Source organism: Schistocerca nitens, chromosome 7, assembly GCF_023898315.1.
Source record: "Schistocerca nitens isolate TAMUIC-IGC-003100 chromosome 7, iqSchNite1.1, whole genome shotgun sequence".
Taxonomy (NCBI): Eukaryota; Metazoa; Arthropoda; class Insecta; order Orthoptera; family Acrididae; genus Schistocerca; species Schistocerca nitens.
The window spans coordinates 268,576,815-268,648,903 of record NC_064620.1 but is presented as its reverse complement, the minus strand read 5'-3'; the positions used below and the strand labels follow the sequence as shown (position 1 = coordinate 268,648,903).

Sequence of the window (72,089 nt, the reverse complement as noted above, 5' to 3'; positions counted from 1 at the left end):
GCAAGATATCATGTGAACAAAGGGCGAGTTGCGCTTCGCAGGAGGGATGCTTTCTAAAGCTGTGCTGATGCATGGACAGCAACTTCTCTGTCTCAAGGAAATTCATTATATTCGAACTGAGAATATGTTCGAGAATCCTACAACAAACCGATGTTAAGGATATTGGTCCGTAATTTTGAGGATCCGTCCTTCTACCCATCTTATATACAGGCGTCACCTGCGCTTTTTTCCAGTCGCTCGGGACCTTACATTGGGCAAGAGATTCGCGATAAATGCAAGCTAAGTAAGAAGCTTAAAGAATTTAACAGAGGGTCGTTTGATAGCGAGCAGAAGACAACCGTTGCACTTTGTGAATTATATTACGCAAGGTACATCATATGACAGACAGCTACGGGAAGGTGATAGCAAACCAGGAAAATGTTAAAAGTCGAGACTGAAAGGTTTCTACATTAAATGAAACGGTAGTATATCACAATTTGTTTGTAATGTTACAACTTGGTGCATCTTTGAACGCAAATACGATAAAAATTATCAGTTTATTCGGAACGTTGCCACTTTAAACATATTGGCATGTTGAGCACATTAGCAATACACAGTCTCTGATTTCCAGAAGTTGCATTATTGAGTAGAGCGCGGGCAAGTAAGTAAGTAAAAGTGGAGTCAAATCGCAGCTATGGGTAGTAATAGTTGTTGACTCGTGCAGAGGGGTATTGTATCATGGTAAAGTGAGCAGGTTGGATACCGGATCTGCTACACAGAAATTTCTGTTTCATACGTTTCATGATGTGTAACCTGAGGATGAAGGATAATTTTTACGATGACTGGATGAAGAGGCAGAAATTCAGAGACAGGTTATTTATCGTGAGTTCGTTATCTCCAAGCGTAAATTCAACAATTACTGCTGTGCAAAGATTTTATTGTTCAGATGTGTGTGAAATCTTATGGGACTTAACTGCTAAGGTCATCAGTCCCTAAGCTTACACACTACTTAAACTAAACTATCCTAAGGACAAACATACACACCCATGCCCGAGGGAGGACTCGAATCTCCGCCGGGATCAGCCGCACAGTCCATGACTGCAGCGCCTTATACCGCTCTGCTAATCCCGCGCGGCAAAGATTATATTGTATCTAATAATATCTACGTATTGCTAATCAGGAAGAATTATCAATCATGTGTTCAATATTCTAGTTAGCCCTCTCCAGTCTAGATTAGTTAAATAGTATTGCATTAGGAGTCCAAGAAGACAAATTTCTTAATAGAAATATTTTGTAGGATGAGACATTATGGTGTATGACAATGCGGAGAAAGACAATGTTGATTTTTCATATTAGTCTGAGTTTACTTTTCTGTCGTTAAAAGGATTGAATATAATTTCAAAGTACTTCCTTTTGTCATTTATAAATATTTCGCAGAGCATATCCCCACTGTTCAAAGAAAAATGTGTTTGATAAAAGTTTCACTGTCACGCTTGCAGTTTTGGGCTAACAGTAATAAATAATGTTCAAAAGGGAATCGAATTTACTAAAACCAGAGTGAAAATAAATTCGAATAATAATAAAAACTGCCTCGCCACTGCGAAGGTCATCACTCTTGCAGTGGAGCCAGAGCGGATGCAAGGTATCCGTTGGAACGTAAGAATTCGTTATAAGACCCAAATGAAAATTTTGACAGAATAGTGAGAACAGTTTTAAACTGGTGGAATTTCATATAAATACAACAGATGCGTTTTTTGTAATAGGGCACATTTAAATTACGTAACAGTTAGATACTGTGAGTATTCTTGTGTAGCTTTAAAAAGTGCTTGTTCAGAAGTACGCCAGGTCTAGATCGAATCTGTAATCGGAATTTAGAAGGCAGTTTTCAGACTGTGCGAAAAATTCAGTTACACAGACTTTCGGCATACAACTTTCAACATACAATTTCAAGATTAATCTTGACGCGACTATCAACGATATGTCTCTGCTTTCATCCTCAGCTAAAGTTTCGCTTTATTTTCGTATACTCGCAAACAGTGAAATGTCCTGCAGCTCACATAAAGAGCAAATTTACACTGTCTGAAAAAAAATTAAGCCCACAGACGGAGTGGAGGAACTGAAATGAAACTTCATGGTTTGAGATGGTTTGTGACGTCATTTCAGTGATTACAGAACCGAGTCAGATTTACAAAGAAGTTCGCAGTATGAGTCCTGTGATCAGTAGGACATTGCACCCATCCTCTCCTGGACGCAAGCACTGATTCGGCTGGGAAGAGTATCATAAGACCGTTTGGGCCCCTCCTGAGGTAAGCCGGCCCACAACCGTTGTAAATGGTTCTTTGTATCGTGGATACTAGCGCTGGGAAGAAGGTGACGTCCGAGCTGGTCCCACACACGCTCTATCGAAGACAGATCTGCTGATCGTGCTGAGCACCGGAGTACCTCAAAAACACACAGGCAATTCACCGACGGGCGCGTCGTGTGTGGACGAGTGAAACATGATAGCATTCCTTCCCTTTAAATCTACCATACAGCAGTACAATTACTACAATACCACTTGAAGAAACGTAGTTAAAACCGACATCTACCTAATTAATAGATGTGTCCAGTAACAAGAGACTATATGTCGTTTAGTGAGGACTTCCGCACAATTCACATCTGTGAAAGAATCACGATATCCTATTCGATTCCGGAAATACACTACTGGCGATTAAAATTGCTACACCAAGAAGAAATGCAGATGATAAACGGGTATTCATTGGACAAATATATTATACTAGAACTGACATGTCATTACATTTTGACGCAATTTTGGTGCATAGATCCTGAGAAATCAGTACCCAGAACAACCACCTCTGGCCGTAATAACAGCCTTGATACGCCTGGGCATTGAGTCAAACAGAGCTTGGATGGCGTGTACAAGTACAGTTGCCCATGCAGCTTCAACACGATAGCACAGTTCATCAAGAGTAGTGACTGGCGTATTGTGACGAGCCAGTTGCTCGGCCAACATTGACCAGACGATTTCAATTGGTGAGAGATCTGGAGAATGTGCTGGCCAGGGCAGCAGTCGAACATTTTCTGTATCCAGAAAGGCCCGTACAGGACCTGCAACATGCGGTCGTGCATTATCCTGCTGAAATATAGGGTTTCGCGGGGATCGAATGAAGGGTAGAGCCACGGGTCGTGATACATCTGAAATGTAACGTCCACTGTTCAAAGTGCCGTCAATGTGAACAAGAGGTGACCGAGACGTGAAACCAATGGCGCCCCATACTGTCATGCCGGGTGATGCGCCAGTATGGCGATGACGAATACACGCTTCCAATGTGCGTTCACCGCGATGTCACCAAACACGGATGCCACCATCATGATGCTGTAAACAGAACGTGGATTCATCCGAAGAAATGACGTTTTGCCATTCGTGTACCCAGGTTCATCGTTGAGTACACCATCGCAGGCGCTCCTGTCTGTGATGCAGGGTCAAGGGTAACTGCAGGCATGGTCTCCGAGCTGATAGTCCATGCTGCTGCAAACGTCGTCGAACTGTTCGTGCAGATGGTTGTTGTCTTGCTAACGTCCCCATATGTTGACTCAGGGATCGAGACGTTACAGCCATGCGGATAAGATGCCTGTCATCTCGACTGCTAGTGATACGAGGCCGTTGGGATCCAGCATGGCGTTCCTTATTGCCTTCTTGAACCCACCCATTCCATGTTCTGCTAACAGTCATTGGTTCTCGACCAATGCGAGCAGCAATGTCGCGATACGATAAACCGCAATCACGATAGACTACAATCCGACCTTTATCAAAGTCGAAAACGTGATGGTACGCATTTCTTCTCCTTAAACGAGGCATCATAACAACGTTTCACCAGGCAAGGCCGGTCAACTACTGTTTGTGTAGAAAAATCGGTTGGAAACTTTCCTAATGTCAGCACATTGTAGGTGTCACCACCGGCGCCAACCTTGTGTGAATGCTCTGAAAAGCTAATCATTTGCATATTACAGCATCTTTTTCCTTTCGGTTAAATTTCGCGTCTGTAGCACGTCATCTTCGTGGTGTAGCAATTTTAATGGCCAGTAGTGTATTTGAAATGAACTGCTTAACTGAATCACTCTGCACAACAGATATGTCTCTTAAAATAATTTAAGTTTAGAGTTCTATAGCATTTTCCTGCCTTCGCACAGCAGTGTTACGTTTAACACACAAAGAATTAGATAAACTTTCTGTTGTCAACTCACTGGAAAGCGAAAGAGAAAGCAGGGCCGGGAATTAGTACTGCTTTGCAGTGAAAATCATAACATCATGTTGAAGATCCGGAGATGAAGCAGGCTCTTAGTCAGATGGAACGAAGATAGATGGACGGTGACTACTCGTACTAACCGCAGTTCTGCAGATTGTATCTTTTGCCTGAAGGTAGACGTTTCTAATGACATCAGCCGACCCCACAAAGACCGCCGCTGACTAACTACGTAATTGATGCTGACTGAGCGCATCGCCGAGGAATTCTTGAACGACATCACTAGGCACAAGGTGAGATCTACAATCTCGGCCTTCTACTGTGAAAAACTGTAAGTATTTCTGGAGATGGTATGATGCGGATCGTCAATGTTGTCTGAAGTTAGGCATGGCGATCTCGTTTTACCATTTCCACTGTGTGCTTCACACCTCTACATGTATGTAATATGTACATAGCTGTCTAATTCCGTATTAGAGCTGTATACAGTCATTAATTAATATAATCAGTTACTATTAAATTTAAAAGATCATTTCGAAATTATGGACACCACACGAAAGAACGTAATAATGATGCAGTAAACTGGTAAAAGTTGAAATCTTTCTGGAAGAGCGAAAAAAATACAGAATGGAATTTTTGATAGTAAAACTGTGATACACAAAATAGCGTGTTGTTGTAGATGAGTTTCTCCTACTCCATTATGGTGATATGACCAGGCATCTGCTAACTGTGTGGTGAGGACTTTGGTCCAGTAAGTTATTGAAAGGAACAACACTTAACGTGCAACGGCGTGCAAGACGAGATTATTAGAGACAGAGAACAAACTCGGATGGCACACGGATGGAGACAAAAATCGACTGAATATCAAATCAAACACGTTTCAGCCGTCTAATTTCCAAACTGTTATTCCATTGGGCTACCAGTTTCGGTGATATATTACGCCATCTTCAGGCCAGGTTCCCTATTTTAGCCGGAGTCTTCCTACACATCGGTCAGGGGGCCTGCAGGTGGCGTAATATATCGCCGAAACCGGCAGCCCAATAAAATAACAGGAAATTAGACGGTTGAAAGGTATTTCATTGGGCATTCTGTACTGAACAGCCGAGTCCCACAACCATCTCTGAAAAGATGGACATACTGGGAAAATCGACTGAATCTTTTACAAACTGAAATCTCGTCATTTGTTTTAAATGGTTTATGCACGAGATGACAGAACTACATCAGGATAACCAGCAGGGATTTAGTCCTCTAGAATCAGAATCCAGTATCTTAACCACTGTTCCACATTGGTAAGAAAGTATAGAAGAGGAAATCGTGTGAAGAAAGAAGAATAATGGCAATGGCGGTGTGGTATAAGAATTTGGAGATGATGGGAATCAACGGCAGTTAGTACTTTGAATCGGGGTTAATACACCACGTCGATGGTTTTGATTCTGTGTTAGCATTGCTTGAGCACCAAGGAACAGTTGAAGAACATATACAAGGCCACCCTACATTCAGTTATATCACGGTGATACGAGCGCGGGGCTCACGACGCGAACCACACGCCACTGTTAAGCACTAATGAAGGACTGGATCCCTTACTTCGATTGCACATAATTCATTAAGGTCAATCCAACACATTTATTTCAAATAACATAAATGAAGTTACATTTGAATCTAACATCAAACAGGAATTTTAAAAAAAAAACACAATTTCAAAAACAGCTGATTTAATGCGTGAAGCGCGAGTTAAGCCAATAACTAGATAAACTAAACAATTCACCGTAATTCCAAGAAAGAGAAAAACAAAATTGAATCAATACACACCACTGACAAATATCCAAAAAACTTACAATACTACTCAAAAGAATACACTGAAGTGGGGAGCAGTCGTTCACCCAACATAACGCTTCAAAATGAGTTCAACAACACAGCTGCGTGCCCCAGAAAACAGCAAGACATTACATACATTTCATTTGACAAATACTCATTAACATTACGCCACTCCTGTTTGAACTGCAGTGTCCAAAAGAAACAGGCGCTTATTCTGAAAGAACAATTTTTTTATATACATGTTTATATTACAGCATTAAGGAATTCCAAATCTTTCCCCTTTCTAGGCGGAGGCTGAGCCAGAAACACAGAATGCCACAAAAACACAGTTTTGCGGTGAAATCTTACAGGACACCCGGAAGCAGTAACAGACAAGGGGTCGGCACCCACAAATAACACAGGCTAAGAGTCAGGCTGGGAGCACTTCCTACGAGAACTTGTTCACACTATGCTCACCACAAACTGTAGACATTCCGGCCGAGCATCCGTTTGCGGTGGCTGCCAGAAGGATGAAGCAACCAACAGGCCCACGCCGTGCTTCTCACTCAGGCACCTCAATTTGTACAAACATCTAGGCCAACACCAACTCCGGACTCCCCTCTCACTGCGAGGCTTGGCACAGTTTACACCAAATGCCTTCCAGGCAACCAGTAACCGCCGCAGGAGTTTCACGATTAGCAAACAGCCCCAGCGTAACAGACGCCACACGTGTGGTTACGCCCGAGCCACAACTCCGCCAGTCTCACCGGCCGCCCCAAACCGACTGCCTCTCGCCGTCCCGCACGCCCCAGCCGGAAACGCAAAGATGCACATGCCCGGGGACGCGCCAAAGATAACAAGCCGATCGCTGATGATCGACCAGCGATCTGGCTCACGTGGGAATGAAAACTGTACGTCACCAGAACTATTTTCCGTAGTCTTGAAAGAGGTACTCTAATAATTGAACTGAGATGAAGAAAGTATGCACATCTGAACTACCCTCGATTTGCAGTTAGCATTTTTTTGTTTGCCATGGGTCCAGATGAGATTCATTAAAGAACGAAGGAGGAGAACAGGAAAAGCTCGTCAGTTAGCATAAAGATTAACTACAGTATGATCGAAGCAATGTACAACAATTATGCTGATGGGAAAATAGCAAACGTTTCTGATGAAGTATAGAAAGAATTGTCGAATCCGTATACTTAGTACAGCTGAGAGCAACAAGAAATCCACACATCAAAAAAAGTTTTGCATCACCCCGGTTCCCAGAACTCCTGAAGATAGACGTTGACTGTGGATATTGTTATCACTTACACACTCCCTTTGATTGTTCATGAGATATCACTAAACCCGCCCAAAGATGTAAACAATCATGCATGACAGCGCCTATTAGACAGAGGGGGTCCGACAGTCGACCAGTTCCAGTCATTCCACCAGTAAGGCGGTACACGGCTCTGTACTTCAACCATGCCTAGACGCTCAATACCGCGGTTCGATCGCGTCCGCATTGTTACTTTGTGCAGGGGAAGGGCTCTCAACAAGGGAAGTGTCCAGGTCCCTCGTAGTGAACCAAAGCGATGTTGTTCGAATGTGGGGGAGATACATAGAGACAGGAACTGTCGATGACATACCACGCTCAGACTACTACTGCAGTGGATGACCGCTACCTACGGATTATGGCGCGGAGGAACCCTGACAGCAACGCCACCACATTGAATAATGCTTTTCGTGCAGCCACGGGACGACTAAAATTGTGCGCAATAGACTGCATGATGCGCAACTTCACTCCCGACGTCCGTGGTGAGGTCCATCTTTGCAACCATGACGCCATGCAGCGTGGTACAGATGGGCCCAACAACATGCCGAATGGACCGCTCAGGATTAGCATCACATTCTCTTCACCGATGTGTCCCATATGCTTTCAACCAGGCAATCGTCGGGGACGTGTTTGGAGGCAACACACAGTCCAGCGAGTGCAGCAAGGTGGAGGTTCCCTGGTGGTTTGGGGTGGCATTATGTGGGGCCGACGTACGCCGCTGGTGGTCATGGAAGGCGCCGTAACGGCTGTACGATACGTGAATGAAACTGAAACCTGGTAGTCAAGGGAAGGCAGAATTAGGTTACGATTGTGTACGGGGCTGTAATCAGTTACTATTGGTTGCCTTTTACAGTTACAATTTATTTTAAACTAATCATTCCAGACTCGACAATAAATAAAAAATACCACACGTTATTAATGAAGGAATAAACAACAGTGTAAATAATAGTGTTTTAGTGAGTTACAATTTAGCAATTCACCATTAAATACAGACACAACAGATAATGTTTTAAAATCAAGCCACTGTGAACTGGGTAGAAGGCCTTATACGCCAGGAATGACAATAAATTAGGAATCGTTTAAAGCTCGCTGCAAGTTACAAATTACAGGTATTGAAATATTAAAGGCAAGTCGCCACAAACATAGCAGACGGCATCAGACGCCAGTAATGGCAATAAATAAGGTTTTAATGCTTACTGCTAAAATACAAATACCAAATTAGAATTTTAAGGCAAATGGCCACAATCACGGCACAAGGCCTTACGCGCCAGGAACAGCAATAATATAAAAAATTTTGAAACCGGCCGTAAAACAGCAAATACAATAGCAAAAGTTAATTTAAAAAAACAAGCAACTGGTCCAGACGGTAATCCCAGGAATCGACCTCTGAGAAGGTCCGGCAACAAACACTTTCGCGAGCGATGAGGTAGGCAGCCAAGAGTTGCATTCACTTCACAAGATGGTAACTCAGACTCGTGGCAGTCTAACGAATGACTAATGATAATCTTGCTGAAGCTACCTGACGTCCGATAAACCAAATGCAATGATGGAACAATACGCCAAAGCCGGAACCGGCGGTCTGCACTATGTCCCCAGAATACTGTGTTTAGAGCTCCCGGAACGAGAAAGGAACCACTACCACCAGAGTAGAAAGCACTCCACTCGCTGCTCTTCACCTCAGCGACACTACTTGGATTGAAATGCACTCTTCTTAAAGCTTGCTGGATCCGGTTTACGACGAGGTCGTGCATCCTCGTGACCACAGCCCTTTCGTCCGGCAGTCCATGCGTGCCGCCAGCGGTCCTGGCGTGTTCACGCACTGCGTGGACCTGGCTGCTCCTGAGTCCCCAACCGAACTGGTCTCCTTACACAAGCCGAAAAAACAACGACGTCGCCCCAAAGATAGGGCAACAGTTACTACATGTCGATAACCGCAGCTGCTGCCACTAGCGGACAGACAACGCTTGCGAAACCGAGTGGCTCAGTCAACACAAGAAGAAGACAAACAACCACAACCGTGCCAACTGAACGATACCATTTGGCCTCCAACAGAGGGCGGAAACCTACAAACAGCAGCAACGCGAGCCGCACCACGGCTCCGCCACCCTCCGACCGATAGTGCAACCATATCGGCAGCATATTGGCGAGGTATTCGTCTTCGTGGACGACAGTTCGCTCCCCTATAGTGCACATCTTGTGAATGACGTCCTTCAGCATAACGACATCGCTCGACTGAAGTGGCCAGCATGTTCTCTAGACATGAACCCCGTCGAACATGCCTGAGCCGGCCGCGGTGGTCTAGCGGTTCTAGGCGCTCAGTCCGGAGCCGCGCGGCTGCTACGGTCGCAGGTTCGAATCCTGCCTCGGGCATGGACGTGTGTGATGTCCTTAGGTTAGTTAGTTTTAAGTAGTTCTAAGTTCTAGGGGACTGATGACCACAGCTGTTAAGTCCCATAGTGCTCAGAGCCATTTGAACCATTTGAACATGCCTGGGATGGATTGATAAGGGCTGTTTATGGACGACGTGACTCACCAACTACTCTGAGGGATCTACGCCGAATCTCTCACAGTGCCTTGATGAATTCGTGGATAGTATGCCACGACGAATACAGGCAGGCATCAATGCAAGAGGATGTGATACTGAGTATTAGAGATACTGGTGTGTACAGCAATCTGAACCACCACCTCTGAAGGTCTCGCTGTATGCGTGGTTTTAATGAGCAATAAAAAGAGTGGAAATGATTTTTATGTTGATCTATACTACAGTTTTTTGTTCTTGTTCCTGATCTCTCGGAACCGAGGTGATGCAAAACCTATTTGATGTGTGTACTACAAGAAACAAACAGAACAGCTGCTATATTCAGAAGTAATTACTAATGAATGTTAAACGATAATCTTCCAGTGTATTATATCAGTACCAGCTTACTAAAGTTAATCGTGGACGTCAAAGCCGCAACAAAATTCAGAAATGACAAGAAGGTACGGAAAAACAAACAACTTAGGGAAGAGAAAAGACGGAAGCTGGGTACGAGATAGTGGTTATTACGAAACTTGAAATGAAAATTTCTGGGTACATAGCGAGATGAAATGATGGCCTAAGACGATTCAACGTTGGATTTCTCATCATAAAGAGATATCTGGAGGCCCACGCAACTTGAAATGAGATGGCGACATAAACAAAAAAGGCAGTCCAAATTTGGATGCGGAAAGCTGAAGATCTTAATGTACGGAGGATTGTGGAGGAGGCCAATATGAAGTATTCCATGATAAATGGCTGAGGATTACGGTGGTTTTTTATCACTCACGATGGAGGCGAGTCTGATGACTGCAGAGATCAGTGGATCTGCAGAAGTCAGAAGTTGAAAAGGTAAAACCTCGACAGTACCATATGCAGGATTTGGAGCCAGTAAACCAACGAGTAGAGTGTCCATGGAGATCGGTAAGAGAACCGAAAACCAGAATAAAAGCGAAAGTCGCTGCAACCCCAGTTCCAGTACCAAGAGAGAAGACTGTAAGGGTAATTTATATAGAGGGTGTCCCAGAAATGTTGCGACAAACTTCGAAGGGTTATAGGGAGTGTCTTTAGCAACAAATCGAGGATAGGACGCCGTGTCTGGAAACGCCATCGGACTGCGCTACAGAATGTCGAAGTTAGAGGCGCCGGCGCTTGCTACTAGGCCATCCCCTCGGCAGCAAACGTGACTTTGTGCGCTGACGGACCGTGGGCGGAACATCTTGCAGTGTTGTTTGTTATTCAGTGATCTAGACTGATTGCCACGCTCGGCAGTGGAGAAGATCAAGATGGAGCTAACTCCTGCGAATAAAGACCTTATCTCCTACGAATGCAATGCTCTGTTGCCTTTATGGATGACGCTGTCTGATATGGGTTTCCATCTCCATTCTATTTTTCTCCTATGTACCGAAAAAAAGAGATTTGAGAGGGTTCTGGGACGTTTTTCAATACACCCATTATAACCCGTCGAAGTGTGCCGCAACATTCCTGGGGCACCCTGCATTTGTAGCAATGATGTACGTTCGACAACTCTTGCGAAAACACTGGATGGATTGCAACATAAATCAATTGCTACCTGGAGAGGATGGTTGCGGTGGGGATGACAGAAGCACAACTCGGATTTCAGTCAAATTTTATGTTTACATGAGTCATTATTTGTACAAAAATACTATGGGAGTGAGATATCCCTACTACTCCTGAGGGTGAAGTTGGGGATCAGAAGAGGTGACATGCGCAAATATTCGAAAACGACCTGCTGGTATTTCTTTCCTATACTTGGTTTACTCGGAATACTTTAAAAGTGTGTAGCACGTTTATCTGTTATTTGTGTTATTCAGTGCATCAACCAGATCACGAAAATGTACACTACCACAAACCAACACACAGTTTCCTCAGGATTTAGATGGAAAAGTAGGGCGAAATTTGCTACAGACAGAGACGAAACAGTTTTAGCGATATGTGTGAAATGTTTTAAGCTTATGTGAAATGTGAATATGTGGGTGAAATGTACGTGACATCTCCATACGTGGCCGAAGCCACGAGGAAAATGTTATTCCAAAGTAAAAATAGCGGATCGTTGAACTAGAAGAGTAATGGCGTGTGACAGCTTGGCGCGCCGGTTGGGAATTTAAAGCCGTCCGCCAGAGGCCGTACACGACCAAGGTCTACTTGCTAGAGGCGTGTCCAGTTTACCCGTCGATGGTGACTCGTGTAGACGTGATCCGAAGCTTCCCATGTGATACCGCCAAGGTGTTTCACTGTCTCCAAAACGATATCGGCATCGTAGGATACTAGCGATGACATTTCAGTTTTTATGTGCAGATGGCGGACTTCTGCAACGGCCTTGCGGCAGTGGATACACCGGTTCCCGCGAGATCACCGAAGTTAAGCGCTGTCGGGCGTGGTCGGCACTTGGATGGGAGACCATGCAGGCCGCCATGCGCTGTTGCCATTTTTCGGGGTGCACTCAGCCTCGTGATGCCAACTGAGGAGCTACTCGACCGAATAGTAGCGGCTTCGGTCAAGAATACCATCATTACGACCGGGAGAGTGGTGTGCTGACCCCACGCCCCTCCTATCCGCATCCTCCACTGAGGATGACACGGCGATCGGATGGTCCCGATGGGCCACTTGTGGCCTGTAGACGGAGTGGTAGATGGCAGACTTCAAACGTCCACCAGTCTCGACAGCGTCTGAACCCGGTACAGAACGCCGAGAACAGCGTTATTGTTCGCTGCCTGTGGGACACCGAGTCAGGAGGAAGTGTGTTACGTAGCGGGGACCGTTTGGTCAGCGACCGAGCGACCGCGGCAGTGCCAGCCTCGGCCGCGGCGTCCTTGGGGTGCGGTCGGTCAGCCGCGGTGAGTCAGTTGCACGTGCGGCTCTGCAGCGCAGCTGCACCCGGATTTGCATAGAATGGCGGCGCTGTTCTCCACAGCTACGGCCACAGTGCCGGCACTGCTGCACACGCGTGCACTCGTGCTGACCAGAGGAGAAACTGTCCCCCTTCCCGCTACCCAAAATACCGACATGCCCCGTCCTGCAATTCATTCGCAACTGTCACATAACACGCGCCATTCTGAGTTCGACTTGTTGAAAAAGTTGTGACCAGGCGAAACTACTATCGTTCGGCCACAACTGTGAGTTCTTTGACTGCTCTGGTAGAAGGCTCATCAAACTACAACACATGAAATACACTACTGACCATTAAAATTGCTATACCACGAAGATGACGTGCTTTAGACGCGAAATTTAACCGACAGGAAAAAAATGCTGTGATATGCAAATGATTAGCTTTTCAGAGCATTCACACAAGGTTGGCGCCGGTGACGACACCTAAAACATGCTGACATGAGGAAAGTTTACCACCGATTTCTCATACACAAACAGCAGTTGACCGGCGTTGCCTGGTGAAACGTTGTTGTGATGCCTCGTGTAAGGAGGAGAAATGCGTACCATCACGTTTCCGACTTTGATAAAGATTGTTAGCAGAATATGGAATCGGTGGGTTCAGGAGGGTAATACGCAACGCCGTGCTGGATCCCAACGGCCTCGTATCACTAGCAGCCGAGATGACAGGCATCTTATCCGCATGGCTGTAACGGATCGTGCAGCCACGTCGCAATCCCTGAGTCAACAGATGGGGACGTTTGCAAGACAACAACCATCTGCACGAACAGTCCGACGACGTTTGCAGCAGCATAGACTATCAGCTGGCTGTGGTTAACCTTGACGCTGCATCACAGACAGGAGCATCTGCGATGGTGTACTCAACGACGAACCTGAGTGCACGAATGGCAAAACGTTATTTTTTCGCATGAATCCAGGTTCTGTTTACAGCATCATGATGGTCGCACCCGTGTTTGGCGTCATCGCGGTGAACGCATATTGGAAGCGTGTATTCGTCATCGCCATACTGGCGTATCACCCGGCGTGATGGTATGGGGTGCCATCGGTTACACGTCTCGGTCACCTCTTGTTCGCATTGACGGCACTCTGAACAGTGGACGTTAAATTTCGGATGTGTTACGACCCGTGGCTCTACCCTTCATTCTATCCCTACGAAACCCTACATTTCAGCTGGAAAATACTCGACCGCATGTTGCAGGTCCTGTACGGGTGTTTCTGGATACAGAAAATGTTCAACTGCTGCCCTGGCCAGCACATTCTCTAGATCTCTCACCAATTGAAAACGTCTGGTCAATGGTGGCCGAACAGCTGGCTCGTCACAATACGCCAGTCACTACTCTTGATGAACTGTGCTATCGTGTTGAAGCTGCATGGGCAACTGTACTTGTACTCGCCATCCACGCTCTGTTTGACTCAATGCCCAGGCGTATCAAGGCCGTTATTACGGCCAGAGGTGGTTGTTCTGGGTACTGATTTCTCAGGATCTATGCACCCAAATTGAGTGAAAATGTAATCACATGTCAGTTCTAGTATAATATATTTGTCCAATGGGTACCCGTTTATCATTGGCATCTCTTCTTGGTGTAGCAATTTAATGGCCAGTAGTGATTTAGTTTACTTCATTATACAAATGATAAAAAGATGAGCTTATCTTTGACACAGTTATTTAGTACAGGAGTGATTGATAATTTATAGCTGTCATTGATTACTAGAACATCACTTGATGTACTAATTAACAAATTGTTTTCTTGAGGTCCAGTGTTCAACATTTAAAGTACCAGTTCATCAGCAACTTCAACTTGTTCGTCGTATACTCTGATGTTGACTCCTTCAGACGAGATCACCAATTCGGGCAATCTCTTGCATCCTCGACAGTATACTGACATCAGCACGAGGGAGCTGCTACACTGAAAGGAGAGGCGTGGTCTTGAGGAGCGCCTTCCCATCGTCGCGGACAGCAGAGAGACCTCGCTAACGTCTGTGGTATCGATATGTGTAGCTGACTTTGGTGTGGCACCGCGATCTCTGGGCGATATCACAGAAAAAGTCAGGGTGTGGCATATATTCTCATACGAGGTGGCATCCAGGAATTTCCGAAATACACCCACCTTCAAAGTAGTCGATTTTCTTGAATCCCTTGTGGTGCAACAGTAGCATTTAAGGCTACGTTCAAGATCTACTTTCAAAACTACGTTCGTGTTTACCATGTGCCACGTACAGCATTGACGAGAGGTATACGACGACGCCTGTTTCAGAAGGATGATTCATTGGACGATAATTATTGTCTAACGAACAATAAAGAAGCCCACCTTCTGCAGCCAAAGTGATGCTTCCTTCTTTCACATCGCATCCAATGTTTATTTTAATTATCTTTTCATAGCTGCTGTAAGTAGGCTGTTTAGGTTTTTATGTTGGTGACGCCACGTAGCGCTCTGTATGAAAATCACCGACTGTGCTGTGTGCAGTCTGTGGCTGGTTTGCGTTTTTGGAATATTCTCTATTGTAGTGTTGGGCAGTTGGATGTGAACAGCACATAGCGTTGTGCAGTCGGAGGTGAGCAGTGGTGGATGTGGGGAGAGAGATGGCAGAATTTTGAGAGCGGACGATCTGGATGTGTGTCCATCAGAAAGAGTAAATTTGTAATACTTGATATCATGAACTGATATATATATATATATATATATATATATATATATATATATATATATATATATATATATATATATATATATAGGGTGATTCAAAAATGCATGTAAATATTTCAAGGGTGTATTTGTGAGGTAAATATAAGACAAAAATGTTCTATACAATTTTTTCCATACTTGGCTTATTACAGAGTTATGAACAAAACAGGATAATACATTCAATACAACGTAAGGTATTTAATTCCCAGAGTTCACAGTTTAATTACAGTGCATTTGGACTAACAACGCAAACTGATAAATAAACGTGACGTAACAAACTGAAACAATTCCTCGCGAACACTGTATTAATTTAGGTCCTGTTGATTGAACTACAGCAATGCACAATAACTAAGGAAAATTGAAGCATTTTACAGACTGTACTGTACTGTACTGTATTTGCACAAATCTTAATGCAATGCATGTTCAAAATGCTGTCCCTGAACTTGCAGACAGACCCGTGCTCGTCGCATCAATGATCTCTGCACATTACACAGTCCGTTCAACTCTCCACGAATAATTTCACAACCACCTTCAATTCTTTGTTGTAGCACTTCTCTGTTCGGTACTGCAGAAGAATACACCAATGTCTTTAGTCGGCCCCATAAATAAAAGTCTAAAGGGTTCAGGTCAGGTGATCTGGCTGGCCAAGCAATTGGTCCTCCGCGACCTATCCATCGATGTGGATACGCAGAATTGAGGTACGCCCTTACGTTGCGGCTGTAATGGGCGGGAGCACCATCGTGCATAAACCACATGGTGGCTCGTGTTGCAAGAGGGACATCCTGTAACAATCCAGGCAATTCTCCCTCCAAAAATTCGCAGTACGCGTGCCCATTCAGCCTTGGAGGCAGAACATGAGGTCCGAGTAAGTAATTCCCCACAATACCACACCAAATGTTTATGGAGAATTGATGTTGATATCCACGCACAATTCTCGCGCCAGGATTCTCGACAGCCCACTGGTGCATATTATGCGAATTGATTACACTCGCACGAGTAAACATGGCCTCATCTGTGAATAATATCCGCCGAATGAACATTGGATCATTCAAATGACGCTCTTGTAACCACTGGCAGAATTGCTGACGGCGAGGATAGTCTTCAGGTGTCAATTCGTGCACTTTTTGCAGGTGAAATGGATGCAACTGTTGTCTCCGAAGCAGCCGCCATACAGTAGATTGTGGAAGTCGTACAGCTGCACTAATTTGTCTCGTACTGATAGATGGATCTTGGTCTACCAGGTCCAAAACATGTTCCTCGACGTTCACTGCATGCTCAAGTGGTCGACCTGAATGTGGCCCAGGACGAATGCCATACTCCCGCATACGTCTGTCCACAGATACAAACGTCTGATGACTTGGTAACCGTCTTCCTGGAAACAGCTCACTGTACCTTCGTCTTGCTGCAAGTGCATTTCCATCTGCTGCACCATACACAAGGTGCATATCAGCATACTCACTGTTTGAGTACATCATGTGCACGAAACCTTTAGCCTTCCGACGATGAATGAACGACAGGACGTACTTTTCCGTTACCAACAACATCAGCGCCATCTTCCGTACAGTAGGAGTAAACATCACGTGCAAACAAAAACAAACACTATTCATGCAGTTTCGAATCAACTGTTGGGAGATACGTATGTGAATTACGTACCAGAATATGGCATCCTGCTGCTTGCACTGCCGTCGTTTTGATACGGACATGACTTTCGTATTTAACGATAACTCTGGAATTAAACGTTTATGGAAAAACATTTATAGAACATTTTTGTCTTATATTTACCTCACAAATACACCCTTAAAATATTTACATGCATTTTTGAATCACCCTGTGTATATATATATATATATATATATATATATATATATATATATATATATATATATATATGATGACTTTTGAACATTATTAAGGTAAATAAATTGTTTGTTCTCTGTCAAAATCTTTCATTTGCTAACTATATGCCTATCAGTAGTTAGTGCCTTCAGTAGTTAGAATCTTTTATTTAGCTGGCAGTATTGGCGCTCGCTATATTGCAGTAGTTCGAGTAACGAAGATTTTTGTGAGGTAAGTGATTCATGAAAGGTATAGGTTATTGTTAGTCAGGCTAAAATGGCTCTGAGCACTATGGGACTTAACTGCTGAGGTCATCAGTCCCCTAGAACTTAGAACTACTTAAACCTAACTAACCTAAGGACATCACACACATCCGTGCCCGAGGCGGGGACTGTAGCGCCTAGAACCGCTCGCCACATCGCCCGGCTGTTAGTCAGGGCCATTCTTTCGTAGAGATTATTGAAAGTCAGATTGCGTTGCGCTAAAAATATTGTGTGGCAGTTTAGTGTTGATCAGAATAAGTAAAGAGAGAAATGTCTAAGTACGTTCAGTTTTGCTCAGCTGTTTGAAAATCAAATAACGTAAGAAGTTTACCAGGACAGTAATTCATAATTTTTGTAAGGGGACGTTTCACTGCGTCCTGGGTTGAAGAAGAAACCTGTCTCAAACAGGTTGTATTAACCCAAAAATTTTTGATTGTAAAAAAATATTGGTTTCCAAGAACAATTATAATCTCTCAGAGGATTATTGCTTGACAGGAAGATTTAAATTGCTTTTAATGACGAGTAACTAACTTCTCACGCTTCGTTTTCTACACCTTAACGTTAAATTCCTTTCATAGACAATTTGGTGTACAGTCTACGTGATAACCTGTCGCAGGACATCAGACTTCGATAAAAGAATTCTAAGAAATTGATCCTCAGAACGTAACTCTATTACAAAATTTGAAGAAAGCAAGTTGAGCTTGACAGTGCTCTGTGTTCAGTTGATATTTAAGATGACGGGTCTACATTTCCGGACTGAGACTCTCATAGTAACCAACATAAGGAGCACATCACATTCTATATGATTTAATAACTGCCATAGCCACAGTTAACATATTTTCAATACGTAAGATTTCCGTTGCGTGTAAGTAAAGAAATCACACAAGATAAAGAATTTCTACAGCTGAACCGTCAAAGGACCTTTCAGCACAGGACTTTTCGAGAAAAAAGAAGGATGTTTAAGGTCTGACTGCCCTTCGTGAATCAAGATTTTTGAGACATAATAAAAGCTGAGATTTTAACAGGGATCAGGTAAGAAATCGGCCCTGGACTATCCGAATAAATAATCTCCACATGCATTTTCTTCAAATCGTTAAGTAACTTAGGAAAACCGAAAGAAAACCTGATTCTACCGTCCCGAATATGAATTCAGTGACTCAACTATAGCTCCATCTTGACTGCTCAGTCAGAGGTTGCAGTACAGAGGGGGTGGGAGGAGGAAGGAAAACTGGTGAAGATGTTGTGCAAGTGAAAATTTACGTGGTCAGAGTCCACATCTGCCCCTGGGAATGTCTTACAATTTAAAACCTGATTCCTAAATCTCTGTCTTACTATTATATAATCTATCTGAAACCTTCCAGTATCTCCAGGCCGCTTCCATGTATACAACCTTCTTTCATGATTCGTGAACCAAGTGTTAACTATGTTTAAGTTATGCTCTGTGAAAAATTCTATCAGGCGGCTAACTCTTTCATTTCTTTCCCCTATTCCATATTCACCTACTACGTTTCCTTCTCTTCCTTTTCCTACTATTGAATTCCAGACACCCATGACTATCAAATTTTCGTCTCCCTTCACTATCTGAATAATTTCTTTTATTTCATCATACATTTCATCAATCTCTTCGTCATCTGCGGAGCTAGTTGGCATATAAACTTCTACTACTGTGGTAGGCGTGGGCTTCGTGTCTATCTTGGCCACAATTATGCGTTCACTATACTGTTTCTAGTAGCTTACCCGCACTCCTATATTTTTATTCATTATTAAACCTACTCCTTCATTACCCCTATTTGATTTTGTATTTATAAACCTGTATTCACCTGCCCAGAAGTCTTGTTCCGCCTGCCACCGAACTTCACTAATTCCCGCTTTACCTAACTTTATCCATTTCTCTTTTTAAATTTTCTATCCTAGCTGTCCGATTAAGGGATTTGACATTCCACGCTCCGATCCGTAGAACGCCAGTTTTCTTTCTCCTGATAACGACGTCCTCTTGAGTAGTCCCCGCCCGGAGATCCGAATGGGGGACTATTTTACCTCCGGAATATTTTACCCACGAGGACGCCATCATCATTTAACCATACAGTAAAGCTGCATGCCTTCGGGAAAAATTACGGCTGTAGTTTCCTCTTGCTTTCAGCCGTTCGCAGTACCAGCACAGCTAGGCCGTTTTGGTTAGTGTTACAAGGCCAGATCAGTCAATCATACAGACTGTTGCCCCATCAACTATTGAAAAGGCTGCTGCCTCTTCTCGAACCACACGTTTGTCTGGCCTCTCAACAGATACCACTCCGTTGTGGTTGCACCTTCGGTACGGCTACCTGTATCGCTGAGGCGCGCAAGCCTCCCCACCAACGGCAAGGTCCTTGGTTCATGGGGGGAAGTCTGGCAATTTACAATTAATATTGGCAATTTACAATTAATATATTTAATTGGCTGTTTAATTTTGATATTTAACCAATAATTTGTATCAACTCTAGTGTGCGATTCCAGTTGTCGCCTTTGAGCCACGACTTCGTGTGTGACGCCACGAGTTTACATTGTAAAGAATGTAAGACTGTAATTAAACGGTATTTGTTGTGATCTTAGTAACTGGTGGTCTAGTGGTTACTCGTGTATTTTTAGTCTATTTCTACAGTACATTCGTCTATTTTTATATCGTATATTGTTTGCGCTTTAAGTCACATTTCGTTAGCTGGTTGTTTTGATTTTGACTGAGCTTTATACCTGAGTATGTAATTAATCTGATGGTTGTTTCCAACAGTTGTACGTTCAGGAACTATATGCGTGATCTGGAATATGATGTGAAGTTTTTACAAAATTTAGTCGTTCTTTCATAATGCTGTAAATGCCACATACGTCTCAGTAACAAGAAATTGACCAATGTGCTCTTTCCACGATCTCCTCACGGCTAGATGTGGCAGTTCCCAAAGGATAATTAGCAGCGCTTGGTCAGGAGCGGTTCGTGGTTTGAGAGATCGAGCCTCAGTTTGGATGTGTTCGTTATGTTGACTATTATTTTCGTTGTCGTCTGTGAGGTATGGCACGCATGAAACGGAGGTCATTGATTGGTTTTCCTTTTGCAGGGAAGTGTGTGAGAGTTTATTAACTATAGAGGATTAGAAGGGGGAGGGGGTAGGAGTCGGGGTTTACAATGGAGATAGACGTGTTGTGTTTTGGGAAGAAGAAGATTAGTAGGAGGCATCGGGCCTTCGGGTTTTGGGAGTAATAGTGTCTGAGGAGAATTACCCACCAGGATAGCCGAGAGCGCTAACGCGCTGCTTCCTGGACTCGGGCAGGCGCGCCAGCCCCGGATCGAATCCGCCCGGCGGATTAAAGACGACGGCCGGTGTGCCGGCCAGCCTGGATGTGGCTTTTAGACGGTTTTCCACATCCTACTAGGTGAATACTGGGCTGGTCCCCACGTCCCGCCTCAGTTACACGACTCGCAGACATTTGCAACACATTCACACTATTTCATGATTTGCACTAGACGCATACAGCTGGGGTACACTAATTCTGTCCCGGGGGGTATGGGGTGGCGGCAGGAAGGGCATCCGGCCACCCCTTAAAACTTAACCATGCGAAATCCGTACTTAACCCTGCCGACCCTGCGCACAATGCGGGATAAAGGCAGTAGGAAAAGAAGAAGAAAGAAGTGTCTGAGGGGAACTGTGCTGATGTAGGTGGTAGGGAATCGTACCAACTAGGTTTTGACGTCTTCAATAAAGGAGCCTTTAGCACAGGTTTCTGATGGGTCTGCCACTTACAAGGGATTGGGTCCAGGGGTTACAATCATTTGTTTGTTAATAATTATACGTAGAATATAAGAATTACGAGACTGGGGCCTGTACTGTTACCATTGAGGGATTAAAGCGAGATCGTAAAATCTGTTGTTGGGAGGGGTGAAAGGCAGTGTTCCGATCTGCAGTCTCATATTGATGAGTTCTGTAGCTGGAAGAATGTTGCCCTGGTGCACCGCGTGGTTTCAGACTTTCATGAAGTCAGTTAAGAAAATCTATGGACTCCAGCTTGTTAGCTAAGTGGGATAGGGTTGTCTGTTTGTTATTATTATATTTTTAAATTGATGCATTGGACGAGGGGCATGTTTTTTTAGTTGGGTTAGGTAGGTTGAGTGGGTTTTTTTCTTTGGGGTGAGTTGGGGGCGTTGGGAGGTGAAGGAGGAGTCGGAGAGGTAGCCTGGGGATAGGTTTGTAGGCTGGGAAGGTTTTAGGGTGGCTTGGGTTGGTGGGGGATAGTCGGTGGGCTGTGTTAATTGTGTTTTTTGTTGAGTTGGGAGGGGTGTTTCATATATTTCATTGTCTCCTGTTAATTGTGATGCGTTGTTATTGTTTGGATGACTGTAAAATGGTTCGTGAAATATGTTATTTTGGTATTGTTCATTGTTTGTTTCTTGTTTTTTGTCTGATGACGTGTATGGGTCTTGATTCTCATTGAATATGAAATTGAATTGAATATTCGTGTCGTATAAGTCTCATTTTTTGAATGAATGTAGTTTTTTGTGTGTAAAGAGTTACTTTCTGTTTCGGTGTTGGTGTTACAAAATGTGAACGCGTTTTGTCGATACTGCGTTATCTTAGTTTTCGTAACTCTGCGATAGGTTTGTAGTTTCTTTCGGAATTTATTTTTTTTTTTTTTTTTTTTTTTGGTATTGCTGTGTCAAGCTGAGCTACACAAATCAACTTAGGTTATCGATATCGCGTTTCGTTATTTCTGGAGATTTTTCGCTTGGTACGTAGTGTTACTTTTTGTTGGATTTCTGTACCGGTATCGTTCTTTCAAGGGGAGCCACAAGCTCACCTTAAGTTGTCGATAGCGTATGTTGTTAGTTTTCGTTGTTTTTCTCATCCTTTTGCTTCTTTCGCATTTGATTTTGTATATTATTCTATTAACGTGACATTATTGTTGTTGTGTTAGATGTTAGCTTCCCCCGCCTAAAATACCTATTTTCCCGCGGTTGTCTCGCGATTTTCTAGCTCTTGATTGTCTTTGGTTGCCACTGGAAACGTTTTACTCATCGCCATTTTGAACTCTTGTTCACATTTTATCTTGGAGTGCGGTATGATGTTACTGGTCAAAGCTGATGTGTGTTATCGTACGCCGTGGTTTATCCAATAACTTTTCAAAGAGAGGACGGCAACTGCTCTTTCGGATCCGTTGGGAAGCGAAGTGCTACAAGGTGTGATGCCTTACAGACAGAAAAACACAGTTAAGAGATTGCTTTTGTAAGTGTTCCTCCCTAAAGTTCTAAAGGCAGGAGAAAGGTACACGTCTAAATAGACATTTCTTGTGACTAAAACCACAGAAATATACCCTTTTTTGCTCGCGACATGCCAACATAATTTCCAAAGAGATGTCAGTGGAAACAGATGTCTTGCTAAGTTTTCAGTTGAATGGACGAACAAATGGTCTTTTGAAGGATAAAGATACTGCCTTGGTCTTCTTGAATGATATCTGATAGAAATCCACATTAAGACTGAAACCAGTTGTTCCCAAATTACTGTACTAGAGACTCATACATATTACTTCGCTCTGATTTCCATACACTGTCAATTAGCACCATAGATTTCATGCATCACCTTTTCGGTTTTATCATGCTACTAATAAGAGTGACTCAATTTCAACAGTTAATACATAATGAAGGATATGTGATGAGAAACATTCGCCGTTGGTCTTGCCAAGCTGATGAGACACACTGTCTGACGAATGTTAAAGCAACGTTTTGTCTACAAACCATACCGATTGCAATCAATAAAAGCTCTTTGTGTTAATATAATATTAAAGGTATTGATATCAGCATTGCTCTTTCAAAGATCACTAAGACGACAGATTTGTAGCCCTTTCAGTGGTGAATCAATATTTGATGTAAGCAGTAACGGTGTCACATGAGAAAATAAATTCTCCAGAACCTTCAGGAAATTGTTGAGCATGAACGAGACAAGCCAAAATTTTTGTCTTTTGTACTTCTGTAGTGTTTTATGCCACTTTTTATAAAAAAGGTACATAAACCATTCTTTTTCGAGGACATCACAGTGAGTGGAATGAGCTATGTTGAAATGCTTTCTCAATCGCTTCAAGATGACTCCAGTGATTTCACATTCCAGCAGGCTCGAGATGATTCATCGCTATGATACAAGATACGTCGATTTCTAAGAGGAACACTGCCCCAGCACTGGGTATGAAATATGGGACTCCTAGACAGTAAAATGGCTCTGAGCACTATGGGACTTAACTTCTGAGGTCATCCGTCCCCTAGAACTTAGAACCACTTAAACCTAACTAACCTAAGGACATCACACTCATCCATGCCCGAGGCAGGATTCGAACCTGCGACCGGAGCGATCGCGCGGTCCCAGATGTAGCGCCTAGAACCGCTCGGCCAATCCGGCCGAATCCTAGACCGTACCCCAAATTCTTGGCCTTTGAGAACTCTAGACATGACACCGTTCTTATTTTCCTTGTGGGGTATGCGTTTTCGTTCCACCTTGAGCTCTTACATGAACAGCTCTACAAAGGGGCACAGCATGCTTGATTTTCATTGAAGAAGTAATCTGACAAAGTATGTGAGGAATTAAACTAACGTGCGTCCGCCTCCGTAGCTGAGTGGTCAGCGCGGCTGACTGCCATTTGGAAGACCCAGGTTAGATCCCTGGTGCGCTAACGATTTTTCCTTGGTGCGAAGAATGGTATGGGATGCACAGAGGCCAACTACTCTACCGATTAGTAGCGGGTTCAGGGTGAAAAAATTGATAACGACCGGCAGAACTTTGTGCTTAAGGTATACCCTCCATATTGCATCCGATAGCGCCTTGGCAGAGGATGACACGGCGGTCGGTCGCGCCTGACTGGTCTTTCTAGGGCCAGAACGCGGAACATAACTTACTTGTAACTATCGTGTACATGTAACTCCGGTTGGTGTTGGACATACAGAGCATTTCTAACGTCGTAGCAAAAAACGTGTGGGTTATGCAACATTTCTCTGTTTCGTAACGTTCCGATCAATAAATATGAATGGTTAAAAGTAGATTATTATTACTGAAATATCATATGTTGTTAAGACACTGTATTTACTTCGGGAAAGCATACCACACTCTTATAATGCCTATTACCAAAGACTGTGAATTCAAAGAAACTATCTGTAAATCTTGCGCAACGTTACCAATGTGTGTCTGCATGGTGCAGCCGGACTTTACGGATGTGAATACAATTATTCTCGGTATTATAAAGCAACGGATAAACGTACAAAACAGTCAGGCATCAATTCCTTGCTGCAATTATTTTTTAAATCTGTTGGTTTTTCCCTAAATATTACACCATACCCCTTGGCGTAAAGTGTATAGAAACTTAATAAAAAAGAGGTGACGTAGCTTAACTTATAGTAGACAGTACAGATGTTCATTATTTCTTATTCGCTCTGATGAACCAGATCTATCTAGGTATCAATAGGCAGTAATATTGTCGCCTTACGTTACTAATTTCTTTCATAGCGAGACAGTGAGTTAGCCCTTTTGTGCTATGATAGAGAAACACTTGTTGACTTAAATTGTTGTCCTCGAAGCAACGCAAAAGAACACACAGCACAGTCAAATCAGTAACGAAACGTTTTTCTCTGTAAAACCTATTGTCTGACTATCTTTTAGCCCGTGATGTCATTCGTAATATTCTTGTCTTGTTGACTATGCACCTCACTTTCTTTCAGTGTTCAGAAACTGCGCTGCGAGAACTATAGTTCCTTTCCTCCTTTCATATGTTATGCTAATAGAGAATGAAGAAAGACTACACGTGAACTTCCTTGTATAGGATTTCCTGCTAAGACATATAATTCATTGTGTTTCAAGATCTGTTGCGAAATAATGACACTTTTCCGATTTGCATATGTTACCCGATAACTCCAAGAGTCGTGTGGGAAACGTGTTTCTTCCTATGATGTTGATCACGTCTACTCAAATGTCCATTTCCAGCAACAAATACTCAGAACTCTATCACAATTTTTTTTCCACCTGTGTAAGAGATAATGCACTTGCAGAGTCTTTTACAGGTAGCTTTTTAGCGACGGGTTGGTGCAATTTAATTACGCAAACGGCAAAAGAGTTTGAATAACGAAAATCGGTGACTTTCTGTTTTGTTTTAAAAAAACATTTAACTGATATTATTTCCCACAGTTATAGGCTAATTAAGTACAAAATTTTGCAAATGGAATCTATTAGCGCTGAATGAAATCCTATATCTGAAAATGTGGCTCTCACCAGAGTAAGGATCAACGCTTCACAGAGGTCTTTCTTTGTGACACATTTGAAATATTTCTTGAGTCGACCTGCATCATATGATCAATCAGCTCTTTTCCTTAATCGTTGAAAGAAGTCGTGAGATGGGATGCTAAGGAAATTTGTACTCTGTTGCAGCAAACCGCAACCAAAAGGCGGCATTTGGAGTGAGCAATACTCTATATTAGAACGACCTTCAATGTTCCAATATTCAAACAAAAATACAGTAAAAGTGAGTAGGAAAACACTCAGGAAAAGTCATGGGATAGCGATATGCACTTATGCAGATGGCGGTAGTATCGCGTACACAAGGTATAAAAGAGCATTGGTACTCACGTGATTCATGTGAAAAGGTTTCAGATGTCATTGTGGCCACACGGCGGGAATTAATAGACTTTGAATGCGGAATGGTAGTTGGAGGGAGACGCATGGGACACTCCATTTCAAAAATCGTTAGGTAATTCAGTATTTGGAGACCCACCGTGTCAAGAGTGTACCCAGCGTACCGAATTTCAGGGTTTCCCTCTCACCACAAATAACGCAGTGGCCGACGGTGTCCAAATAACGACCGAAAGTAGTGATGTTGGCGTAGAAATGTTAGTGCTAACAGACAAGAAACACGGCATGAAATAACCGCACAATAGCCAGTGTGGGACGTACAACGAACGTGTCTGTTAGAACCGTCCGGTGAAATTTGGCGTTAATGGGCTACGGCAAGAGACGACAAATTCGAGCACCTTTACTAACAGCACGACATCACCTACAGCGCCTTTCCTGGGCTCGTGACGATATCGGTTGGACCCTAGGCGACCGAAAAACCATTGCCCGTCCAGATAAAACGCAATTTCTGTTGATAAGAACTGATGCCACACCATGAACCGTGGACCATGCCGTTGGTGAGGATGCTTGCGTGTCTCAGCGATACAGATAGCCGTACCGTAGGTGCAACCACAACGGAGGGGTATCTGTTGAGAAGTCAGACAAACGTGTGGTTCCTGAAGAGGGACAGCAGCCTTTTCAGTAGTTGCAGGGGGAACAGTCTGGATGATTGACTGATCTGGCCTTGTAACACTAACCAAAACGGCCTTTCTGTGCTGGTACTGCGAACGGCTGAAAGCAACGGGAAACTGCAGCCGTAGTTTTTCTCGAGGACCTGCAGCTTTACTGAATGGTTAAATGATTGTGGCGTCCTCCAGGGTAAAATATTCCGGAGGTAAAATAATCCCCCTTTCGGATCCCCGGGCGGGGACTACTCAGGAGGACATTGTTATCAGGAGAAAGAAAACTGGCGTTCTACCCTGTTCAAGAATCACAAGAGGAGGAGGTATACTTGGAAAAGGCCGGGAGATACGGGAAGATTTCAATTAGATTACATCACGGTCAGACAGAGATTCCGAAATCAGATACTGGATTGTAAAGCGTACCCAGGAGCAGATATAGACTCAGATCACAATATAGTAGTGATGAAGAGTAGGCTGAAGTTCAAGAAGAATCAATACGCAAAGAAGTGGGATACGGAAGTACTAAGGAATGACGAGATACGTTTGAATTTCTCTAACGCTATAGATAAAGCAATGAGGAATAGCGCAGTAGGCAGTACAGTTGAAGAGGAATGGACGTCTCTAAAAAGGGCCATCACTGAAGTTGGGAAGGAAAACATAGGTACAAAGAAGGTAGCTGCGAAGAAACCACGGGTAACAGAAGAAATACTTCAGTTGATTGATGAAAGGAGGAAGTACAAACATGTTCCGGGAAAATCAGGAATACAGAAATACAAGTCGCTGAGGAATGAAATAAATAGGAAGTGCAGAGAAGCTAAGACGAAATGGCTGCAGGAAAAATGTGAAGACATCGAAAAAGATATGATTGTCGGAAGGACAGACTCAGCATACAGGAAAGTCACAACAACCTTTGGTGACATTAAAAGCAACGGTGGTAACATTAAGAGTGCAACGGGAATTCCACTGTTAAATGCAGAGGAGAGAGCAGATAGGTGGAAAGAATACATTGAAAGCCTCTATGAGGGTGAAGATTTGTCTGATGTCATAGAAGAAGAAACAGGAGTCGATTTAGAAGAGATAGGGGATCCAGTATTAGAATCGGAATTTAAAAGAGCTTTGGAGGACTTATGGTCAAATAAGGCAGAAGGGATAGATAACATTCCATCAGAATTTCTAAAATCATTGGGGGAAGTGGCAACAAAACGACTATTCACGTTGGTGTGTAAATATGTGAGTCTGGCGACATACCATCTGACTTTCGGAAAAGCATCATCCACACAATTCCGAAGACGGCAAGTGCTGACAAGTGCGAGAATTATCGTACAATCAGCTTAACAGCTCATGCATCGAAGCTGCTTACAATAATAATATACAGAAGAATTGAAAAGAAAATTCAGAATGCGCTAAGTGACGATCAGTTTGGCTTTAGGAAAAGTAAAGGGACGAGAGAGGCAATTCTGACGTTACGGTTAACAATGGAAGCAAGGCTAAAGAAAAGTCAAGACACTTTCATAGGATTTGTCGACCCGGAAAAAGCGTTCGACAATATAAAATGGTGCAAGCTGTTCGAAATTTTGAAAAAAGTAGGGGTAAGCTATAGGGAGAGACGGGTCATATACAATATGTACAACAACCAAGAGGGGATAATAAGAGTGGACGATCAAGAACGAAGTGCCCGTATTAAGAAGGGTGTAAGACAAGGCTGTAGCCTTTCGACCCTGCTCTTCAATCTGTACATCGAGGAAGTAATGATGGAAATAAAAGAAAGGTTCAGAAGTGGAATTAAAATACAAGGTGAAAGGATATCAATGATACGATTCGCTGATGACATTGCTATCCTGAGTGAAAGTGAAGAAGAATTAAATGATCTGCTGAACGGAATGAACAGTCTAATGAGTACACAGTATTGTTTGAGAGTAAATCGGAGAAAGACGAAGGTAATGAGAAGTAGTAGAAATGAGAACAGCGAGAAACTTAACATCAGGATTGATGGTCACGAACTCAATGAAGTTAAGGAATTCTGCTACCTAGGCAGTAAAATAACCAATGACGGACGGAGCAAGGAGAACATCAAAAGCAGACTCGCTATGGCAAAAAAGGCATTTCTGGCCAAGAGAAGTCTACTAATATCAAATATCGGCCTTAATTTGAGGAAGAAATTTCTGAGGATGTACGTCTGGAGTACAGCATTGTATGGTAGTGAAACATGGACTGTGGGAAAACCGGAACAGAAGAGAATCGAAGCATTTGAGATGTGGTGCTATAGACGAAAATTGGGTGGAATGATAAGGTAAGGGATGAGGAGGTTCTACGCAAAATCGGAGAGGAAAGGAATATGTGGAATACACGGATAAGGAGAAGGGACAGGATGATAGGACATCTGCTAAGACATGAGGGAATGACTTCCATGGTACTAGAGGGAGCTGTAGAGGGCAAAAACTGTAGAGGAAGACAGAGAATGGAATACGGCAAGCAAATAATTGAGGACGTAGGTTGCAAGTACTACTCTGAGATGAAGAGGTTAGCACAAGAAAGGAATTCGTGGCGGGCCGCATCAAACCAGTCAGTAGTCTGATGAAAAAAAAAAAAAAAAAAACCGAATCGGAGCGTGGAATGTCATATCTCTTAAACGGGCAGGTAGGTTAGAAAATTTAAAAAGGGAAATGGATAGGTTAAAGTTAGATATAGTGGGAATTAGTGAAGTTCAGTGGCGGCAGGAACAAGACTTCTGGTCAGGTGAATACGGGTTTAAATACAAAATCAAATAGGAGTAATGCAGGAGTAGGGTTAATAATGAATGGGAAAATAGGAATGCAGGTAAGCTACTACAGACAGCATAGTGAACGCATTATTGTGGCCAAAATAGATTCGAAGCCCACACCTACCACAGTAGTAGAAATTTATATGCCAACTAGCTCCGCAAATGACGAAGAGATTGATGAAATGTATGATGAAAAAGAAAAATTATTCAGATAGTGAAGGGAGACGAAAATTTAATAGTCATGGGTCATTGGAACTCGATAGTAGGAAAAGGAAGAGAAGGAAACCTAGTAGGTGAATATGGACTGTGGGTAAGAAATGAAAGAGGAAGCCGCCTGGTAGAATTTTGCACAGAGAATAACTTAATCATAGCTAACACTTGGTTCAAGAATCATAAAAGAAGGTTGTATACATGGAAGAAGCCTGGAGATACTGACAGATTTCAGACAGATTATATAATGGTAAGACAGAGATTTATGAACGAGGTTTTAAATTGTAAGACATTTCCAGGGGGAGATGTGGGCTCTGACCGGAATCTATTGGTTATGAACTGTAGATTAAAACTGCAGAAACTGAAAAAAGGTGGGAATTTAAGGAGATGGGATCTGCATAAACTGACTAAACCAGAGGTTGTACAGAGTTTCCGGGAGAACATTAGGGAACGATTGACAGGAATTGGGGGGGAAGAAATACAGTAGAAGAACAATGGGTAGCTTTGAGGGATGAAATATTGAAGGCAGCAGAACATCAAGTAAGCAAAAGGACGAGGGCTAGTAGAAATCCTTCGGTAACAGGAGATATATTGAATTTAATTGATAAAAGGAGAAAATATAAAAATGCAGTAAATGAAGCAGGCAAAAAGGAACAAAAACGTCTCAAAAATGAGATCGACAGGAAGTGCAGAACGGCTAAGCAGGGATGGCTAAAGGACAAATGTAAGGACGTAGAGGCATATCTCTCTAGGGGTAAGATAGATACTGCCTACAGTAAAATTAAAGAGACTTTTGCAGAAAAGAGAAACACTTGTATGAGTATCAAAAGCTCAGATGGAAACCCAGTTCTAATCAAAGAAGAGAAAGTAGAAAGGTGGAAGGAGTATAGAGAGGGTCTTTGCAAGGGTGATATACAGGACAGTTCTATGGAAGTGGAAGACCATATAGATTAAGATGAACTGGGAGATATGATACTGCGTGAAGAGTTTGACAGAACACACTGCGTGAAGAGTTTGACAGAGCACTGAAAGATGTAAGGCGAAACAATGCCCCGGGATTACACAACATTCCATTAGAACAACTGATAGCCTTGGGAGAGCCAGCCCTAACAATACTCTACCATCTGGTGAGAAAGATCTATGACACAGGTGAAATACCCTCAGACTCCAAGAACAATATTATAATTCCAATCTCAAAGAAAGCAGGTGTTGACAGATGTGAAAATTACCGAACTATCATATTAATAAGCCACGGCTGCAAAATAGTAACACGAATTCTTTACAGACGAATGGAAAAACTGGTAGAAGCTGATCTCGGGGAAGGTCAGTTTGGAATACTCTCTTTCAAATTCTGAAAGTAGCAGGGGTAAAATACAGGTAGCGAAAGGCTATTTACAATTTGTACAGAAACCAGATGGCAGTTATAAGAGTCGACGGGTATGAAAGGGAAGCAGTGGTTGGGAAGGGCGTGAGACAGGGTTGTAGCCTATCTCAGATTTTATTCAATCTGTATATTGAGCAAGCAGTAAAGGAAACAAAAGAAAAATTCGGAGTAGGAATTAAAATCCATGGAGAAAAAATAAAAAAAAAATAAGGTTCGACGGTGACATTGTAACTCTGTCAGAGACAGCAAAGGACCTGGAAAAGCAGCTGAACGGAATGCACAGTGTATTGAAAGGACTATATAACATGGACATCAACAAAATCAGAACTAGGATGATGGAACGTAGACTAATTATATCGGGTGGTGCTGAGGGAATTAGATTAGGAAATGAGACATTTAAAGTAGTAAATGAGTTTTGCTATTTGGGGAGCAAAATAACTGATGATGGTCGAAGTAGAGAGGATATAAAATGTAGACTGGCAATGGCAAGGGAAGCGCTTCTGAAAAAGAGAAATTTGTCAACATCGAGTATAGATTTAAGTGTCAGGAAGTCATTTCTGAAAGTATTTGTATGGAGTGTAGCCATGTATGGAAGTGAAACATGGACGATAAATAGTTTGGACAAGAAGAGAATAGAAGCTTTCGAAATGTGGTGCTACAGAAGAATGCTGAAGATTACGTGGGTAAATCACATAAATAACGAGGAGGTATTGAACAGAATTGGAGAGAAGAGAAATTTGTGGCACAACTTGACTAGAAGAAGGGATCGGTTGGTAGGACATGTTCTGAGACATCAAAGGATCACCAATTATTACTGGAGGGCAGCGTGGAGGGTAAAAATCGTAGAGGGAGACCAAGAGATGAATAGACTAAGCAGATCCAGAAGGATGTAGGTTGCAGTAGGTACTGGGAGATGAAGAAGCTTTCACAGGATAGAGTAGCATAGAGAGCTGCACCAAACCAGTCTCTGGACTGAAGACTACAGCAACAACAAGAACTGATGGTAGGGGTCGAGAGCGGTGCTGACCCCACGAAGCCTTAGGCCAAATTGTCAACAAGGCATTATGTAAACTAGTGATGGCTCCATAATGATATGGACTGTGTTTACATGAAATTGACTGGGCCCTGTGATCATACTAAACCGATGATTGACTGGAAAAGGTTATGTTCGGGTACTTGGATACCATTTGCACTCATGTTCCCAAAAAACAATGGAATTTTTATGGATGACAACGCGCTTTGTCACTGGGCCTCAGCTGTTTGCGACTGGTTTGAAGAACACTCTGGACAGTTCGAGCAAATTATTTGGCCACCCAGATCGCCCGATATGAATCCCGTCGAACGTTTATGGAACGTAATCAAAAGGCCAGTTCGTGCGCAAAATCATGCACCGGAAACACTTTAGCAATTATGATCGGCTATAGGGCAGCATGGCTCGCTGTTTCTGCAGGGGACTTCCAATGACTTGTTGAGTACATGGCACGGAGCTGCTGCAGTACGTCAGCCAAAGGAGGTCCGACATGATATTAGGAAGTACCCCACGACTTTTGGCACCTCATTGTACAACGAGAATTCTGGATAAACTTTGACCTTTAAACTGTATGGTTGCCCACAAACAGGGGCATGGACAGACTCATGATGTCATCATACACGATCCCTTTCCTAAGCCATGCCCTCTTCCTAAGCCACACCACACCTTCTCCTGTCCCATCCCTCACACCCTCTCAACCCCTCCCTCCCAAGCACTTTACCCTCAGCCCCATCCATTTCTTGGAAGTCAGAAAGGTTCTAAGACAATTGTGTTACACCCATCTAGCTGTCCTAATCACAGCTCAGTGCGTTACTGCCGTATTACCTCATGCAATCACATTCTCAGCTCCTTCCTAAGCCACGCCTCTTTCTTGGAAATAGAGCATTCAGAGAGCTTCCTACAGACAGGATGGGAAAGGCATAACATCATTCTTGTCCAGTGTGTCAGTAATTGCAATTGCAATTGCATAATGTCTGCAGGGCGTCGGACATTTTCACACTATCGCCAACATTACTTCGTTATGCACATGAAGGGAGGGTGGGGGGGGGGGGGGCGAAAATGGTTAAACATTATATCTCAAACATTTTGAGAAGATCCTATTGACTTATACTCCATTTCTGTTTTTAATGTAGCAGTTATGAGCAGTAGGTCCTAAACATACATGTGTATGTCGCCAATAGGTTCTAGCGTAATACTCGAGTGCACTTTACTTCGTATTCTAATGTTTTACTAGGAAAAAGATTGAAGCTGCAGCCATTACCACAGTTAAATCAGTAACCTATTTTTTGGTTTGGAAAATCCTTAAAGCAAAATGTAAAACGAATTGTTACCTTACTTCCATACTTTGTACTACAGTTCTGCACTGTTAACTCACTACATTCGAAGCGAAACGTGTTATATTTCGGTGATAGTATTGTTTGCAATGTGGAGCAGCATCTGTCATTGCAACTAACGTTCATGGAACGGTGGGTACAGGGAACGAACTTCCATCACCCAACATTTTTAGACGTTTTTCAGAAATGATGCATTCTACCTACCACCGCTTTAGAGGAAGAGATGATAACGATTAATGTTCAACACAACAAAATATAACTGACGTCAATTACTAGCAAACTTCCTACTTTCGATTTTAGGCGTTCCTGAGACTATGTGCGACTGAAGAGGATAACATTTCTTTTTATCTACAAGATAAACATAACTGAAGCAGTAACTGAGGAAGAATGGGTCGCAACTATTAATAATATTATTACTGCTGATCCAGCATGTTCAACACACGCCTACAACATATACAATAAGATCTGCATCCAACACCATAGGACAAGAAACAATTTCAGGTTAACAGAAAGTACAAGTAATATCACTTCATTCCAGATTACATTCATATAAAGATAAGAAATTATTCTGAACCAGCGCACAAAGCTAAAGGAGAAGCACAGAGATGTTTGTTACGTAATAAAATTAGGCAATAGCAGACATGTACAAAATTTGAACAAATAAAATACAATTTGCGCTTGCAGATAGCAACTTACCAGAAGGATGCTACAGTCCTACGTCAAATTATGGCTAAAACAGAACAGGTGACTAAGGCTCTATCAATACAACATTAGAAAACACACACAAAAAAGATTAAGTGCGCTCATGAGAAAACAAATGCAAGAGAACTCTCTCTCTCTTTCAATCACACACACGCAGACGAAGACGCGCGCACACAGACACACACACGCGCGCGCGCGCGCACACACACACACACACACACACACACACACACAGAGAGAGAGAGAGAGAGAGAGAGAGAATCTTAAGATACAGCCTTAACAAGAGAAAATGAAGAAATGCCGACGTTGGAGACATCATAAAAAAGACAATGGTATAAATCATCTGATCACAATCGGATTATGAATCAGAGGTCACATATAGTTCATAATACAGACTGTATCTGTGCTGATCGTTTCACAGTAGAACACCTTTGCTTCATGAAGCACTATTCTTCAACCAAGCGTCACATTCGATCTAAGATAAAAACAGTAACACGACAACAGAGAACTGTCAAAAAAACTGGACGAGAAATTGTACAACAAAATGGTTCAAATGGCTCTAAGCACTATGGGACTTAACATTTGAGGTCGTCAGTCCCCTACACTTAGAATTACTTAAACCTAACTAACCTAAGGACATCACACACATCCATGCCCGAGGCAGGATTCGAACCTGCGACCGTAGCAGCAGCGCGGTTCTAGACTGAAGCGCCTAGAACCGCTCGGCCACAACGGCCGGCATTGTACAACATACAGGAATCTTAACATTATGCAACGTCTTTTCTACATAGTGACGATAATTTTGAAAAGACGTTGCATATAGCGCTTTACGTGAATTCAGACATGCAGAGTGGCTGAAGCAGGCCTTATCTGAAGGAATGAAAAACTGAAGAGCGAAAAATCCCGAAGCCACTGTATTCAGAAACCATAGACAAAAAAATGCACATGCGCAGGTCGATCTGGAACCATTAAATCATCCACAACAGCATATTTGTGAACATAAAAATTCGTGTTCTGTTTTGCTCTTCGCGCAACAATTTTTTAATTCCTTCTTACATCTTTCACTTGTATATTTTTTCTGTTTTCTTTGTATGTTCGTACTAATTTCGAATATTTTTGCTAACAGTCTCGTTACACTTTAGATTACTTTCTGACGAAGTGCTGGTTACAGGTTTCGGACCAATTTTGTTTTAGTCACCCTGTAATTCTTACAAAGAAGAAGGGGAGGGTGCTCAATAGCACTACACTGCTAACTCGTAAGTTATGAAGTTCCAGAACCTGGTCGATGCAAATATCGTTCTTGCTTGTAAACTTTTGAGCCCATCGCCAACATCAGTACCTTTACTGCGTTTGTTTTCAATCATTTATCGCGCCCCGTAGATGTCATCAGAACGTGGATCGGGTCAAAGTATTCATTAACAGAGGAAAGTAGCTGTTATAAAACAACATAAATACTGTCACTGAACAGCTACAAAATGTTTATGCTTACTCGGGCTAAGTATGATTCAAATGGCTCTGAGCACTATGGGTCTTCTGAGGTCATCAGTCCCCTAGAACTTAGAACTACTTAAACCTAACTAACCTAAGGACATCACGCATATCCATGCCCGAGGCAGGATTCGAACCTGCGAACGTTGCGGTCGCGCGGTTCGAGACTGTAGCTCCTAGAACCGTTCGGCCACTCCAGCCGGCGGATAAGTATGGCACTGTAGAAATATTAGGAAAGCATCTACTTTGAAAAAAGCCTTTAATTCATCCGTTGTATGTCACCTCCTACAACTAGGTTAACACTTACATGGCCAATCTTAACATCCCCCACATAATAACTGTTATTTACAACAAACCATCAACTGCATGGAGATAGTAGACCATTTCAATCCCAAGAAGCACATTTGTTCTTCTCTAAGCAGACGCACAGTGCTTGCAGACAGAGAAAAAGGAGGAAGAAAGATTATGGTTTAATGTCCGTCGACGAGAAAGTGAATGGAGACTGTGCACAGCTTGGGGAAGGGCACACAAGGAAATGATCTGTGTTATTTTCAGAGAAACAACCCCCGAATTTCACATAAGTGATTTTAGGGAAATTTAAATACGGATTTTGGACAGTTTTTTTAAATCATCATCCTCCCGAACACGAATCCAGTGGCTCACTTGGCTGCGTCAGCTCGTCCGCACTGAGAACAGCTGTGGAAAAAGTTGCATTCATTCATGATGAAACTTGCAGACACTAACATCAGTAACGTTACAAGCCGCTGCATTGCTGCTCATAATGTCATTATTTGTCCTTGACACATTCATTGGTTCATTTCATTCACAAACTGAGTTCGAGTAATTTCCTCGTAGTTGTGCCAAGAATTCCACACTTTTACATAAATGTTTTTTGAATTATCCTTATTTCTGTATTTTTGTTACATTTGTAAAAACAGTTCATCTTCAATGTATTCTACTACTGAAAACGTCGAGGAACATGTTATTAACTCAGATAGTTAGATTCAATTTATAAGAAAATAACTGAAGGTAATAACTTTGACTTGATTCCAACTTCAGTACGTAATACACACGATTCCTCAGCAGCATTCTTCGAAGATAATATTTTTGCTACCTCGATTCCCGTCTAAGATTTGTTAATGATTCCAGTTCATACTCACTAAAACATTCGTGGCTACTATTCCGTGATCGAATGAGTTTTTCTTTTGTTTTAGAAAACCCACGCACCGTCCCCGCCTGCTGACCACATCTTCAAAGGGGTTGTAGCTTGTATAAGTGTCAGGATCAAATTCTGGCTTGCTAGAAGCTTCAACCTCTCCTGAATATGTCCTCCGCAGATTCGGACGGTACGTTGAGTTCCTCCAAAACATTCATTCGATCGCCACACTACAGCCAAGAATATTCAGTTAACATAGTGTTTCCTCCCGTGAAAGTTTACACTGACGATTCTCGAATTCCTGATGTACGTATTAAGCTGGTAGCATTTAAGGTTTTCTATTAAAAGGTGCCAGTATTACGAGGATAATCCCAAAAGTAAGGTCCCCTATTATTTTATAGGTACAGAACTCTGTTTGTGTGGCATTTGGTCACACTGTTATGAAGAGCGCTTCACGCGCTGTGTCTAAACATGCGCACGCCGCGTTGAGGCGCTCAGTCTTGGCTGGGGCAGCCGTTGAGAATGGAGCTCAAGTTGGATGATACCGCCAAGTGCGAATAGCGGGCAGTCATTCGGTTTTTGAACGAAAATGGCACTGCGCCGATTGAAATCCATCGCCAATTGGCGGAAGTGTATGGTGAGTCTTGCATAGATGTCAAAAATGTTCGTCAGTGGTGTAGAGAGTACGCAGCTGGTCGGACCGAAATTCACGACGAACAAAGGAGCGAGAGACCGTCAATTTCTGAGGATACTGTGTTGAAGGTTGAGCAAAGCATGCGTGACGATCGGCGGATCATCCTGCATGATCTCTGCACGTTGGTTCCTGAGGTTTCCCGAAGCACCGCTCACAGAATTTTAACGGAAACATTGAAGTGCCGGAAGGTGTGCGCAAGATGGGTGCCATGCATGCTGACTGAGGACCACTTGCGGCAACTGGTTGATGCTTCCCGCGCATTTCTTCACCGCCTTGCAACCGAACAGGATAACTTTGCGGTTATCATTTTTAAGAACGTTATATCAAGAAGTAATTCATCAATTACCGATTGATTACAATGACATTACTATTTTATTTAGAAAAAAAGTTCAAAATATTACCCATAGCGAATTATACTGAAACGCAGTATAACTATAGATGAGATGCTGCAAGGTGACCACAATGTAATCAAACAGAACCTACGCGAGAATCGGCGTCCGGCTAAAACGCAAGGCAGACTTCATTCTCGCTACTCAAGTGGCGCCGCACAGCCGACTATTAGGTACGGAGGTGATTTAGGAGATTAACTGCAGCTGGTGAGATGCCGCAGTGAAGTGATTAGGAGGGCGCGCCCACTATTCGCACAGTTCTCTGGGGACCTGACTGGCAGAACGGTTGGCTCAATCTGCGCTGATTACTCATCCCGCTAATTGAGCACTTAGTTGCCTCGGGAAAGCGTCGGCCCTTTTCATCCAGATGAAACTTCTGCGAGCTTCGCGGCATGGTCTCGAGATGCTTAGACAGTGATGTGACGAAACTGTCTGTCTGCTACTTCCACAAAATTACCTTCCCAAGGCAGCCAACAATATTGGCTTCCTAACGATATCAACGCCGTTTCTTAATGCTTGTGTTGCCATCGGGACTGCACCCGAATATGCAACAGGAAACGTGGATTCACAACAGACGAAAGTCAGTTTGCTGCAAAAAAATATTTAGTTTGCTCACTCCGTAACATCGCTCAGCAACTCAACCCGGAAACATTTCAAGTGAACAAAATTTTCTGCGTAAGCTCATTTAGAGTTGGAAAACTTTTCGACGGCGATTAAAGTCTTAGTGATTACAAAAAACTGCGGATGGTGCGTGGGACAATGTAGCATACCAAAGAACTGTAATTTCGGTGACAGCATAGGCGTAGGACTCATCTCACTTCTATAAAGTAATCGCCCTCCCATAACGCTTAGAACTGTGTTCATGATCCTTTCACTGGATGTACGAGGACATTTCCAACAAGTGGAACATTTCTCAGAATGAGATGCTCCCGAGGGGATGGAGCGTTAATATCAATAAGCAGAAAAATCAAGTCTGCCAAAGTACTCGGTTAATTCGACCTCAAAGTCATATACGGAAGAGTAACCAGAGTAACTAGTGTAATCATGGGATATATCTACCGGCTATTAGATTCAGAAACATCTGTCGCCTTTTCTGATGTGTCGGCAGCTGGGCCAACACCTTGTAGATAGAGGTGGCTTAAAAGGCACGCTAGACTAACGCAGACGGGCGTGAAGTACTGGAACAGGATACGTAATTAATGCTATGAAGAAAAGTACGTAGCTGGTATAATACTTATCTTTAATCAATCATTGTGGTACATCGCACAAAGGAGACTTTAATTACAATCACTGTAAGGCTAATGGCGCCTTGCTAGTTCGTAGCCATTAACTTAGCTGAAGGCTATTCTGTCTCTCGGCTAATGAGAGAGAAAGGCTTCGTACGTCTAGTCGCTAGCTCTGTCGTCCGTACAACTGGGCTGAGTTCGAGTCAGTCTCTCGAGACCTGCCTTGTGATGGCGCTAGGTTTGCGATCACACAGTGGCGACACGCGGGTCCGACATGTACTACAGGACCGCGGCCGATTTAAGCTACCACATAGCACGTGTGGTGTCTGGCTGTGACACCACATTTTCTTTAGAAGAACATCCAAATATCGAAATTGCGGAGATACCCAGAAGTTAGAGTAGTGGCCATGATCAGTAGTAATGTGAATGTTATTTATTTAATGTCTACTAAGGAAACTACGCTACCGTTACTTGCAGAAATGACACAGAAACTGGCAAATTAATACGGAGCTAATTATCAGACGACTGCCTCAAACTATTGGTCCGACAGCCCCCGCACGAGAAAATTTTTTAGACTACCTGGGTACAGACAGACCAGATCTTTACGAAATTGTCAACAAAGAGACAGCTATTGGTGATCACAATATTATCACCAAACACAAAACGTTTTCTAAGACAGCTAGATGAGTGCATCTGTTCGATCTAAATGATAGTTGATTTTTAATATCCTCCTTAGAATACGTCTTGAGAGCACATCGTCAAAAAAAAAAAATGACCTTGGTAACCCTCAGATACACGATAAATGGATTTCTAGATAAATGTGAAAACAATAGACGCCATAGATCCACCATGATTCCATCTTACTATAAGGAGAATATAGCCGAAAGAGATTCTTGCGTTTTCTCTACAGAAGGTAACACAGAGAAACTGATACAGGTCAGCTCTTTCCTAATTACATTCATCAAAAAAAGTTTTGCATCACCTCGGTTCCGTGACTTCTGGAACCTGTGCAGAAAATTGGAATAGAGATCAAAATAAACAACATTTCCGCCCTTTTGGTTGCTCATGAAAACCACACGTTGCACGTTGTACCACCATACAGTTAGACCTTCAGAGTTGGTGGTCCAGATTGCTGTACACACCGGTACCTCTAACAACCAGTTGTACGTCTTCTTGCATTGATGCATGCCTCTTCAGAGTTGGTGGTCCAGATTGCTGTACACACCGGTACCTCTAATAACCAGTTGCACGTCTTCTTGCATTGATGCATGCCTCTATTGGTCATGTCATACTATCCACAAGTTCATCAAGGCACTGTTAGTCCAGATTGTCCCACTCCTCAACGGCGATTCAGCGTACTCCCTCAGAGAGGTTGGTGGTTCATTTCGTCCATAAACAGCCCTTTCAAATCCATCCCAAGCATGTTGAATAGGGTTCACGTCTGGAGAACATGCTGGCCACTTTAGTCGAGCGATGTCGTTATCCTTGAAGGAAGTCATTCACAAGATATGCACCATGGTGGCGCGACTTGTCATCCATGAAGACAAATTCCTCGCCAATATACTGCCGATATGGTAGCACTATCGACGGAGAATGGCATTCACGTATCGTACAGCCGTTACGGCGCCTTCCGTGACCACCAGCGGCGTTCGTCGGCTCCACATAATGCCACCCGAAAACAGTAGGGAACCTCCACTTTTCTGCACTCGCTGGACAGTGTGTCTAAGACATTCAGCCTGACCGGGTTGCCTCCAAACACGTCTCCGACGATTGTCTGGTGAAAGCATATGCTACACTCATCGGTGAACAGAAGGTGATGCCAATCCTGAGCGGTCCATCTGTACCGCGCTGCATGGAATCACGGTTACAAAGCCCGCAGGTCGTGGTCGTGTGGTAGCGTTCTCGCTTCCCGCGCCCGGGTTCCTGGGTTCGATTCCCGGCGGGGTCAGGGATTTTCTCTGCCTCGTGATGGCTGGGTGTTGTGTGATGTCCTTAGGTTAGTTAGGTTTAAGTAGTTCTAAGTTCTAGGGGAGTGATGACCATAGATGTTAAGTCCCATAGTGCTCAGAGCCATTTGAACCATTTTTGAACCATGGTTACAAAGATGGACATCGCCATGGACGTCGGGAGTGAAGTTGCGCATCATGCAGCCTATTGTGCACAGTTTGAATCGTAACAAGACGTCCTGTGGTTGCACGAAAAGCATTATTCAACGTGGTGGCTTTGCTGTCAGGGTTCCTCCAAGACATAATCCTTAGGTAGCGGTCATCCACTGCAGTAGTAGCCCTTGGGCGGCCTGAGCAAGACATATCATCGACAGTTCCTGTCTCTATGTATCTCCTCCATGTCCGAAAAACATCGCTTTGGTTCACTTCGAGACGTCTGTACACTTCCCTTGTTGAGAGCTCTTCCTGGCACAAAGTAACAATGCGGACGCGATCGAACCGCGGTACTGACCGTCTAGACATGGTTGAACTACAGACAACACGAACCGTGTACCTCCTTCCTGGTGGAATGACTGGAACTGATCGGCTATGGGACCCCTCGTCTAATAGGCACCGCACATGCATGGTTGTTTACATCTTTGGGAGGGTTCAGTGACGTCTCTGAACAGTCAAAGGGATTCTGTCTGTGATAGAATATCCACAGTCAACGTTTATCTTCAGGAGTTCTGGAAACCGGGGTGCTGCACCACTTTTTTTGATGTGTGTTTATTTGTAGATAATCGTTCGCACCGTATATTGTATTACTTGACTGGAACAGAGGGCAGCTCAGTCCTGATTACAAACACGTAGGACAAGTGATGCTCAGAATTGCTGTCCAATATATCTAAAGTGTTTATGTTTCAGAAAAATAGAAGATATTCTAAGCTCGAACATTGTGATATTCCTGGAGGGAAAACAAGCCACCTGCGGGGAAACAGTACTGATTCAGAAAAAAAACACTCCGTTCGCTTTATTCACGTATAATATCGTGCCCACAGTATAAACATGTAAACACGTCTTTTCTCTCTTGATAGATTTCCTTAAGACATTCCACACTTTATCACATTTTGGACCGATAAGCAAGATACGCTTATATGTTGTTGTATAGTATGGGAGAATACTCATCAAGAAGCACCTGCCCACTTGTCGTCGGATGCACACTTCGAAGAATACGGTGTCGAGAGTACTGGTGGAGCAACAGCTACATCCCTGCCACAAACAATATGTGCAACCAATGAGCCCAAAAAATTCTGAGCCCGAAATTTAGTTTTATCATTGGCTTACTTTTAATGCATTCCACTTGCTCTCTTTTCACATTACATCTAAAAATCCGCAGTTCGAGGCAGTTAGGAAAACGTGGTATTTTTTCACTGACAAAAAGCATTTGACTTAGTATCATATCAACGTTTATTAACAAAAGTACGATTATATCCGGTACCATGCCAAAATTGTGGCTGGATTAAGGGTTTATTGCTAGTGATGATGGAGTATGTTACCTGAAGACGAGTCATCCACAGTTATAGAAAGTAAATTGCGGCGAGCTTCAGAGAAGTGGGTTTATATTCTTGCTGTTCAAGTTGTGGATTAATGACTGCGAAGACAAAATTAAAAGCAACCACAGCCTTTTTTCAGATCATTAAGTTATTTATAATGAAGTGGTAACTGACAAAAATGGGCACACATATTCAGACAGCTTTTGCTATGATTTCAAGGGGGCGCAAAGACTGCGAACTTGAATTATCACAGAGGCTCAGTTACAGATGAGGCAATTTGCTGACTTTGGTTCATTATAGGATACTGGAAAAATACCCTCAGATTTCAAAGGAGATGGCTTACGAAATATTCGAGTGACCAATCTTAGAATACTGTACGCAACAGAACTAAGAAGCAATGCTGAACGTCCAGTCGTCTCTGAGTGGATAAATACAGGGACTCTTACACTTTTCTTCTTTCAAAATTTTTGCAATTGCAGGTAAACCATGATGGAGGAGGATAATCAGTCACGAACACTTCTCTCCAAAGTAGACTGTAAAGGATCAAAACTATCAAGATCTGGTAACTGTGGTGACCAGAAATCTGAGACAATTCATGTTTGTTCTCGCTCAACCAGTCATGGACAGGGATCCTGTCGTCTTGAAACAAAGTATCACCATTTCTTTGCAAACAATGTTCCATGAGATGGACCTGATCAGCCAAAATAATCACATAATCCAGGGCAGTAATGGACCGTGCAGAGTAACCATAGGATTTTTGGACAACATGGTTGTGGAGATGAAGCAGCGATTAGTATGATTAATCAATTATTCAAAAACAGTCTTAATCGCATTTATTATTATTATACCGCCAACCGGTTTCAACCCGACTTAGGGGTCATCTTCTGGGCGTTTACACCATTGGTCGACTGCTGGTGGTGTCACTCCTGTCTACATAACGGCGGGAAACTATGTAGACAGGAGTGACACCACCAGCAGACAATCAATGGTGTAAACGCCCAAAGGTAACCCCTAAGTCGGGTTGAAACCGGTTGGCGGTATAATAATAATAATAAATGTGATTAAGACTGTTTTTGAATTATTGATTAACCATAGGACCCTTGAATATCACGATATGGCTGCCCAAATCATTACCGAACCCCGACCACGTTTCACTCTTGGGATGTAAACTCGGCCAGAAAGTGGAAACAGTGTCCAACGAGACTCATCGATTGATCTATAGTCCAGGTTTTATGGTATCAGCCCTACGTTTTCGTCTTGCGGACATTTGCATTATTGATGTGTGGTTTTGCAATTACAGCTCGTCTCAGCTTATGGAGCTCCCTCAGTGTAGTTTTGGTGCTGACAGTCCCTCACGATCACTCAGCACTCACTTTAGTCCTCGTGCCTTAGCGGATGATGTTTTTCCAGTTTCCCTGTACACGGTATAGATCTTCTACATGATGCCTCTTGAAACACCGAACGCTTCGATTACCTTGATTACCGAAGCACCCGCCGAACGCGCGTGAACATTTTGTCCACGTTCAATATAACAACTATACAGAACGCTGTTCTCACCACGACGGACTGGTCAAATAAAATAGCGCTTCCTGCAGGCTTGACTAACATCTGTTTTGATGTTCATGTCTGCTTTTCTTGCGGGGTTTCAATATATTTGTCCAGCCCCGGAAGACGCCATCTAACCCTCGTAAGCCTACTTATAAAGTTTTACGAACTAGTATTAAGGGAAAAATCTAGGAATATAGTACAATTCCCTACATTTGGTCCTGTAGGGTCCGCTTAGACAAAATAATTACAGCTGAAACAGAGGGTTTTAAGCATTGTTCCGCGTTCCACATGCGAATGGACAGAAAGAAACTGTAATATGTGCTAAAAACACAAGTACCCTCTATCACACGCTTCACACTGGTTGACACAGTGCTGCTGTAGAGATGAGAAACTGGTAATCGTTATTTTGGCTATGCTTCGTTAAGATGAGCTTTGATTATGTTAGTACAAATCTGTCCTTAAATGCTTTAAGAGAAACCAGATGAATACTTTTACTCGTAAAGGAATAGAGATATTGTGTATTTCCCTCATCAGAGTGCTTTACGTAAAGGATGCTGCGAATTCATTGCTTTTGACGTGCGCTAGGTTTGCTCTAGAACTGCAGTTACAAAACAGCTGAGTGTTGTTGAACAAGAAAGGAACTGATGAAACAACTAATTCCAATTTTAATAACTTAAGAGAAGAATTCATGTTGCATTGGTTACACGGTCTGTCCGGGCGCATAGACCCTGCATGATTTCATGTGGGACGGATTACTTTCTGCAAGAAACGTAACACATATAAATTAAGCAACGAAATTTAATATACTAAGAGCACGTCACAAGTTTTATTCGCCGCTTTTGTGAATTGGAGGCCCCATTCTTCAGAAAAAAAGTGAGCTCTTTAGGTTCATAGTACGACACAAAGCAATCTGTACAGAAATTACAGACTGAATGGAAAGAACGAAATTGGAGTAAAAGAAGGAAGAAATTAAAGATTAGAGTTTGCCGTCCCGTTGACAGCGAGGTCATTACAGACGAAGCATAAGTTCGGAATGGTTCAAGGCTGGGGAAGGAAATCAGCTGTGCCCTTTCGAGGAAGCATCCCACCGTTTCCCTCGAGCGATTTAGGGAAATCACGAAAAACCTAAATCTGGATAATCGGAAGCGGATCTGAACCGTCGTGCTCCGAATGTGAGCCCACCTCGCTCGGCGCAAAATGATGCAACTGTAAATCGTCCATTTTAACCCCTCTCACCTGTTTCATTTGGATAATAGGTGCGGTCGAATTAACTGGTCATATGTAAGTTTCCTTATGAAATTGCGTCAGACGCACAGGGAGCGTCGAGGCTTATGAGCATTGCTATCCCCATCAAGCAATCAATACAGATCTCGCCCCGGCCGTTAATGAAACAAACGAGCAGATACGCAGGCCGTAGCTGGCGAACATATGTAGCTATAAAATGGGTTCTGATCGTTCTGGCTGAAACTGGTGCGATAAGGCCGTAACTGGATCGGGGGCCGGTTCGCTGTGGGCTGAAGCGATCGCAGAGCGGCGTGTCGTCGCAGATTGAGAGCTCAGGGTCGGCGTGGCACGGCGCGCCGGCGCACGTCTGCTGCGCGGTTTCTCAGAACTATCGACGCAGTTTGCGTCATATCACGTGATGTGGACAGGGAGTGCGTTTATACCGTTACCACATTCATTCAAGTCGTCAAAGTTTCCCCCTGTCGTTCTCTGAAATTCTCCTGCTTCTCTCTTTTCTCTCCCTTCAGTGAGCCACGACGAAGGCAGACGGTCTTACGCCACACACTTGTCAATGGCAGCTTCACAGAATCTATGTAACTCAATCACCTAGGTAAACTACTCTGAGCTAAACTGTTAATGATGTTAAACAACTGAATACATATAAATATACAGGGTTGTCATTTGATAGTGGTTCAAATGGCTCTGAGCACTATGGAACTTAACTTCTGAGGTCATCAGTCCCCTAGAACTTACAACTACTTAAACCTAACTAACCTAAGGACATCACAGACATCCATGCCTGAAGCGCATAGAACCGCTCGCCATCCCTCAATTGATAGTGACTGGGCCAAATATCTCACGAAATAAGCATCAAACGAAAAAATTACAAAGAACGAAACTCGTCTAGCTTGAAGGGGGAAACCAGATGCCACTATCGTTGGCCTGCTAGATGGCGCTGCCATAGGTCAAACGGATATCAACTGCGCTTTATTTAAAAATAGGAACCCCCAATTTTGTAAATATTCGTGTACTGCGTAAGGAAATATGAATGTTTTAGTTCGACCACTTTTTTCGCTTTGTGATAGATGGCGCTGTAATAGTCACAAACGTATAAGTACGCGGTATCACGTAACATTTCGCCAGTGCGGACAGTATTTGCTTCGTGTTAAAATGGACCGTTTACCAATTGCGGAAAAGGTCGACATCGTGTTTATGTACGGCTGTTGTGATCAAAATGCCCAACGGGCGTGTGCTATGTATGCTGCTCGGTATCCTGGACGACGTCATCCAAGTGCCCGGACCGTTCGCCGGATAGTTACGTTATTTAAGGAGACAGAACGTGTTCACCCACATGTGAAACGTCAACCACGACCTGCAACAAATGATGATGCCCAAGTAGGTGTTTTAGCTGCTGTCGCGGCTAATCTGAACATCAGTAGAAGAATAATTGCGCGAGAATCGGGAATCTCAAAAAAGTCGGTGTTGAGAATGCTACATCAACATCGATTGCACCCCTACCATATTTGTATGCACCACGAATTGCATGGCGACGACTTTGAAATTCGTGTACAGTTCAGCCACTGGGCACAAGAGAAATTACAGGACGATGACAGATTTTTTTTTGCACGCGTTCTATTTAGCGACGAAGCGTCATTCGCCAACAGCGGTAACGTAAACTGGCATAATATGCACTATTGGGCAACGAAAAATCCACGATGGCTGCGACAAGTGGAACATCAGCGATCTTGGCGGGTTACTGTATGGTCCGGCATTATGGGAGGAAGGATAATTGGCCCCTATTTTATCGATGACAATCTAAATGGTGAAATGTATGCGGATTTCCTACGTAATGTTCTACCGATGTTACTAAAAGATGTTTCACTGCATGACAGAATGGCGATGTACTTCCAACATGATGGATGTCCGGCACATAGTTCGCGTGCGGTTGAAGCGATATTGAATAGCATATTTCATGACAGGTGGATAGGTCGCCAAAACACCATACCATGGCCCACATGTTCACCAGATATGACGTCCCCGGATTTCTTTCTGTGGGAAAAGTTGAAGGATATTTGCTATCGTGATCCACCGCAACGCCTGACAACATGCGTCAGGAAGGCGAACTACTCCCTGTTGAGAGGAATCTCGTTACACGTATTGCCAAATGCATTGACGTTGACGGACATCATTTAGAGCATTTATTGCATTAATGTGGTATTTACAGATAATCACGCTGTAAGAGCATGCGTTCTCAGAAACGATAAGTTCACAAAGGTACATGCATCACATTGGAACAACCGAAATAAAATGATCAAACGTACCTACGTTCTGTATTTTAATTTAAAAAACGTACTTGTTACCGCTGTTCGTCCATAATTGTGAGCCAAATGTTTGTGACTATTACAGTGCCATCTATGACAAAGCCAAAAAAGTGGTCCAACTAAAACATTCATATTTATTTATGTACTACACGAATATGTAATAAAAATGGAGGTTTCACTTAAAAAAACGCAGTTGATATCCGTTTGACCTATGGTAGCGCCATCTAGCGGGTCAACCATAGCGCCATCTGATTTCCCCCTTCAAGCTAGACAAGTTTCATTTTCTGTAGTTTTTGTTGAGATAATACTTTCAGTAGTTTTAAGTGAACACAATTAGAACATTGATTAACACGTATTGCATGAATAAAGCTGTTATATATACATCTACATCTACATACACACTCCACACACCACAGTACGGTGCGTGGCGAAAGGTGACCTGTGCCACTACTAGTAATTTACTTTATTGCTCTACTCGCAGATAGAGTGAGGAAGAAACGACTATCTATATACTTTCATATGAGCGCTAATTTCTCGTATCTGTGAGGTCCCTACGCGAAATGTTGGTCGGCGGCAGTTCATTCGTTCTGCAGTTAGTTTCAAATGACAGTTCTCTGAATTTTCTCAGTAGTGTTGATCGAAACTAACGTCGATTTCCCTCCAGGGATTCCGATTCGTTTCCGAAGTATCTCCGTAATACTTGCGTATCGTTCGAACCTACCGGTAACAAATATAGCTGTCCGTTTCTGAATAGCTTCGATATCTTCCCTGTAATTCCAACTGATACGGATTTCAACCACAGGAGCAGCACTCAAGAATGAGACGTACTGGTGTCCTACAGGTGCTCTCATTTACAGACGAATCACATTTTCCTAAAATTCTTCCAATAAGCCGAAATCGACTATTCGCCTTCCCTACTACGTTCTAGTTCCATTTCATATCGCTTTGCAACGTTGTCCAGGTATTTAATCGACGTAGCCGTGTCAAGCAGCACATTATTGGCGCTGTATTCGAACATTACGTTTTTACTTTCCGATTCATCTGTATTAATTTACATTTTTCCACATTCGGAAACAGATGTCGTTCATCACGCCAACTAGGAACTTTTTCAAAATCATCTTGTGCCCTCCGACAGTCACTCGTGTGCCTAGTTCAATTTCTCTGTTTTATTTGCTAATGATCTTAGCCATATAGCCATAATAAAATGCAACACGCCATTCGTGTCCTTTGTTGACCCAAAGTAATGTATTTGATTCACCTGGTGGTTACATATACAATCTCGATGCAGAATACAAAATATTCTGATACACATTATTTCCCTCATTGTACAGACCAGAGCAGCCATCAAGTGTTCCGTCCTAATATGTTAATACAAGTAGCACACAGTACCTTGGTATTCGAGAATATTTATTTTTCTTCCGGGGGGGGGGGGGGGGGGTGGCGGACTTCCCATAACATCCTACTAAGCGATTGAGTTCTTCCGAAGTTTTGAAGGCACATTCTAAATCTTTGGACTAACAATTTAGCAACTAGCGTAATGTGAACACATTTCCTACTTTCCAAGTATGACCAGATTAAATATAAAATTTCGCAAAATTAGGGTGAACATATATTTGTAGACACAAATTCGGGACACATTACAAATTTTAATATTTCCCCCCTCGCCCCAAAAAAAACATAATTCAATGTGAGAAACACAAAATATCACTTTAATTTGTTAGAAAAAGTGTATTAATTCGTACTTTATTGGTGTCTTCTGAGATGAGAGTGAGCGAACTGACCAACTGTATTTAGCAGAGCTGTGAATTTTCTTCAGCATGCCTGTATTCTTCAACAGCATATGAAAACGTTTAACACAAGTTTCAGCAGAATTCAGTCTTTCACTAACATTGATTCCATAGTTTCTACAACAAGCTGTGTTTTGTGGCCAGTCCATATATTACGCATGAGTGAAAATACCATTTCAGGAACTGCATTGGCGCCAGGAAGGCAGAAGGCAAATTTCACTATCTTGAGTAATTGTGAGAACGGCAGATGATTCTGGCTGAAACGAGAAATGATTTCAACCCATCTCTTGTGGAAAAAGTGTTGTGAGCAGCCAATTCATTGATATTCTCACTGTTTACAAACTATTTGAGACAGACATGCCCATCAATTTTCTACAAACTGAACACATGGTACAGTCTTGATAAATACACTCCTCGAAATTGAAATAAGAACACCGTGAATTCATTGTCCCAGGAAGGGGAAACTTTATTGACACATTCCTGGGGTCAGATACATCACATGATCACACTGACAGAACCACAGGCACATAGACACAGGCAACAGAGCATGCACAATGTCGGCACTAGTACAGTGTATATCCACCTTTCGCAGCAATGCAGGCTGCTATTCTCCCATGGAGACGATCGTAGAGATGCTGGATGTAGTCCTGTGGAACGGCGTGCCATGCCATTTCCACCTGGCGCCTCAGTTGGACCAGCGTTCGTGCTGGACGTGCAGACCGCGTGAGACGACGCTTCATCCAGCCCCAAACATGCTCAATGGGGGACAGATCCGGAGATCTTGCTGGCCAGGGTAGTTGACTTACACCTTCTAGAGCACGTTGGGTGGCACGGGATACATGCGGACGTGCATTGTCCTGTTGGAACAGCAAGTTCCCTTGCCGGTCTAGGAATGGTAGAACGATGGGTTCGATGACGGTTTGGATGTACCGTGCACTATTCAGTGTCCCCTCGACGATCACCAGTGGTGTACGGCCAGTGTAGGAGATCGCTCCCCACACCATGATGCCGGGTGTTGGCCCTGTGTGCCTCGGTCGTATGCAGTCCTGATTGTGGCGCTCACCTGCACGGCGCCAAACACGCATACGACCATCATTGGCACCAAGGCAGAAGCGACTCTCATCGCTGAAGACGACACGTCTCCATTCGTCCCTCCATTCACGCCTGTCGCGACACCACTGGAGGCGGGCTGCACGATGTTGGGGCGTGAGCGGAAGACGGCCTAACGGTGTGCGGGACCGTAGCCCAGCTTCATGGAGACGGTTGCGAATGGTCCTCGCCGATACCCCAGGAGCAACAGCGTCCCTAATTTGCTGGGAAGTGGCGGTGCGGTCCCCTACGGCACTGCGTAGGATCCTACGGTCTTGGCGTGCATCCGTGCGTCGCTGCGGTCCGGTCCCAGGTCGACGGGCACGTGCACCTTCCGCCGACCACTGGCGACAACATCGATGTACTGTGGAGACCTCACGCCCCACGTGTTGAGCAATTCGGCGGTACGTCCACCCGGCCTCCCGCATGCCCACTATACGCCCTCGCTCAAAGTCCGTCAACTGCACATACGGTTCACGTCCACGCTGTCGCGGCATGCTACCAGTGTTAAAGACTGCGATGGAGCTCCGTATGCCACGGCAAACTGGCTGACACTGACGGCGGCGGTGCACAAATGCTGCGCAGCTAGCGCCATTCGACGGCCAACACCGCGGTTCCTGGTGTGTCCGCTGTGCCGTGCGTGTGATCATTGCTTGTACAGCCCTCTCGCAATGTCCGGAGCAAGTATGGAGGGTCTGACACACCGGTGTCAATGTGTTCTTTTTTCCATTTCCAGGAGTGTAGAAAGGAAGCTCGTTAAATTCAAGGTAATTCAAGGATTCCTAGTTCTGGTAACTCTCTTCAGTCCACTTTTTTAACTAGGATATAGCAGCTTGATAGAAAAATAGTGCAGCGCTAAAGACCTTCCTCTGTTTCAGACTTTTTCAAGAATTGCTTTAACACTTGAGGGAAGGCCATACCTCTATCAGTCCATGGTCGCGTTGCACTAGCAGTTTGCTAAAACATTGCATTTAGTATTATCAGTATACAGAACACTAACGATTTCTTCTACATCATTTCATCTGAGACAGTCTGTTAAATAGTCACTTAGAATGGTAGATGTTTCTCCAGGATATAATTTCCATAGCACTACCTATTCTGTAATCAAACTATCTAAAAAACTGAGAAAAAACCTTAATATCTCTGTGAGGTGCATCTGTGAGAAGCTAAACAGACGTCATCTCTTCCAAAAAGCGTCGCAACATATCTAAATCATGTGGAGGCAACTCATTCACTATTATGCTCTTTGTTTTTGAAGGTGCACATGCAATTTTAGGCTCTAATGTTGCCTGAAGAAGCTTCGGTATAAAATTCAGAGATTTGGATATATGATTCTGCTGGATTGCTTGGTAAGCGAAGACTCCCTCAGTTGGAACTAATGCCTTCTTCTGACCAAAACGTTTCTTAGTCTTATAGAATGACTGAAGTTGTACTCAACGCCGCTGCAGATGCTACTCTTTTATGTTCGTCACTTTTTAAAGTTGAGTTATATATCTCCATTTTTACTGTGAAGTACTAAGAAACTACATACAAGCGTGTTGCATCTCACTTTTCCTTTCGAGTTCGAAGAAATATTGTCACTGATGAATGGAAATTCTTTTGGCATCTGATTAATTGAAGGAGCACTTGCACTTCTCTGAATTAATTCTTGCCGGTAATTATGGTTATTGATGAAGAAAAACAACTGAACTTATATAATGCAACTTAGCGTAACAATACGTAGTACACAATAGAATCTGATATACTGCGCTTACAGATGATATGTGTTGGTAGAAACCAGTTTTGTGACTTGTGGACTACAGTGTAAGTATGTGCTCTTCGGTAAGAGTAGAATATCTCTGTAAAACGGTTTCGCCAGCTTGCCCCATGGATCTGTAATTAGGCTGCCTATGTAGTACAAAAAAGCATACAGCAGGTGAAGAATGACTTCACACAACACAATCTATGCATGACACGTTTGGAAATTGTTTCCATCTTCGGAAATCTAAAATAGAAACATAACAAACGAACTGGTATACAAAAATACTTTCAATAACTTTTTAAATTAGCAATAACTAAACAACAGTAAACAAAAGTGGAAACGCAATCCTACATACCCAAGAGCAAAGGTAGCACAAGGATAAGAGCATTATCAGTTGTGTATGTAACACGATATGACAGACTAATAAGCGAGTTCCCATAAAACCAAGGTAGGAAAACAAAACTGCTGTTAAGTGACTGCATGGTGAACATGGTGGCGCCGTGTCATATATACTATGATAATAAATTACATAAAATAACCAAATTTAAAGTGGAACATCAGTGCACATCAGTATAATACAATATAATGAGCTATTTAATAACAGAATGAAGGAAATATTAAGAAGGTTATACATAAATCATATGACTCAAGTACGTGGTGCATATTTCCAAAGACATAGCAAGGTCACTAACGACTAAAGGTAAGAATGGTATAATTTACTGTCAAACGATATGAAGCCAACATTAACAATCTGCTGCTCTAATATTCGAATATAAAGCGGAACAAAACTATTACAGTAAAACTGACATTTACAATAAAACAGGCCTATGGATATGTGAATACTGGGACATTAAAATAACAATATGTTCACAGTGTATGTGAAAATATTGTGCTGTAGATTTAAAATACAAACAGTTAAATACACTCCTGGAAATGGAAAAAAGAACACATTGACACCGGTGTGTCAGACCCACCATACTTGCTCCGGACACTGCGAGAGGGCTGTACAAGCAATGATCACACGCACGGCACAGCGGACACACCAGGAACCGCGGTGTTGGCCGTCGAATGGCGCTAGCTGCGCAGCATTTGTGCACCGCCGCCGTCAGTGTCAGCCAGTTTGCCGTGGCATACGGAGCTCCATCGCAGTCTTTAACACTGGTAGCATGCCGCGACAGCGTGGACGTGAACCGTATGTGCAGTTGACGGACTTTGAGCGAGGGCGTATAGTGGGCATGCGGGAGGCCGGGTGGATGTACCTCCGAATTGCTCAACACGTGGGGCGTGAGGTCTCCACAGTACATCGATGTTGTCGCCAGTGGTCGGCGGAAGGTGCACGTGCCCGTCGACCTGGGACCGGACCGCAGCGACGCACGGATGCACGCCAAGACCGTAGGATCCTACGCAGTGCCGTAGGGGACCGCACCGCCATTTCCCAGCAAATTAGGGACACTGTTGCTCCTGGGGTATCGGCGAGGACCATTCGCAACCGTCTCCATGAAGCTGGGCTACAGTCCCGCACACCGTTAGGCCGTCTTCCGCTCACGCCCCAACATCGTGCAGCCCGCCTCCAGTGGTGTCGCGACAGGCGTGAATGGAGGGACGAATGGAGACGTGTCGTCTTCAGCGATGAGAGTCGCTTCTGCCTTGGTGCCAATGATGGTCGTATGCGTGTTTGGCGCCGTGCAGGTGAGCGCCACAATCAGGACTGCATACGACCGAGGCACACAGGGCCAACACCCGGCATCATGGTGTGGGGAGCGATCTCCTACACTGGCCGTACACCACTGGTGATCGTCGAGGGGACACTGAATAGTGCACGGTACATCCAAACCGTCATCGAACCCATCGTTCTACCATTCCTAGACCGGCAAGGGAACTTGCTGTTCCAACAGGACAATGCACGTCCGCATGTATCCCGTGCCACCCAACGTGCTCTAGAAGGTGTAAGTCAACTACCCTGGCCAGCAAGATTTCCGGATCTGTCCCCCATTGAGCATGTTTGGGACTGGATGAAGCGTCGTCTCACGCGGTCTGCACGTCCAGCACGAACGCTGGTCCAACTGAGGCGCCAGGTGGAAATGGCATGGCAAGCCGTTCCACAGGACTACATCCAGCATCTCTACGATCGTCTCCATGGGAGAATAGCAGCCTGCATTGCTGCGAAAGGTGGATATACACTGTACTAGTGCCGACATTGTGCATGCTCTGTTGCCTGTGTCTATGTGCCTGTAGTTCTGTCAGTGTGATCATGTGATGTATCTGACCCCAGGAATGTGTCAATAAAGTTTCCCCTTCCTGGGACAATGAATTCACGGTGTTCTTATTTCAATTTCCTGGAGTGTAGTATGTGGCCCATGGAGTGGGGGGAGGGTCAGTAGGGGGAAGGGAGGGGGTAGGGAGTATTAGGTCAATGTAGATTAGCAAGATATTGAAAATAGTGGGGGGTGAAGGGAGGGGGAAGGGGAGGTTGGTTGCTGGAGGTTGGCGGTCGAGAAAAGTAGGAAGTAATTGAAGAAAGTCATTCTTCACCTGCTGTATGACTTTTTATGTGAGCTAGACGTCTTAATTACAGATCTGCACGTATTTGCTAGAATCTGAGACGTTTCAGGTACAACTTAAACTCCTGTTTGTGAGAGTCTGGTTCTTATCTGAGAAATGTATAAAACTTATTTTGATGTCGAAATATGTACATCTCAGTGCAGAGCAACCGAACTGTGTTGAAATTTAATTTTGAATGGAAATACATGGAGCTCATGCTACACGATGTGAAATCCAGACTAGTCGGTAGTCAAACAATTCGTCCGCCAGAGAGCAATCCGTTTTCAGTGAGATTTACATATGGCATCCGACTGCAAAACAGAATGACTCAGATTAAAATATTGGCCTTGAATATAGCTAAACTTTATCTTTAGTCTTGCGAACAATCACCATGCCTGAACTGCTATTCTAGTTACACAGCAAATGAACATAAAATTTTACGCATCTGGCTTTCTGTTGAAACTGCTTGAAAATTCACAAGATACTACTTTACTGGAATCCTCTGCTGGTATTAAGTCCCTGAACAGAAACTGATATTTTCACAAAAACACTCTTACAATCATTGTGCGTTAAAAATGGCTCTGAGCACTATGGGACTTAACTTCTAAGGTCATCAGTCCCCTAGAACTTAGAACTACTTAAACCTAACTAACCTAAGGACATCACACACATCCATGCCCGAGGCAGGATTCGAACCTGCGACCGTAGCGGCCGCATTGTGCGTTACGATGGACAACAGCTTAGATGGTAATTAAATTTATTGGCATATCTGTGTGCACGGAACTCCCGCCTGCTCTGCAACCTGTTGCTATTACGAACATTGGTGTGAGTGTCCAAAACCAAATTTAATTTTCCGTACTTGTGATGTGCAATGCAGGACGGTATCTCACCAACTTTCACAAAATGCCACTTAGTAAACAACTCGTGATATGCAGTATGAGTATGCAGACACAGTCATGAAAGTAAATGAAAATGGGGAACTAATCTTAACGACTGATAAATGCGAACAAGACTCCAAGTCAAACTATGCTTCATTAAGCCATGAAATCGATACACCTTTTTATAAAGCTCACACACATAGACAAGTAAGGAAAATATTCCTTAATAACTATCCAGTGTTCAATTACTTTCCTTGACACTTGTTTCAATTACAAGCCAAAACCATATTTCACATTATAATATTTCTATAGTTAACTTGTCCGTCCTCTACTGGAGTGCTGATATACGGTATGGGATCATGTAATACGTTTGACGGAGAACATCGAAAAAGTTAAAACTCGTTTTGTATTATCGCGAAAGAGGTGTGAGAATGTCACGGATATGATAAACGTGTTTGGCTGTTAATCACTAAAATAAAGGCTTTTTCGTTACGACTGTATCTTTCCACGAATCTTCAATCACCACCTTTCTCCTACGAATGCGAAAATGTTTGAATCTGGATCGGTAGAGATATACACTGGTGTCCAAAATTAAAGCAACAAACAGAAACTTTCAAAGGTTGCGTTTATCTTGCCACAAAACAATATAAACAGATGATAGTAAAGTAGAAACGACGTAAAGAATACAGACGTAATTAACTGCAACATGCATAACGGCAGATAAAAACGTTTTTCGTTTTTTTTTCCAACTTAACGGATTTGCACACACATTCTGACAACTGCTCGTGTTCTATTGTCCATCAATAAGATGTCAACCGCGTGTCAGATCCCAAGATGTCCTCAGATACCTGACAGAAGTTACCTGTACAGTTTCATGTTCGCGTGGTCAGGATAATACCTGCCCACATTATTAGAGATCCTCCACAATATCGGTCTCTTTCCACAACGTTTGGGTCCTTATGTCTTGTTCTAGATGGGAAACTGTCGAGAATCACTCTACAGACCAAACCTGGACTCATCTGTGAAAAGAACATTGGTCCATCGTTCGACCATCCAGATGGCATGTTCATGGCTCCACTGTAGACGTTCCATTCTGTGAAGACACAACGGAGGTAAACAGACAGCAGGTCTCCAACAAAAAACGTCACTCTGCTGAAGTCTTCTGTACACACTTTGCCTCGATAAAATACATACAGGGGATGCTACGCGGTCAGATGCCAGTTGCAGTACAGTACTAAGGCCCTTACGGCCAAATAAGCGTCCACTCTTTCTGATGTCACACGTTGTTGGACCTGTCCTGGACTCCGCAATAGAGTTTCGGTCTCTATGAACTGTCGCCTCATCCGAGAAACAACAGAACGATTCACATTAAGTCATCGGACCACATCAGTGTGCAACTCTCCTGCTTCCATTCTTCCTATGGCCCTTCACAGCAGAGAGTCTGTAGGTGTCTTCTCTGTGCCATACTGTACCATCTATGACTGTAAACAGCGATTATAGCTGTGGGACTACCCTGCAAACACTACCCCGCTATCACGTCATTGCTGGCGTGGTTGTCTGTTGATCGGAATGCCATCTTCCGTGCAGAACACGGTCGCAACGACATCTTTTGACAGTTTATATGATTATATCGTGAATTAGACACAGGACTTAATTTTGGACACCTTTAATTTTGGACAGCAGCGTAGCTTGACGGTGGCTCAAAGAAAGCTCTGTCAGACACTTAATTGCGAATGTCATGTAGACGTAGATGTAAAACTGCAGAAAAAGGTATACAGCTCGTAAAAGACCATATAGTAGATTCCTTGAAGAGAAGCTGTACCAGCAAAACAACATTTTCACTATACCCAACACATTCGTTACGAGAGAAATCAGCAGCTGTATCGGTATTTAAAACAGTTTCAATATATCGTTTATTATCAAGTGCCAGTAGCACATTTTTTATATAGTAAACACTAGCTTATAACTCCCTGAATCATCTTCAGGTCTAAGAAACAAAGTATACTAAATATTTATTGTCTATTATTTTACAAATGTAGAAAAATATTTATTGTACATAACTATCGAATTTGTCTCTATGGCCGGCCGCGGTGGTCTCGCGGTTCTAGGCGCGCAGTCCGGAACCGTGGGACTGCTACGGTCGCAGGTTCGAATCCTGCCTCGGGCATGGATGTGTGTGATGTCCTTAGGTTAGTTAGGTTTAAGTACTTCTAAGTTCTAGGGGACTGATACCCACAGCAGTTGAGTCCCATAGTTCTCAGAGCCATTTGAACCATTTTGTCTCCATGGTTGCGTCAACAACCCGTCGTATCGGTAGCGGAACTACCCACCATAATGCCGTGAAATGCCATTGCGGTCCATTTTTTAATTAGGTAACTAGTGGACCGAGGAAAGGGACGAGGAAGAGGAGAGGAGAAGTGTAGCGAGGGTGGTAAGGGGAGAGGAAAAAAGCAGGGAAGGAAAATGAGAGGGATGTCAGCATATAGATTTACATTCGGTAAAACGCTGTTATGATTCGTGTATAAATACTTGGTCTTATGCTAAAAATATAAAAGTACAATTATCTAAAAAAATTATCATTAACTTATAAATGGTGAAGAACAATTGGGGAGAGATACCACGACCTTAAAGGTTATATATCCTGTAAAACATTGTCGCAGGTTCGAATCCTGCCTCGGGCATGGATGTGTGTGATGTCCTTAGGTTAGTTAGGTTTAAGTAGTTCTAAGTCTAGAGGACTGATGACCTCAGAAGTTAAGTCCCATAGTGCTCAGAGCCATTTGAACCATTTTGTAAAACATTGTAGTACAAGGGGCGCTCAGCAATTAATACAACATTCCCCCCATTCCGGCTGAAAAACGAGGAATTTATTGCGGGACACTGTGGAATATTCCTACTTCAACCTCAGTAGTTCCATGAAGTTCCGATAGATGGCAGCGCTATATGTTGTTTTCAAAATAGCATCTTCAACGGAGGCGCGTTCCATGCAGAAAGTTGTCATCGAGTTTCGTTTGGCGGAAAACCAGAGCATCACAGATATTCCATAGCGGCTTCAAGAATATCTACGGAGACCTGGCAGTGAACAAAAGTTGGGCGAGTCGCCTGTCATCATCGCAACAAGGTCGCGTAAACCTGTCAGATGTCTCGCTAGCCGGCCGGCCGCACACGGCTGTGGCTCCCTCAGCGCGGCCATTCTCATTCGAGGTGATCGACGCACACACCTCGCTGCACAGCTGGACGTCTCTTTTGGTACTCATCCACCAGCTGGGGTACTCAAAGGTGTGTGTCCGCTCCGTTCCTCGCCATTTAACAGAAGACCATAAAGAATAACGAATGATCTTCTGTATGGACTTGCTTGCGCATTACGAGGCTTATAGTGACAATTTTTTGTGGAACATCGACACAGGCGATGAAACATGGGTTCATCATTTCGAACCGGAAACCAAACAGCAATTCATGGAGTGACGTCAAACCGCCTCTCCTCCAAATAAAAAGTTCAAACCCGCACCCTCAGCCGATAAAATCGTGGCGACGGTCTTCTGGGTCTCCGAAATGGTTAACCTGTTTAATGTTCTGCCCCTTGGTGCAAAACTCACCTCAGAAGTGTATTGTGCTACCGTCAGGAAACTGGAGAAACGACTTAGCCGTGTTTGTCGCTACAAAAAATCAAACGAACTTCTCCTTTTGCATGACAGCGCAAGGCCTCAGACACGTCTGCAGATCAGAGAGGAGCACACAAAACTTCATTGGACTGTTCTTCCTCTTACACCCGCACCTTCTGACTTCCATCAGTTTGGTCCAATGAAGGATGCACTCTGCAGGAAGCAGTTCGTGGATGATGGGGAAGTTATTGATGCAGCAAGACGTTGGCTCTGAAGTCGCCCAGTAAAGTGGCACTATTTGGGCATACAGGCCTCCCAGCAAGGCGGCGAAAGACCGTCGCATTGAACGGAAATTATCTTGAAAAATACGGTTCTGTAGCCAAAAGAGTGGGGTACTGAATTCCTGAATAAAACCAAACCCCTGTCCGAAAAAATTGTTGCATTACTTATTGAATGCTCCTCGTAACTTGTACGAAGGAGAGTACGTGTTCTGTTCATGACATTTCTCCTCCTCCCCCTCCCTCCCTTCTCTCCCCTCTCCCAATCTCCCTCACACCAGTTTTCCTCCCCTTCCTCTCCACTCTTTTAACCCTCTATCCTCTTCCTCCCTCAGTTACGTGCTTAAGCATGGACCACAACTGGCATACCACGGTATTCTAATATTGGCATGACTGGTTTCTGTGGCTACTATAAAGGTAAATTAAAATGTTGTGTACAATATTTTTCTACATTTTGTATATATTTAGTTCTACTTTGTTTTTAGATCTGAAGATCCAGCACTCCGTCTTCAGGCCACGAGTGGTCTATTGGGACCATCCGACCGCCATGTCATCCTCAGTGGAGGATGCAGATAGGAGGGGCGTGGGGTCAGCACGCCGCTCTCCCGGTCGTTATGATGGTTTTCTTGACCGAAGCCGCTACTATTCGGCCAAGTAGCTCTTCAATTGGCATCACGAGGCTGAGTGCACCCCGAAAAATGGCAACAGCGCATGGCGGCCTGGATGGTCACCCATCCAAGTGCCGACCACGACCGACAGCGCTTAACTTCGGTGATCTCACGGGAACTGGTGTATCCACTGCGGCAAGGCCGTTGCCTGAAAATGATCCAGAGAGATAAAAATTTTAATTTCTTACAATATCTCTCTCTTTATCCTTGTACTGAACACAATCTTCACCTGTTTTCCTTTACTAATACACGGTCCCGTCACATTAATGCGACCATCACCTGAGTTCGAGGTCAACGGTAAATAATCACACACAGACGGAAAGTGGCAGCACTAGCAATGGAGGGTGCATAAAGCGCCTCGGGGAATGTGGAAAGAAATGGAACGGTTTATCTGACAACCAAAAGGGAATGATGATCGGCTTTCAAGCCAAGGATGGAAGCATTTCCGAAATGCCAAAATTTGTAAATTATTTGTATGCTGCTATGGCAAAAGTGTGTCTGCATAGCAAAATGCTGTTATCTAAAATTGGTGCCAAGGCAACTGAGGTGCACCAGAGACAATAGATGACAATGACTGTGAAGATGTGTACAGGTAAATAGATGTGCAGCTGTTAAGCAACTGATCCCCAAGACGCGCCAAGGGGCTACTGACATTGTCTCCTCAACGACCGTTCAGCGAACATTGCAGCGTATGGGCCACCACAACAGGTGCCTGATTCATGCAGCCATGCTGAGTGCTGCTCATCGTCGAAGAAGAATGGAACTGTCAAATCAGTGCTGAACTGGACGCCCACTGAGTGGGGATAGGTGGCCTTTACGTATGAATCGAGTTTTATACTCCATCAGACAGATGGAAAACACCCTCAACAATCACTGGATGGATCCAGGCAGTAAGATGGAGTGTTGTGGTCTGGGGAATGTCTTCAGAATATTCCCTTGGTGATTTCGAAATTCTGCGAGGCAAGTGTGCGTCTATCCTTTTACTCAGCATGATGGCATCTATCATCAGACAGTCAGGAGAATGCAACGTGTCACACAGCTCACAGTGTACGTACTTGGTTAGAACAGCACCAGTATGAGTTTACCGTAGTCCCCTGGCCACCAAACTCCTCATATTTAACCGCAGTCGAGAATCTGTAGGGCCGACTCGATTGGGCTAGTCACACGATGGATCCTGAACTGACAAGACTAGTGCATCTGGCCATGGCACTTGAGTTGGCATGATTCTACATCCCCATTGGAACTTCCCAGAATCTCATCCTGCATATCTCACAGCAGTTTGTGCTGAAAAACGTGATTATTCAAGCTTTTGACAGATTGTCACATTAATGTAAATGGATAGCTTATTACTCAGTTATGATTTCTGAGTCTTTATTAACAGACTTTTACATCTGCATGGAATGCACCGTATCAGAGTCTAACACATTATCAAATATGGTCCCAAATTCCAAGATAAAATTAAAATGTTACTTAAAAACTGCTACATACTCTTGACACACATTGTACAGCGATGAACCCATCAGTACCAAACTTGAGGTCACAATCAACGATTCACAAACCAAATTATCTCATTTTGTCCATTGTAAATTATATCAATTGTCCAAACTATAATATCACCAGAAAGCTTAATGATATTATTCACAAGGAATTTGCATTTGAAAATATAATTTCTCGGCCGAAAACAGTTGTGGGCTCATCAGTGTCATAAAATCTATCTTTATACCAGCCACAGGTAGATTCACATATCTCGACATTATCAACTCATACACAAGAAGATATGTCAAAGAAACAAGGAGTATAATAAGTGATGTACTGAAAGATGGAACAAAGGGTAGAGTTTAAATTTATGAATTCATAGAGATTCACACAATTACTTCTTGCTCAATAACAAATTTTACATTCAGGAAGACTGATTGGCAATGAGTAGTAGTCTCGCAAGCCTCTAGCAGATATATGTATTAAAAGTCATCATCTTCTTTTAGATCTCAGACCCAACTGAAAGATAAGTTGCTTTACAATAAACACTTTGTTGATGACACTCTCATTCTGTTCAGTGGAACAACAAAAGAAATAGACAATCTGGCCAAAGAACTTAATAAATTCACCACAAAATTCAGTTCATTGTAGAGTATGAAACATCAGATGATATTAACTATCTTGATTTAAAAATCGTAAATAAAAATAAAAAACATTACTTTCAAATTTTCAGGAAGCAAACAACTACTAATGTTACCACTTATAATTCTTCTTGCCATCAAAACCAACATAAAAAAGCAATGTTCAGAAGAAAGGTAATCACATGCTTAATGTCCCAATGTATACAAGTAAAAGACATTAACAAACAGAAATTATACAATCATTTGCCTCCAGTAATAGGTACAATCCTGCTTTGTAGATAAACTAATCCACAAAACAAAATTAATCCTACTAATTGCTGCACAACCATCCACAAACAGGCAGACCACCTTTGTAAGCCTCCGTTTCCTAGGGGACATTTCATACCAAACTGCCAACCTCTCCAAGATTTATAACATAAATATAAGCTTCTTCGCCAACAACAATATACAGAACAAATTCATCCGCAGTACCAAAACCACTATGCAATAGTATCAAAAGTCAGGTGTATATAAACTCATTTGCAACTCATGGCCATACTTCTACATTGGACAAATTGCTAGCAGTTTCACAACAAGATTTACAGACCACATGGATGCACTACGTCTTAATAAGCTTAGTAAATACAGCTTTGTCACACATCTTGTCCAACACAGTCATTCCACAAATGGCACACAAAGGAACCTATAAACATTTCATCTTGCTAACAAAAGCATGAAACTTGACCTTCTTGAAGGAAACTGGGATCTTCTTCAGCACAAACATGTGACTATCTACTCAGTTCTCGCTGGTAACTGAGTAGATAGTCACATGTTTGTGCCGGTTCATAATTTCGAAGACATGGTTCATGGTGTGGGTTCCTGTAGTCATGTCCTAGTTCATGAAGCACGGGCAACGTATGAGTGGCCAAGTAAGTGGTCCCGACAGTCGGGATACCAGTTACTTTGGAATAAGGCTGGGCATCTCGGACATATTCTGAGTCGTGGTCACCTCTGTGCTCATACGGCAAAGACTACCAAATCCACCGGTTAGACCCTCAGCCGTTAGGGGTAAAACCCAATGGGACTCGGGGCAAGTAAGGCTAGCAACCTGCTTCCCTGGTACTTTAAATACGATGCTGGCAATAATCAGAGCAAAATGACTCGGACCTTTGGAGGTGACGGAGTCCCACCTCTAACTGAAAAACCAGAGACTCCTAAGATACGACTTGGCAAACAAATGGTAATGAGATGGGGAGCTATTAATATCAATGGGGGCTACTCTGGGAAGAAGGTAGAGCTGGAAGAGGCTGCAAGTAAGATAGGGCTGGGCGTTTTAGCTGTTAGTGACATTCGGGTAAGGGGTGAGAAAGAAGAGGAAGTGGGAGAATACAAGGTCTACCTGTCAGGAGTCAAAGCAGGAATAGCACAATGGGTTGTAGGGCTTTACATCAGGAAAGAAATGGCACCCAGCGTAGTTGCAATAAGGTATGTAAACGAACGACTGATGTGGATAGATTTGACAGTGTCTAGCAAGAAAATTAGGATTGTGTCAGTATATTCGCATTGTGAAGGGACAGATCAAGATAAGATGGATAGTTTTTATGAGGCACTCAGTGATGTAGTTGTTAGAGTAAAGGACAAGGATAGAGTTCTGCTCATGGGTGATTTTAACGCCAGGATTGGAAATCGAACAGAAGGGTATGAAAAGGTTATGGGTAAATTTGGAGAGGATATGGAGGCCAACAGGAACGGGAAACAACTCTTGGATTTCTGTGCCAGTATGGGCTTAGTAATCACAAACTCCTTTTTAAAACATAAGAACATTCACCGGTATACTTGGGAAAGCAGGGAAACCAGATCTGTCATTGACTATATAATAACAGATCAGGAATTCAGGAAGGCTGTGAGGGACACACGTGTATTCAGGGGATTCTTTGATGACACTGATCATTATTTAATCTGCAGTGAAACTGGAATTGTGAGGCCGAAAGTGCAGAAGGTCAGGTCCATATGTAGGAGAATAAGAGTGGAGAAACTTCAGGATAAGGAAATCAGGCACAAGTACATAACAGATGGCCGCCGAGTAAGTGACGCCAGAAACTATTTCCAGAAAGTTAAGTGATTTAGACAGGAATATAATTTAGTTTAACGCCGATAACAAATTAAATACGTACATTAGTGTATCGTTTAGTATTGCCGTTGAAGGTTTGACTTTTCTTTGCGTATTTTTACGGAAAACACGAAAAGATCGTAACTTCGCGAAGACGCGTTTAGGCTTAAATTTTGTAAACGTGTTTGTTTCTTGTTTCACGGTAATTTAACTAGTTTCTCGGTAACAAATAAGTAAACTACCGTAAATAGCGTATAACCTCATTGTTTTAAAACAGATTTCAGGAAAACAGCATAACTTTATATCAGAAACTTGCTTATATACATTTGTTTATAGGCCTAATTCTCGTAACGTTTTTGGAGAATCAAACTTAAAGTATCTCGTTTAATTGTCCTTTTTTTCATTCCATCGAGTGAAATATATAATAAATAGCGTATACCTTCATTTTTTAATACATATCTCAGAAAAACAGCGGTATTTTAAATCAGAAACTTGCTTATATACATTTGTGAATAGGCTTAATTCTTGTAACTTCTTTTTTTGATTTTCGGTAATTTAATTGATTTATTCTAGCTAAAGTATTATTTTTGCCATGAGTGAGAAGTGCCTGACTTGTCGTAGAATTGTTAGTTCTGGGGTTTGGTGTGATGGATGCAGTAGTTTTTTTCACTGGGGGGACTGCAGTGGCGTGGGTGTCGGGGAAGTGGATCAGGCTCATCAGTGGTTATGTAGGATTTGCAGCAGAGATAGGAAGATAGTGGAACAGGAGGCGAAAATTGCTGCCCTTCAGGCTGAGCTAGATCAGGCTAGGGAAGATCTGGACAGGTTAAGGAGGGAGGAGGGCAAAGAGAGGTGGGAAGTGGCAACAGGTAACAGTAGGAACAGGCCTAGAACTAAGTTTGACAGTTTTGTGGTGAATGTCAAAAATAAGTTTGACCTGTTGCTTCAGTTAGAAACTGATGAGCCTCAAGCAGAGGTAGGTGTAGACAGGACACAACAAACTTTCAATAGGAAATTGAAAAAGAATGTAGGAAAGTCATCGAAAAGGAATGCCAGAAGTGTAGGCCAACTTTTGCAGGAGGAATTAGGACCAGAATACCAGGTCACAAAATTTTTCAAACCAAGTACTAGTCTGGATCAGGTGACAGAGGATTTAGGTTCACTCTGTAAAGGATTTACCAGGGAAGACACCGTAGTTATTGTGGGAGGGCCAGGGAACAGCATCGACAGGGATCCTGGGTACAGTATAGAGTGTGACCTGGTAAAGATTGCGTCGGCATCGAGACACACCAAGGTTGAATTTGTATCTGTCCTGAGACGCCATGACCGGCCTCATTTGAAGTCTTCTGTTGGGAGAGTTAATTTGGAGTTGGAACGGCTGCTTGGGTCGGGTGCGGGGGCTCATATTGGTGTGGTTCCTGTTGATTCTCTCAATAGGTGGGACTATACCAGGCACAGCCTACATCTCAACAGGAAAGGGAAGGGGAAACTGGCTGGGGTAATAGCAGGAAATTTAAGGGGGGGAGGCACTGCCATGAATGGTAAAATACCAGTGGTTACAGGTGTTGGAGCAGCACCTTTTTTAGGATAGATAAGACAGAAAGATGTCAAGTTCTACGAGAGGTCAGGATTGAAACAAATCTTCAGTTTAGGAAAGAAATTAAACAGCACAATTCTAGCACATTGGATCACCAATCACAGCTGTCAATTATAAATTTTCACCAATCACCAGAAATTTTATCTCCACCAAGTTGTATCTCAGTTCTAGGTAATTGCATTGATGAATTAAAGTCACCCAACCCAGTTGACATAATCTGCCTCTCTGAACACCATGTGACCACTGGTATAGGAACTAGGCCTAAGCACAATGAGAAACTCAGACAGGAGAGTACTGCAAATTTTAGAATAGGGAAAGGTTCTCATAAAAGTATAATTAAAAATAATGTAAGTATATTTCATCAAAATATTGGGAGTTTAAAGAATAAAATAGATGAGCTTCTGGTTTGTTTAGAAGATATAGAAGCTGAGGATGAAATAGATATACTATGCCTGTCTGAGCATCACATTGTTACTGATATGGATAAGGTAAATGTAAGTGGATATAAGCTCTCTGCACATGTAATGAGAGAAAATATGGAGAAAGGAGGAGTTGCCATATATGTCAAAAGTTATCATTGTGCAAAAAGTATAGAAAAAAAACGTTTTGTGTAGAGAAACATATAGAAGCATGTGCCTGTGAGCTTAAATTAAATATAGGCACATTTATAATTGTAACTGTATATAGGTCCCCATCAGGAAATTTTCATCTATTTCTGAAAAATTTGGACTCCTTGTTGTGCTATTTGTCAGACAGGGGGAAGCATATTATTATTTGTGTGGACTTCAATGTAGATTCTCTGAAAGAGGGCAATAGGAAAAATTACCTTGAAGTATTACTCGGTTCTTTCAATTTGACACCCGTTATTGATTTCCCTACTCGGGTGGTAAAGGATAGCAGCTCACTGATAGATAACTTCTTTATAGACCAAGATAAGTTTAACCAGATAAATGCTCAGCCTGTTGAGAATGGTCTTTCTGATCATGGTGCACAGCTAGTTACAATATATGACATAGCTCCATTCAGCAATACTAAACAGTCCTCCAAAGTAGTACGTTCAGTCAACGATTTAACAATTGCAAATTTCAGGGAAAGCCTACAGCAGTTAGACTGGGATGAGGTGTACCGTGAACCTGATGCCAATTTAAAATATAATTTATTTCATGACATTTTTGTAAATGCATTTGAAAACTGCTTCCCCCAGAAAAAAGTTAAATATACTCGAAAGAAACCTTGTAACAAACCATGGCTTACTAAGGATATAAAAATATCTTGTAACCGGAAAAGGGAAATGTATCTGACAGCAAGAAAGAGTAGTGACCCAAAAACTATCAAACATTATAAAAACTATTATGTTATATTAAGAAAAGTTATTAAAAAATCCAGAAGTATGTGTTTCATGTCTGAAATCAGCATCTCTGATAATAAAATTAAAACAATTTGGAATATTATTAAAAGAGAAACAGGTCAACCAAGAGCACAGGAAGACAGTATTACCATCAAATTGAATGAAAACTTTACGAACAAAAAGTCAGAAGTTGAAAATATTTTTAGAAGATGCTAGGCTGTTAATGGAAGAGGCCATACCTATGCAATTTGATACAATTGAAATCTCACCCACTTCTCTCTCTGAAATTAGGAAAATAATAAACTTGCTTAAAAGCAAACACTCACAAGGAATTGATGACATTTTCAGCAAAATACTAAAAGCTTGTTCTCAACAGATAAGTAAGATTCTCAGCCACCTGTGTAATAGCTCTCTGGAACAGGGCATTTTCCCTGATAGACTGAAATATCCTATTGTTATACCTTTGCATAAAAAGGGGGATATATCTGATGTCAACAATTACCGTCCAATCTCCCTTCTAACAGCTTTATCCAAAATTTTTGAGAAAGTAATGTATTCAAGAGTAGCTTCACATATCTGTAAAATGAAGTACTAACAAAATGTCAGTTTGGTTTCCAGAAAGGTTTTTCAACAGAAATTCCATATATACTTTCACCAACAAAATTTTGAATGATCTGAATAACTGAACACCACCCATTGGGATTTTTTGTGATCTCTCAAAGGCTTTTGATTGTGTAAATCATGAAATTCTGCTAGACAAGCTCAAGTATTGTGGCATGAGTGGGACAGTGCACAAATGGTTTAATTTGTACCTAACTGGAAGAGTGCAGAAAGTTGAAATAAGCAGTTCTCATAATATGCAAAGATCAGCACATTCCTCAAACTGGGGAACTATCAAGAATGGGGTTCCACAAGTGTCAGTCTTGGGTCCTTTGTTGTTCTTAATATATACTAATGACTTACCATTCTATATTCATGAAGAGGCAAAGTTAGTTCTCTTTGCTGATGATACAAGTATAGTAATCACACCTGACAAACAAGAATTAACTGATGAAATTGTCAATACTGTCTTTCAGAAAATTACTAAGTGGTTCCTTGTAAACGGACTCTCACTGAATTTTGATAAGACACAGTACATACAGTTCCGTACAGTGAATGGTATGACGCCATTAATAAATATACACCTTAATCAGAAGCATATAGCTAAGGTAGAATATTCCAAATTTTTAGGTGTGTCCATTGATGAGAGATTAAATTGGAAGAAACACATTGATGATCTGCTGAAACGTTTGAGCTCAGCTACTTATGCAATAAGGGTCATTGCAAATTTTGGTGATAAACATCTTAGTAAATTAGCTTACTACGCCTATTTTCACTCATTGCTTTCATATGGCATCATATTTTGGGGTAATTCATCACTGAGGGATAAAGTATTTATTGCACAAAAGCGTGTAATCAGAATAATAGCTGGAGTCCACCCAAGATCATCCTGCAGACATTTATTTAAGGATCTAGGGATATTCACAGTAGCTTCTCAGTATATATACTCTCTTATGAAATTTGTTATTAACAACCAAACCCAATTCAAAAGTAATAGCAGTGTGCATAACTACAATACTAGGAGAAAGGATGATCTACACTATTCAAGATTAAATCTAACTTTGGCACAGAAAGGGGTGAATTATACTGCCACTAAAATCTTTGGTCACTTACCAAATAGTATCAAAAGTCTGGCAGATAACCAACAAGTATTTAAGAAGAAATTAAAAGAATTTCTGAATGACAACTCCTTCTACTCCATAGAGGAATTTTTAGATATAAATTAAGAAAAAAACAAACAAAAAATTATTTAAAAACACAAAAAAATAAAAAAGTTGTTATATTAACTTAAATATGTTGTTAAATTAACTTAATTATGTCATGTATTGGAAAATTTGACTCGTTCCACATCAGTACGAAATATCGTATTCATGATCCATGGAACTAGTATTAATCTAATCTAATCTAATGTAATGTAATCTCAGAAAGGTACCAGCTAGTTGAATGAAGTCAATTACAGTCATTGGAAAAGGAATGGACAAGGTACAGGGACATAGTACTAGAAGTGGCTAAAGAATGTCTTGGAACAGTAGTGTGTAAAAGAAGGATGAAGAAAACAGCTTGGTGGAATGACGCAGTCAAGGCAGCCTGTAAAAGGAAAAAGAAGGCGTACCAAAAATGGCTACGTACTAGAACTCAGGTAGACAGAGAAAGTTATGGTGAAGAAAGAAACAAAGCCAAAATGATAATTGCAGCATCCAAGAAGAAATCTTGGGAAGACTTTGGAAACAGGTTGGAGACATTGGGTCAAGCTGCTGGAAAACCATTCTGGAGTGTAATTAGCAGTCTTCGAAACGGAGGTAAGAAGGAAATGACAAGTAATTTGGACAGGTCAGGAAAACTGCTGGGGAATCCTGTGGATGCCTTGGGCAGATGGAGGGAATATTTTGAAGAGTTGCTCAATGTAGGTGAAAATACAATCAGTAATGTTTCAGATTTCGAGGTAGAATGGGATAGGAATGATGATGGAAATAGGATCACATTTGAGGGAGAAAATGGTCAATAGATTGCAGTGCAATAAAGCAGCTGGGATAGATGAAATTAAGTCGGAACTCATCAAATACAGTGGAATGTCAGGTCTTAAATGGCTACACAGGATAATTGAAATGGCCTGGGAGTCGGGACAGGTTCCATCAGACTGGACAAAAGCAGTAATCACACCAGTCTTTGAACATGGAAACAGAAAAGATTGTAACAACTACTGAGGTATCTCTTTAATCAGCGTTGTGGGTAAAATCTTCTCAGGTATTGTTAAAAGGAAAGTGCGAGTATTAGTTGAGGACCAATTGGATGAAAATCAGTGTGGGTTTAGGCCTCTTAGAGGTTGTCAGGACCAGATCTTTAGCTTACGGCAAATAATGGAGAAGTGTTATGAGTGGAACAGGGAATTGTATCTATGCTTTATAGATCTAGAAGAGGCATATGACCGGGCTCCTAGGAGGAAGTTATTGTCTGTTCTACGAGATTATGGAATAGGAGGCAAACTTTTGCAAGCAATTAAAGGTCTTTACATGGATAGTCAGGCAGCAGTTAGAGTTGACGGTAAATTGAGTTCATGGTTCAGAGTAGTTTCAGGGGTAAGACAACGCTGCAACCTGTCTCCACAGTTGTTCATATTATTTATGGATCATATGTTGAAAACAATAGACTGGCTGGGTGAGATTAAGATATGTGAACACAAAATAAGCAGTCTTGCATATGCGGATGACTTAGTTGTGATGGCAGATTCGATTGGAAGTTTGCAGAGTAATATTTCAGAGCTAGATCAGAAATGTAAGGACTATGGTATGAAGATTAGCATCTCCAAAACGAAAGTAATGTCAGTGGGAAAGAAATATAAACGGATTGAGTGCCAAATAGGAGGAACAAAGTTAGAACACGTGGACGGTTTCAAGTACTTAGGATGCATATTCTCATAGGATGGCAACATAGTGAAAGAACTGGAAGCGAGGTGTAGCAAAGCTAATGCAGTGAGCGCTCAGCTACGATCTACTCTCTTCTGCAAGAAGGAAGTCAGTACCAAGACTAAGTTATCTGTGCACCGTTCAATCTTTCGACCAACTTTGTTGTATGGGAGCGAAAGCTGGTTGGATTCAGGTTACCTTATCAACAAGGTTGAGGTTACGGATATGAAAGTAGCTAGGATGATTGCAGGTACTAGTAGATGGGAACAATGGCAGGAGGGTGTCCACAATGAGGAAATCAAAGGAAAACTGGAAACGAACTCTATAGATGTAGCAGTCAGGGCGAACAGGCTTAGATGGTGGGGTCATGTTACACGCATGGGAGAAGCAAGGTTACCCAAGAGACTCATGGGTTCAGCAGTAGACGGTAGGAGGAGTCGACGCAGACCAAGGAGAAGGTACCTGGATTCGGTTAAGAATGCTTTTGAAGTAATAGGCTTAACATCAGAAGAGGCACCAATGTTAGCACTGAATAGGGGATCATGGAGGATAAGGGGGGCTATGCTCCAGACTGAATGCTGAAAGACATAATCAGTCTTAAATGATGATGATGATGAATTTCGAAGACTTACTAGTTCTAAACAGTTAAGCTGTTAGACAACCCCCATTACTGACACTGACATCAATATAGCTATGATGTAAAGAGAGGGAGAGAGGGGGAGAGAGGACATCAATAACCTATCACAGGATTAACCCTGTATTATATGTTTAGATATCCAAGCCTTCTACTGTTAAAATAAATTAATATTCATACATACTTATTATATTTTACTTGTAATAAATATCATCTAGTTTTGCTAATATTCCAGACCATGTCAATGTACGGATGGCAATAAGACCGTAGTTTTTTTTTCAAGTTTTGTTCTCGTTGTTTTTAAATGCAAAGGTTATATACATGTGAATAACTGCAATTGTTTTCAAATATTATGACTTTATTTAATGTTATTTTTGCACATTCATGTTAACGCCAGATTTGATTTAAGTGTTTGTCCGTACATTGAGCGCACTGTATGCTAACAATAG

General features: G+C 42.7%; 1 pseudogene; it reads right to left on the bottom strand.

The window, feature by feature from the left end:
* Window positions 1–60,383: 60,383 nt before the first annotated feature.
* Window positions 60,384–60,501, bottom strand: LOC126196073 (5S ribosomal RNA; annotated as a pseudogene).
* Between the last annotated feature and the right edge of the window lie 11,588 nt (window positions 60,502–72,089).